The sequence below is a fragment of the Pseudorasbora parva genome, chromosome 5 (genome assembly GCF_024679245.1).
Source record: "Pseudorasbora parva isolate DD20220531a chromosome 5, ASM2467924v1, whole genome shotgun sequence".
Lineage (NCBI taxonomy): Eukaryota > Metazoa > Chordata > Actinopteri > Cypriniformes > Gobionidae > Pseudorasbora > Pseudorasbora parva.
The window spans coordinates 2,170,355-2,225,991 of record NC_090176.1 but is presented as its reverse complement, the minus strand read 5'-3'; the positions used below and the strand labels follow the sequence as shown (position 1 = coordinate 2,225,991).

At 42.6% G+C, this 55,637-nt stretch overlaps 2 protein-coding genes across 2 annotated transcripts; both read left to right on the top strand.

Moving 5' to 3' along the window:
- The first annotated feature begins 15,147 nt into the window (after positions 1–15,147).
- Positions 15,148–30,475, top strand: LOC137075901 (interleukin-10 receptor subunit beta-like). The gene is made up of 7 exons (XM_067444853.1): positions 15,148–15,361; positions 19,890–20,007; positions 23,610–23,779; positions 27,117–27,271; positions 28,360–28,507; positions 29,636–29,790; positions 29,871–30,475. Exons 1-7 carry the CDS (start codon positions 15,298–15,300, stop codon positions 30,120–30,122), a joined length of 1,062 nt encoding a protein of 353 aa, XP_067300954.1. The 5' UTR covers positions 15,148–15,297; the 3' UTR covers positions 30,123–30,475.
- Positions 30,476–39,798: 9,323 nt separating this feature from the next.
- LOC137075799 (tripartite motif-containing protein 16-like) lies at positions 39,799–54,040 on the top strand. The gene is made up of 6 exons (XM_067444753.1): positions 39,799–40,430; positions 50,254–50,349; positions 50,436–50,669; positions 53,173–53,332; positions 53,481–53,516; positions 53,754–54,040. Exons 1-6 carry the CDS (start codon positions 39,852–39,854, stop codon positions 54,038–54,040), a joined length of 1,392 nt encoding a protein of 463 aa, XP_067300854.1. The 5' UTR covers positions 39,799–39,851.
- The last annotated feature ends 1,597 nt before the right edge of the window (positions 54,041–55,637 follow it).

Below are 55,637 nucleotides of genomic sequence, written 5' to 3'. Positions count from 1 at the left end.
TACTTTGCCTGCCCAGATGTCTTGCAACACTAAATGGACCCAAAGAGAAACAATGCTCAATTTTCATTTAATTATCCTTGAAGTTAAAAGTAGAGACATACATGTAGTCTAGGAGGCAGCAGGCTGGGAGGCAGCAGTGCAGGAGGCAGCAGTGCTGGGAGGCAGCAGTGCAGGAGGCAGCAGGCTGGGAGGCAGCAGTGCAGGAGGCATCAGGCTGGGAGGCAGCAGTGCAGGAGGCAGCAGGCTGGGAGGCAGCAGTGCAGGAGGCAGCAGTGCAGGAGGCAGCAGGCTGGGAGGCAGCAGTGCTGGGAGGCAGCAGTGCAGGAGGCAGCAGGCTGGGAGGCAGCAGTGCAGGAGGCATCAGGCTGGGAGGCAGCAGTGCAGGAGGCAGCAGGCTGGGAGGCAGCAGTGCTGGGAGGCAGCAGTGCAGGAGGCAGCAGGCTGGGAGGCAGCAGTGCAGGAGGCAGCAGTGCAGGAGGCATCAGGCTGGGAGGCAGCAGTGCTGGGAGGCAGCAGTGCAGGAGGCAGCAGTGCAGGAGGCATCAGGCTGGGAGGCAGCAGTGCTGGGAGGCAGCAGTGCAGGAGGCAGCAGGCTGGGAGGCAGCAGTGCAGGAGGCAGCAGTGCAGGAGGCATCAGGCTGGGAGGCAGCAGTGCTGGGAGGCAGCAGTGCAGGAGGCAGCAGTGCAGGAGGCATCAGGCTGGGAGGCAGCAGTGCTGGGAGGCAGCAGTGCAGGAGGCAGCAGGCTGGGAGGCAGCAGTGCAGGAGGCAGCAGGCTGGGAGGCAGCAGTCAATCAATCAATCAATCAATCAACTTTATTTATATAGCGCTTTTACAATCACGATTGTGTCAAAGCAGCTTCACAGTGTCAAACAGGATAATATTGCGACAAAATTAGATTTGGCTGTACAGTCGTACTGGAGAAAACAGTGATGTTATCAGCTTAGTTTAATTTTTCATATAGCAACAATGTTGGTAGATCAGTATTTAAGTTTATAGAATTAAATAAGACCTAATTCATACATTTTATTTGTATAATAAGTTGAATAACTTTAATCATATTTTTAGTGTCCCCAACTGAGCAAGCCAAGCCAAAGGCGACAGTGGCAAGGAACCAAAACTCCATCAGGGCGTGATGGAGAAAAATAAACCTTGGGAGAAACCAGACTCAGTCGGGGTGCCAGTTCTCCTCTGGCCTATTAACACACCGTGTAAGATTATTATTCTGGCAACCTTACAGGTCAGAAATCATATTAGATTGGAATATTCAAAATTTCAGGGTATCACGGAAGAGACAGATTTATTTGGAAATAAATGATTGGATGGCGCGTCGATTACACAAGAGTATGAATACATTAAAGATCGGAATTATTGCGCCGAAGACGGGTTTTGAGCATGTCGTGCCAGTGAGGCAAATTCGGAGGAGATACCATTTGACACGGCTCAGCAGACACTCCAGGATGAGCTGGTCATGTCCAGGCAGGTCCACCATCCGATCCGGACAGGGCCCAGATCCGGGATAAACCTCGGGATAAACAGAGAGACTAACATTAGCGTAGATGCCACTCTTTTTATGATGTAACTAGAACATCAGGTGTTATGGGAAGTGTTCCCGGTTCCGGCTGACCTAGTTAATGCAGCCTAACAATCAGTCAGTTGATTTGAATAATGAAAGTTAAAAATGTTCTATGTGTATGCCATAGTAAAGAGATGTGTTTTTAGTCTAGATTTAAACTGACAGAGTGTGTCTGCTTCCCGAACAATGCTAGGAAGACTATTCCACAGTTTAGGAGCTAAATAGGAAAAGGATCGACCGCCTGCAGTTGATTTAGATATTCTAGGTATTATCAACTGGCCAGAGTTTAGAGACCGCAATAGACGTGATGAAGTATAATGCGTTAAGAGCTCGCTTAAGTACCGGGGAGCTAAACTATTTAGTGCTTTGTAAGTAATAAGCAAGATTTTAAAATGTATGCGATGTTTAATAGGGAGCCAGTGCAGTGTTGACAGAACTGGACTAATATGATCATACTTCCTGGTTCTAGTAAGAACTCGAGCTGCTGCGTTTTGGACTAGCTGGAGTTTGTTTATTAAGCGCGCAGGGCAACCACCCAGTAGAGCATTACAATAATCTAGCCTTGAGCTCATGAACGCATGTACTAACTGTTCAGCATTTTGCATTGAAAGCATGTGCCGTAATTTAGATATATTTTTAAGATGATAGAATGCGGTTTTACAGATGCCAGAAACGTGGCTTTCAAATGAAAGATTGGTATCAAAGAGCACACCCAGGTTCCTCACTGACGACGAGGGCTTGACGGAGCAGTCATCAAGTGTTAGACAGTATTCTCGTTTACTACTTGTGGAACTTTTCTGTCCAATAATTAAAAATTCAGTTTTATCTGAATTAAGTTGCAGGAAATTACTATTCATCCAATTTTTTATATCAGCTCTGCATTCTGTTAATCTTGTGAATTGGTAGGTTTCGTCAGGGCGTGAGGAAATATAGAGCTGAGTATCGTCAGCATAACAATGAAAACTAACGCCATGTTTCCTAATGATATCTCCCAGTGGTAGCATATACAGGGTGAAAAGCAACAGTCCTAACACTGAGCCTTGCGGTACCCCATACTGAACTTGTGATCGGTGTGACATCTCTTCATTTACTGCTACAAACTGATAACGGTCAGATAAGTACGATTTAAACCATGCCAAAGCAGTTCCACTAACGCCAACATAATTTTCGATTCTATTCAGAAGAATATTGTGATCGATAGTATCAAATGCAGCGCTAAGATCGAGTAACACTAATAGAGAGATACAACCACGATCAGATGATAAGAGTAAATCATTTGTAACTCTAATTAGAGCAGTCTCAGTGCTATGATACGGTCTAAATCCTGACTGGAAATCCTCACATATACCATTTCTTTCTAAAAAGGAACATAATTGTGAAGACACTGCCTTTTCTAGTATTTGTGATAGAAACGGTAGATTCGAGATTGGCCTGTAATTGACTAATTCTTTAGGATCAAGTTGCGTTTTTTTAATAAGTGGTTTAATTATAGCCAACTTAAAAGTTTTCGGTACATATCCTAATGTCAAAGATGAATTAATGATATTAAGCAGAGGATCTATGACCTCTGAAAGCATCTCTTTTAATAGCCTAGTTGGTATAGGGTCAAGCATACATGTTGTTGATTTTGATGATTTTACAAGTTTAGCCAATTCTTCTCCTCCTATAGTAGTGAATGAGTGTAATTTTTCCTCAGTGACACTACAGCGCTCTGTCTGAAGTGATACTGTAATAGACGGCTGCATGGTTATAATTTTATTCCTAATATTATCAATCTTACTAGTAAAGAAGTTCATAAAGTCATTACTGCTGTAGCAGCAGGCTGGCAGTGCAGGAGGCAGCAGTGCAGGAGGCAACAGGCTGGGAGGCAGCAGGCTGGGAGGCAGCAGTGCGGGAGGCAGCAGTGCAGGAGGCAGCAGGCTGGGAGGCAGCAGTGCGGGAGGCAGCAGGCTGGGAGGCAGCAGGCTGGGAGGCAGCAGTGCGGGAGGCAGCAGTGCAGGAGGCAGCAGGCTGGGAGGCAGCAGTGCGGGAGGCAGCAGGCTGGGAGGCAGCAGTGCAGGAGGCAGCAGGCTGGGAGGCAGCAGTGCAGGAGGCAGCAGTGCAGAAGGCAGCAGTGCTGGGAGGCAGCAGGCTTGGAGGCAGCAGGCTGGGAGGCAGCAGTGCAGGAGGAAGCAGTGCAGGAGGCAGCAGTGCGGGCGAGAACAGTGCAGGAGGCAGCAGTGCTGGGAGGCAGCAGTGCAGGAGGCCGCAGGCTGGGAGGCAGCAGTGCAGGAGGCAGCAGTGCAGAAGGCAGCAGTGCAGGAGGCAGCAGTGCTGGGAGGCAGCAGTGCGGGAGGCAGCAGTGCTGGGAGGCAGCAGTGCAGGAGGCAGCAGTGCAGGAGGCAGCAGTGCAGGAGTCAGCAGGCTGGGAGGCAGCAGTGCAGGAGGGAGCAGTGCAGGAGGCAACAGTGCAGGAGGGAGCAGTGCAGGAGGCAGCAGTGCAGGAGGCAACAGTGCAGGAGGGAGCAGTGCAGAAGGCAGCAGTGCTGGGAGGCAGCAGGCTTGGAGGCAGCAGGCTGGAAGGCAGCAGTGCAGGAGGCAGCAGTGCTGGAGGCAGCAGGCTGGGAGGCAGCAGTGCAGGAGGAAGCAGTGCAGGAGGCAGCAGTGCGGGCGAGAACAGTGCAGGAGGCGGCAGTGCAGGAGGCAGCAGTGCTGGGAGGCAGCAGTGCAGGAGGCAGCAGGCTGGGAGGCAGCAGTGCAGGAGGCAGCAGTGCTGGGAGGCAGCAGGCTGGGAGGCAGCAGTGCAGGAGGCAGCAGGCTGGGAGGCAGCAGTGCAGGAGGCAGCAGGCTGGGAGGCAGCAGTGCAGGAGGCAGCAGTGCAGGAGGCAACAGTTCAGGAGGCAGCAGTGCAGGAGGCAGCAGTGCAGGAGGGAGCAGTGCAGGAGGCAACAGGCTGGGAGGCAGCAGTGCAGGAGGCAACAGGCTGGGAGGCAGCAGTGCAGGTGGCAGCAGTGCAGGAGGCAACAGTGCAGGACGCAGCAGTGCAGGAAGCAGCAGGCCTCAGGTCAGTTCTTAAAGGGACAGCAATTATTTGTTATTCAAACTACAAAAAGATAAACGATCACACTGCTCTTGACTGATCAACTTGTGTAAGTTAACTTTAATGGTTTCATCTGTAGCCTTTTTTTTAACAAAGAGCATTATCCAATGTTGTTTTAAATTGAATTACTTTGCATTTTTTTATTCAGTTTCTTACCTGAATGTTAGACCTACCTGAAAAAATAAAGCAGTCTATTTCATGTTTTTATTTGTGCTATTTGTAATCTATTTATTTGTTCTTATTATTACTGTTTACTCGTCTTTTAAAATCAATTTTCCAATCAAGCTTACTTGTGCTGTATAAGCTATTGCAACTCAATTACCTTGTTGTATAAAATACATTGCTTATTACATGGCAACCTACTAAATAAATCAATAATTTGACACAAAATATTGATTTAAAAACGATTTGTATTGCTTCCGCTAAAGAAAATAGTTTCATCTCTGCGGTTAGAATCCTGTGTCCATAGCAACGCACTGTTTTTCATGCCAACGGTCTAAGCAGCGCATTCTACATTTGAATTCAACCAAGCCATGTAATAACAAACAATAAACACCGTCATGGTGATTTGCATATTTTGTATCAGTTTATTTTGTGACAGTGACCACATAGCAAGATTGCACCAAATGACAATATGCACAGAATGTTCCAAATAATAATAATAATAATAATAATAATAATAATAACAATTGTTTCATTGTCTTATGAAAACACAAAAAAAAATAACAAACACTGGCTCTCAAATTTAACTTAATGGATACAGGGATGACAAAAAACTAAATTAGTCAAAAATGTGCTTTATTACTACATTTGTTTAACTTTATTCAAGTTATAAATATATATATATATATATATATCAATTCAATAGGATTTACGTAATATACTGTAGAATTTAGCTTTTTTTTGTCACTGGCGGCCACCCCGTTAGGAGGCAGTGCCCCAGCATGGCCCCCCCCCACTGAAAATGCTCTAGACACGCCCCTGCACTAGAGCGCAGTCATGCTGGTGTCACGGTTCATGGATTCCCTGTCTCACTCTTGGGTGCATGTTGAATGTAGGTGAGGGCGGAGCCTGGGATTGGCTCATCACGCACCTGTGGCTGATCACCTGCACCAGCTGCAACTCATCACCTTCACCCTATTTAGTCTCTCTGTTTCTCTCTTGTCTTTGTCAGAGCGTTGTTGGATGTTTCCCCTTGTGTCTCCGTGTTGGTTGTCGTTTCCCCCTTCCGTGAAACGCTGGATCCCTTCCCGGATTACCTCTACCGATCTCCCGAGTCACAACTGCTCACAGCCTGCCCGTGTCGCCAACGGAGCCTCTCTCACTGCTCCGTCTTACCCGGACTTCTTCAGTGTTCTGAGTTTAGACTTCTGTGACACTATCTGTCTAAATAAACTGAGTTACTTGCAATTGAATCCTGCCTCTGTGAATCCGTTACAGCTGGGACAGGAAGGGGCCGTCCCCAAACTGTTCCCACAAAAATGGGAGTATGAAATTGTTCAAAATGTCTTGGTACGTGGAAGCAGTAAGAGTTTCTTTCACTGGATCACGCTCTGTACGCACGAGACGCCGTAATCCTAATAATTTGCGCTATATCCTAACATCCTCTGCTACTTTACTCTCTATTCCAATTGGTCTCTGGAATTGCCAGTCGGCTGTAAACAAAGCAGACTTTATTTCATCTATTGGGACTCATTCTCAGCACAGCCTCATGGCCCTAACTAAGACTTGGATCAAACCAGAGGACACTGCCACTCCTGCAGCCCTCTCAACCAATTTAACTTTTTCACACACTCCTCGGCCTATTGGGAGGGGTGGGGGTACTGGTTTGCTTATCTCAAATGATTGGAAATTTGATCCATTACCATCTCTACCGGCCAATTCATTTGAATCGCACTCAATCACTATTACTCACCCTGTTAAAATCCATGTGGTAGTGGTCTATCGTCCTCCAGGTCACCTCGGTAACGTTGTGGAGGAGTTGGATGTGTTACTTTCTAGCTTCCCTGAGGATGGCACTCCACTGATTCTGCTTGGTGACGTCAACATCCATCTTGATAAACACCTAGCTGCAGACTTCAGCACTCTACTGACTTCATTTGACCTTAAGTTAGTATCTACTACGGCTACTCACAGATCAGGTAACCAATTAGACCTCGTCTACACACGCAACTGCTCCACGGACAACACTTTAGTTACTCCATTACACACCTCAGACCACTTTCTCATCACTCTTAACCTCATACTGACTCCTGATACAACACGTACTCCTACACAGATTACCTTTCGGCGTAATCTACGCTCACTCTCTCCCTCTCGCCTATCCACTATGGTTTCATCTTCACTCCCTCCACCTGCTCAGTTCTCAGCACTGGACACTAACATTGCTACTGACACTCTTTGCTCCACTCTAACATCCTCCTTAGACAGTTTTTGCCCCCTTTCATCCAGACCAGCCCGCCCCACCCCACCCCATCTGCCCCCTGGCTGTCTGATGTTCTCCGTGAACATCACTCTGGATTCAGGGCGGCAGAGAGGAAATGGCAGAAATCTAAAAACTATACTGACCTTACCTTGTATCAGTCTCTTCTCTCTTCTTTCTCTACAAATGTCTCCACTGCTAAAACAACATACTACCACAACAAAATCAACAATTGCTCTGACTCTCGCAAACTCTTTAAAACATTCTCCTCTCTCCTTTGTCCTCCTCCTCCCCCTCCTTCATCAACTCTTACAGCTGATGACTTTGCATCATTTTTCACAAACAAAACAGCTCTCATTAGCAAACAGTTCTCCTCATCACAAACTGACACGCACATCTCAACAACTAACACGAACACGCTTCCATCCTTCTCTCTGCTCTCCGAGGCAGATATTTCTAAACTCATCCTTTCCAATAACCCTACTACCTGTCCACTTGATCCTATACCCACTCACCTCCTTCAGGCTATTTCTTCTTCAATCACTCCTGCACTCACTCACATTGTCAACACTTCTCTTCACACGGGAACCTTTCCCACAGCATTTAAGCAGGCTCGGGTAACCCCACTGCTTAAGAAACCCTCTCTGAATCCAGCACTTTTAGAAAACTACCGACCGGTATCCCTTCTGCCTTTCATTGCAAAGACCCTTGAGCGAGTTGTGTTCAATCAACTCTCTATGTTTCTTGAACGGGACAACCTCCTAGACAACACCCAATCCGGCTTCAAAAGCGGCCATTCGACTGAGACTGCCTTGCTCTCGGTAACTGAGGCACTGAGACTGGCAAAAGCAGCTTCCAAATCCTCGGTGCTCATTCTGCTGGATCTGTCTGCTGCTTTTGACACAGTTAACCACCAGATCCTCCTGTCAACACTTAAGAAGACGGGGATCTCAGGAACTGCTCTCCAGTGGTTCAGGTCTTACCTCTCTGGTAGGTCCTACAGGGTGTCATGGAGAGGTGAAGTGTCTAAGTCACATCATCTAGCTACTGGGGTTCCACAGGGCTTAGTCCTTGGACCACTTCTCTTCTCCATCTACATGTCATCATTAGGTTCTGTCATTCAGAAACAGGGCTTCTCCTATCACTGCTATGCTGATGACACTCAACTCTACTTCTCATTTCAACCAGATGATCCTACAGTGAGTGTTCGTATCGCTGCCTGTCTGACAGACATTTCTGACTGGATGAAAGAGCATCATCTTAAACTCAATCTTGCAAAGACAGAATTACTTGTTTTCTCAACCAACCCAGCACTTCATCAAAATTTCTCCTTTCAGCTTGGTTCATCGACCATAACTCCATCAAGGACAGCAAGAAACCTTGGAGTTGTGATTGATGACCAGTTAAACTTCACTGACCACATTACTGCAACAGCCCGGTCCTGCAGATTTGCTTTATACAACATTAGAAAGATCAGACCCTTCCTATCAGAACAGGCTGCACAACTACTGGTTCAAGGTCTTGTTCTCTCCAGACTGGATTATTGTAATGCTCTTCTGGCTGGGCTTCCAGCATGCACTATCAAACCCTTGCAGCTGATCCAGAATGCAGCGGCGAGAGTGGTCTTTAATGAGCCGAAGAGAGCGCATGTCACGCCTCTCTTCATCAAACTGCACTGGTTGCCAATGGCTGCTCGCATCAAATTCAAGGCACTAGTTATCGCCTACAAAACAACCACTGGCTCTGCACCAATATACCTAAACTCACTTGTTCAGACTTACACACCCTCCAGAAGCTTGCGTTCTGCGAGTGAGCGGCGCCTCGTGGTTCCATCCCAAAGAGGCATGAAATCGCTCTCACGGACATTTTCCTGGACCGTTCCCACCTGGTGGAATGAAATGCCGATCTCAATTCGTGCTGCCGAGTCTGTAGCCATTTTTAAAAAACATCTTAAGACACATCTTTTCCATTTGCACTTGACCAATACAGAATAGCACTTACTGATCACCACAGCAACGACCAAAAAGCGCGCACTCCTGGATCATATCTACGTCTCTCATCCGGATTTGTGCCTTCAGACGGGTGTGTTACATAGTTATCATAGCTATCATAATTCCAGTGTTCTGTATTTTGCGTACGTGAGTTTTTGTTGTAGATGGCTATTGCTGCGCGTTTAGCTAGAATACAAAACCAACCCATTGGGCCACTGAATCTGCATTAACGACAACAGCTGGGGCAACAGCCTTAGTCCTAATGGGTTGTTATCATAGCTATCAAAATCCAGTGTTCGGCATTTTGCGTACGTGAGTTTTTGTTGTAGATGTCTAAAAAAAAAAAGACAAAAAATATTTGTTGTGTATTGTGCTAATTAATTGAGATTTCTTACAGCTTACAGTTGCTTCTATTACTCTCCCCTTTTTTGTAAGTCGCTTTGGATAAAAGCGTCTGCTAAATGATTAAATGTAAATGTAGATTTAGTCCGAGGCCTTTTTGTCCTTTGAATGTAAGTGGATACCCACTTGCTGTGCACATCTAGAAGGTAATGAAAACATCATCAAAGTAATCCATATGTGACATCAGTTGGTTAGTTAGGCCCCGTACACACTGTAGGCAAAAGTGGCCCAAATCTGATTTTTTCTTCAAGTGACCAGGTCAGGCCTCTTCAGAGGTAGTGTGAACACTCAAATCTAGCCCAGATCTGATTTTTTCAAATCAGATTTAGAGCGGAATCAGACCCAGATCAGATTTTTTCCAATGCGTCCGCAGTGTGAACAACCAAAGCAGATTTGATGCGGATATGATGCGTATTTTACGTCAATCTATGTCGACGTTTGTCACAATTATGCACCAGCGAGTTAGCCACAGACACAGACACAGACATTAACATTAAAAACTTGACCCAGATATGGAGAACAGCGATGGAGCAAGTCAGTGGAGGGAGAGTGAGGGGTTAGACCTAATTAGTATATGGGGAGATACTTTAATTCAAGCTAACTTAGAAGGATCCTACCGTAACCGCTCCATTTTTGAAAGCACACAAAATGGAAGAACGGGGACACAGAAAAACGTGGCTTCAGTGCCAAAGGAAGGTGACAAAAGGCCAAAATAACCAATTTTGCTCTCTTTCTTTTCGTTCTTCTCCTCTTCATCACATGCTCATTAATGTTATGGCTTCCATTACACAAACATTTTTAAATAAAAGCGAAAATGCTGACTTCCTCTATAACCTCCTGAGCTTTAGTGCAACAGCGTGCTGCGTCTGATGTCATTGATATTGTTCTTTTGCACATGCGGGTTAGTTTGAAACCTCAAACAGTTCACACTGGAATCAGATATAGGCCACATTTTAAAAGGTAAGGTGAACAGCCAAACAAAAAATCAGATCTGAGCAAAAAAATCAGAATTGAGCATTAAGACTTGCAGTGTGAACTTAGACTCTTTTGAAGTGTCGACAATCTAGATTGGCTGCAGGAACGTTAGTAGCTGCAGCTGTGGTAAAAGCTGAACTCCAAGTCTTCCAGAGTCCCGGTCAAAGCTTATTTGAAAGGCCGCCGTTCGCCAGTTTCTGTGTTTACTAGAAGCACGCAAACGCAACTCAGATTAGATTTGCTGCCGCTAGGGTGCGTCTAGATTTCTAGGCTAGTTGTCAGTGACATAAGTATTTGAAATGAACATGATTTCTTAATGTCTAGTGAAAATATCAGGGCTACTTTATGATTAATTGAAATACATTTCACATAGTTCCTTTTAAATTGCTGTTTTTTCTCTCTTCTGTTCCAGATGCCACTAAAATATCTCTTATAACCCTTCCCTATGATTATTGTTTAGCAACTAACCAGATCCAGGGCCATCCTAATTCGCCAAACCTCCACTCTAAAATATTCAATGACATTTATTATTATTTATTTGTGCAAACGTTTTATTATAATGTCATGTAATATTGAATCTAATATTTACTGTTTCTTTGCTTCGTGTATGTTTTACAGGAGCATAGAGGAAGAATCGCATGTCTGAGAAAGCACCGACACAGAGATAAATCCCTACGCCATCAGATGGTTTAATCTGGCTTAACCACTGTGCCCGTTCACACACAACTAATGAGCAGAAAATATATGTGAAGTGTTCACATTAGGCTTGTAATTTAAATAATTAACATTGATCTTTAACCATATGATTTTCTCACTTGATTGTATTGGTTTGTATTTTCTGTGTGCATCTGGATTGACGTCTAAAGATGGTTCTTCATGCTGTAGTCTTCTCTTTCGCCTTTTTAAAATAAAAAAATATTTTGAAAATGACAAATTCTGTGAGTGTTTGGGCCTTAATTCTCTGATAGCCTAAATATGCATCACAGACCAGGGCCAGATGAGCCCCAGATGTAAATGAGTGGTGGATCTGGGCCAGATCTACTTTCTGTACTGTAGCATTCCTTCATGTGTACTGTGTTGATAAACTACACAGGCAGAGAGATGTATCTCAGAACCACATGTGTATTACAAACACACACTAGTGGATTGTGCTTCTCATCAGCTTTATCGAACACACTCTCAGTAACCACTAGCCTCGAAATCTAGACGCACCCTAGCGGCAGCAAATCTAATCTGCCCGAGAGTGTCGTCTAGCAACTCTCAATACCCTTCTGAGCTGTATTCCCCTAACTCTTGCCGGACCAATCACATCGTGTATAGAGTCGGTGGGCGGGGCCATAATGACGACGGCCGAGTTGCGTTTGCGTGCTTCTAGTAAACACAGAAACTGGCGAACGGCGGCGGTCTTTCGAATCAGCTTTGACCGCAACTCTGGAAGACTTGAGTTAAGCTTTTCTCTGAGAAAAGAACGGCACTGAAGTCATTCTTAAAAAGGGAAGATGTGTTCGGAGTTTAGCCGACCGGATACGGCGAATGTTTAATCTGTCAGCGAGCTCTGCTTCACCTTCGTTGCTCTGGTTGGTGTAGCGCTATCCTATCGCGTGCAGAGAGAGTTTGAAAGACAACCGTTTATCCGCCCCTTGGATTGAGCGGTCAATGGTGAGTTTCCAGACCAAACATCTTGATGTGGGTCAGCCTTGTCAGGCTAAGTAACCACAGCAATGAAACCAAGATCAATATGCAATGACATGCATAAAATGCATATAACACTACACCACATACGAGCCAAATATCTGCACATTCTGAAAACTTGAAACTGTATTTCTAAAAACTGAAAATTTGCAGTTTAAGAATTCAGAACAAAAACTCTGTTTGAAAATACATGTCTATAAAATTCTGCCATAACAATTGTTCAGTATTCAAGCTTTAAAACTCAGAAATATGTAAAATGCCACAAATTTCTAATAATCAATTTAGCTCAATTACACTTCTCTATAATTCAAATTTACACAACTCAAATACAAATAGTTTGGTCATGTTATAAACTCCTTAGATCTCCTCCAGCTGTGGTTGATCATCGTTCTGAATCACATCTGGATGTAGTCTTCGACAAAAACCTAATTTTCTTAGATATTTGCTCACACTGTTGAGTTTTGTTTTATGAAACGTACGCACATTCAACTGTTGATAAAAAAAGAATCCATTAAGCTAGAATAACCCATTTCAAATAAAATACCAGAGCAGAGGCTCTTTCTTTTGATATATTGCATTTTCAGATATAATTTTTTTTATTAACTTTTTTAAAAAGCTGGCGGGGCAAGAGCATAAAGAGTGAGCATGTCATTTCATATATAGGCCTGTTGTCTATATTAATACAAAAAAAACAAAAAAACCTGCTGTCTCTTTAAAGGTGCAGTGTGTATATTCTAGCGGCATCTAGTGGTGAGGTTGTGAATTGCACCCCCAATGCTAACGCCTCCCTTTCAACGCACATAGAGAAGCTACGGTGGCCGACTCAGGACAAAGATGTGGTCGTCTGAGAGAGCAGAGAGTGACTAGCGCTCTGTAGAGAAGTTTGCCCCTTTAGGGCAGGGGTCGGCATGTATATTTGGCTACGGGCCCAACATTTTTTCGTAATACCACACATTTCATGACGGCTCTTTTAGAGGCGTGTCTAGCGATCTATTCCACAGACTCTTGAATGTCTTTCAGAACTTTTCAAATCGAAAGTTCTCAATTTATCCAAAAATAAAACATTGTTGCTTAAACATTGTTGTATTTTTTTGAAGGCAAAATCACTAATTGATTGCAAGTGAACGTTGATATTACTTAGATTCGCAATGCTAGTTCTGAGCGGGGTTCAAACTCATCTGACGCTCTAACGATGAGGCTAAATGCTCCATATTTTTTAGCTGGCCACTAGATGAGCGTCTCTTGAAATGAAGGGAATGTACGTGCACAGTTCTCATTAGCTCGCCTCCGTTACACGGAAAGATATGTTTCAGAATCAGTCGCTATCAAAATCTGCCAGATTCGTTCAGATGCGGGCGCGGGCCAGATATTATCGCTGGCGGGCCGCCAGTTGCCGACCACTGCTTTAGGGCCACTGTAGAAACAGGACAACATAGAACTTCACTGTAAGAGACCCACAGTGTGTGTAGATAGAAGCGGCTCATCCTAACGTAATAAAAACATAACGGTTCATTATGTAAGGTCTGCCCAGCTAACATTGCCTAACGTTCCCTGAAAGTTCTCTCAAAGTGATCAAAAACATTCTTGCAGTAACGTTATATGTTGTGCCAACGTTATTTGCTATTGATTAACGTTCTAAAAACGGTATTCTTACATTATTAATGGAGCGTTTTAAAAACATTACCACATTAAAAAAGTATTAGTCATTACAAATTAGTCATACAGCTTATATCTTAAACTTCAGATACATCATTTATATATCCAGTGACAACTTAAAGGTGAACTATGTAGTATTTTTGCAGTAAAATATCCAAAAACCACTAGGCCAGTGTTATATATTTTGTTCAGTTGAGTACCTACAATATCCTAGATGTTTCCAACTATTTGTAAATTGTGAGAAAACTGCTATTTTAACTAAGGACAGGGACGTTTCAGCATAGCGTTTGAGGGAGTCGCCTGTCAATGGCATCATATCTGTGTTACCCTCGGTTTCGGCTTTTATTTGGCAGGAGCGCTTTACTCTTAGCAGTGTGAACAACTGAACGCACGGAGTAACGTCATAACATCGTTTTAAACACACTTAAATGTATCTAATATGATAAACAGAGCTCCATTACCTCAAAATCATAACCGGAAGAGCGGATCTGTGCAGGCGCCCGGCAAATGAGTCCCGTCCCGTCATAATAAAAGTCCCGGTATTCGCAAGGCGGGTATTTGTTTAACAATCGCTCCAGCAGCCGTGCTCAGCTCCATAACACTCGGTCCTGCTCTGCTTTAGACTACAGTAACGTTAATAACCGCATGCATGAACGTGATTTCTGCCCGAGTCCTATTTTTCACCGGCTGTGATGAGAAGACCACATCTCCCAAGATGCTGCGCTCACACTTTGCGTCATCAAACTACGCATTTGTTTTGAATAGGCGCCCTCCAGTGGACAAAAGCTGCATAGTGCACCTTTAATGACACTTAAATGCAATTTTTCGTTAAAATATATATATTTTTACAATCAGAAGAAAAATCCCAGATTGTAAATTAATTATGTATTAAATATAAATGAAATATAAAAGTCAATTATAAAAGTGTTTTTACCTTCTTTTTTTTGTAAAACATTTATATAACAAGAGAAACGAATGTTCTAATAACGTTTCAAATAACGTTCTTATAACCTAATAAGAACGTTACTAGAATGTTTAAAAAACTGGACATTTTAACGTTCCTAGGACATTAAGAAAACGTTTTTATAACTTAATGGGAACGTTAGGGAAATATTCTTATAACCTAAAATTGTTAACTGGACACCTCTGAAAACATAGGTATGTAAATTTCTGTCAATAGATAAATAAACCATTGTTTTACTACAAATAAAATCCCCAAGCCATGGTTAATTTTCGTAAGGATCCTCATAAATATTACACACTGCACCTTTAATCCATTTTATCATGGCATCACTGCCTTCGGCTGAGACTCCGCCTCCTCACGGGGTTTCTGGTAAACATTCGCCTTTTGCTTTCCTTCTCTGACTGCACTTCCTCGGTCTCTCTCTCTCTCTCACACACACACACACACACACACACTGAAACAAACGACACACGCGCTCTCAGAGAGCACACTGAAGAACAAACTGGACTTTATAAGGTGATTGTGCTGTGGTGAAGAAGAATGATGAGCGTTTTCTCCTGTCTGTCTGTGCTCTCGTTGTGTTATATCGTCTCCGTCAGCACAGGTGAGTTTCATTCAGAATGTGTTATAGAGACTTTACAACCAGTGAAACGTCCTTTTAATAATAAAACTCAATTAGTTCATATTATCTGACACTGCTTTGTCAAACTTTAGTCATGGCGTCAAACAGAGTTTCGGGGGAAAACCAGTCCGTCTGACAGTAAATGCTCTGAACTTCCTGTTAAATGATACAGACAGTAACACACACACACACAAACACACACACACACACACACACTTCTCTAGACTGAGTGTGTCCAAACTCTTTCCCCCTATATTTAAACTAATAAATACTAACCTAACTTTTGCATTTTGGTATGTAAACGCAAAGAAAGCGTTAGAAAACGCATTAGATCACCGACTCTGTGTTTGTTTGTACTTGTAGCCCCTCAGTGTAAAACATGCACATAATGTAATAAGTATTACATTATTATTATTATAAACTGTTCATAATGTAATAATTTTCTCAAAATGTAATAAAATCTTGATCTCATATTGCAAATTATTACATAAACTAACCAAAACATTATTTCATTATTGTCATAGTTTAAAAAAATAACGAATGTTCCCTTACAGTACATTTTTAAAAACCAAAAGCCGTATTAAAATACTTGTGAAATACAACATTTAAATATTCATATTATTATTACATGTTTATTAAACACAAATCATTGGTATTAATTTACAGTACATTTAAAAAAAAACAATGCTTTGTTTATTAATAATAATAATAATAGCATGAATATCTGTTGCATTTCACATGTATTTTACTTCACATTTTACTTTATTTCATTGATATATTAAATAATGTAATAGTGAAAATACACTTATTTGTCAAGTAAATCACAAAGTTTAAACAAAACGTATTCCCATTGTGGTCCTTGCTGTAAAGTCTTCACTCCTGGTGACAGGTTATAAAGGCACGGCTTGATATTATTAATACAACTTATTACAAACATACATTTCCAAAATGTACATCACAGTTAATAATCCACCCAAACACACTAATACAAATTCATCATAAAAACAACCTGTCTAATTTTAACTTTCATAATACATCCAACAATATTTGACATACTCTTTTACATCTAGAGGCAACTTATTCCACTTTTGGGCTCCTGAGTATTTGAAAGACCTACGACTGTACATTGTGTTCAAAACGACATAATGTGATCTCCATTAGACTCTGCCTAGTGTTAGGGATGGGCATTTCAAGTAAAAAAATAGAGCTTTTTTTATCCTCCCATCCGAATATTCACACTGTTACAGCCACTAAAATAGATCATTTTAGTTTTTAATGTTAAAGTAGTTATAATTCGTGTCGTTTCTTTATTACATTTATTTAGAAAATGTTTTGGAGCATTTTTTATTTGTTAAATTCAAGTTTTTGTTTTTTAAAGTGCTGAGCAAAGCGGCCCACGGCCAACAGTGAGTTTACCACGTTTGATCAATTTATCCTCTCAAATCAACACTTGACTTCTCTTGCCTAAAGTCAATAGATATTAAACACTTCAGTTATATCACAATGTTTGTTTACTATCACCACCACAGTAAAAAGGCGTTTTTTACATGTTGAGGCATGGGCTGATGCTGCTCGCAACGGCGCTTTCAAACGAAACAGCATAGGCGTACAATCTACAAATGAATATAAATACTAAATATTTAAAAAAACATGCAGGATGTCTTACCTCAAATGAATATAAATCCGATCTTCAATTCCTGCGCTATATGCAGATTAAACAGAGTTCACATCAATGAAAGCAACAGATATGAGCTGCATTTATTCATCATCAGCTCATACTCAAACACCGCGATATAATTGATTTATACTAGTGGTTGGATATTAATCCGTCTCGAAAGAATTTAGAAAGGCATTTACTCCTGATCTTTTCACAATCGAATAGATATCTGATCAGACAAAACGAATGAAGTGAGCAGGTGTAAAAAGTCCATAGGCTAACTCTTGCAGCTGCGCTCTTCTCTTTTATTAAATCAATGCCTAAAATATAAAAAGGAGAAGCCTAAAATGAGCGTCGCCACCACATCAGCACCGAAACCATAGACCGGTAATGTAAGTTACAGGTAAATACAGGACGATAATCGCACAACCTATTCGATATTCTATGATTAAATCAACTAATCGAATATTCGGAAAACGTGACTCGTCCCTACCGAGTATTATAACAAGGTTTCTCACATACCCTAGAAAAATATACTAAAACATATTTCAAGTATGTAGGAGCTCTCTTATTAATTCTCTTGTGGACCATCTTTAATTTAAGATGTACAACTCTGCTTTCTAAAGGTAACCACGTTAACATGTCTAAAATGGGAAACATCAATATGTGTAAAACTATTTAAACCTAAAACCAACCATATCAAGTTATTCTGAGATTTCTTTAACTTGATATCCAAGAAATACAAGCATACTCAAAATGGCATTGCACTACACATGATGCAAGTCATTTTAAATTATGCTTATCCCAAAAACTACCAAATTTTGCAAGAAATTGTCCTAGCGTTGACCTTCCCTAAAACTTTCATAGCCATACTTGCAGCACTTAAATCATTGTCAAGAACACGTCCCAGATCATTAACAGTGGTTCTATTTGATAATACACAGTCCCATAGCTTCATATATACGCTGGGAGCTTTGTTCAGTTTACTTTTAGATCCAAATAGTATTGATTCAGTTTTACCTAAATAGGGCCTTATAAAATCTGTTTTATTTTTCCCAAATTCCTTTTTTTCCGTTTTAATTTTTGGGAATTCATTTTTTTTTACCCTTTACTGTTATTTTATTCAAAAGAGTGTGCTTTTAATAGAACATAAAACAAAAAATCATAACACTTCCTCAAGCGTTAAGGTGTTAACCAACGTCAAAAACTTCAACATGCATCAGGACAACTTAAACAGACCACGATCCCTGAACAGTACTGTGTTAATCCTCAGCAGAACCTTATATAATAACAAGGGGGAATTATGTACGTCACATTCACTAAACACTCACTTGTCCGAGTTAACAATTTGCTTGTCTGGAATAAAAAAACAACAACAATTGATTAAATATAATTTATTCTGAAGCAAAACGTGTTCAATCATCTTGGACATATTTAAATCTGCATATTTGGGATTTTGTACCTTTTATAAAGAGCATTTTTCCCATATTCTAAAATGGCTATGCTTCAGCGTTTATATAATTATTTTTAATTTGATGTAAAAAATTAAATTAGAACAAGGCACTATAGAGCTGTTACCAATCAAATAAAATAATTTACACACACACACAAAAATACAACTGCATTAAATGTTATGAGAGATTAATTTAGTTTGAATTTCCAAAAATAAAAGTTGGAAAAATAAAACTAAACCACCAGTAGGTGGCAGCAGGTGATCGTCTTAATGAGTCGGAGTCATTTAAACGATTCATTCAAATGGATGATTCATTCAAGATAGAGGCAGTCGTTTACAAACAGGTCTTAGATCTTTGATTCAACCGATTCCTTCAAACGCTGAATCATTCAGTAACACACTGATGCTGTGAGAGGCGTTACGGTTCTGCTGTTTGGAACTATTTCCGCTGCTGAAATAGAACAAAAACAGTCAATATTGCATCTAAAATGTAAGTGACTTAATGTTAATTAATTGTTTGTGGAGCTGTCATGTGAAATCAGTGTCATTTTCAGTCGTGATGGTGTTCAGGAAAATAGCACTCTTGGTTCTGTCATGTTGCTTAACTGTAGGCTATCATATGTTGTTATAAATATAAAAACACCACAATTCGTAGCAAATTTTAACCTTGTATGTTAAGTTTGTTTATATGAGCTGTGCTCATTTGTTTTTGATTTCTCCACGAGAGGCTGTGCGAGCGTAAACAACGCCACCTTGTCAGTTCATTATACTACATTATATAATATCCCCTATCGATCGCCACTTTAATTAAATTAATGCAGAATCATTCTTGCATTTTGGTGATTCCCTAGTTTTACGTTTGAATCCGCTTGTCCGGTCGGGCAAGTCAAATTCTCTTTCTCTCCCCTTCAAAAAATCCACTTGTCCCAGACAAGCATTAAAGTCGAGCCCTGATGGACTGTAGGTATTATTTGTATTTAGTGAAGATCCACTTCAGGAAAGATTAATTTGATTAATATTTATTAGGGGTGTAACGATTCGTTTTAACAACGATTAGATTCGGCTGAAATAAAACAGTCACACTGATTTAAATTGGCTAAAAAGTAACTGAATCGATTTCAAGTCACTGAATCGTTTCGGATCATATCGTTCTAAATGAACCAATATCGTCCTTAAATCGTATCGACAACCTCAAATCGCGATACGAATCGAAGTTAAACGAATCGTTACAGCCCTAATATTTATTGGTCACTACATAATTCCCTTCCTTCCTTTTCCATATTTTAGGGTTTTCATGACTTTCATACAATATGTGGAAAAGAGTGATAAATGTAAATATGGTGGCAGTGTGTATTTCCTGTGATGTATTTTAGTAAGTGTGTGTCTGTGTGTGTTGTCAGAGAGCGTCCCGATCCCTGAGAATGTGAGTGTGAAATCACTGGACATGGGATTAGTTTTGAAATGGGATCCGCCACGAAACGCCGCTAATAAAGTATTTAACTACACCGCTGAAGTGAGGTAAGTTAATTATGATACTCTCATACATGTTTACTGCTTGCTATTAAAACGTGACAGTTTTAAAATATAATTGAATTGCTTTATACTGCCAGAATATTCCTGGTTAAATACATAAGTGGCCTGCTTTTGTCTCTGACAATGTCAAATTTATATACCGTAATTCCTCAAATAAAGACCGGGGGCCTTTATTTAATAATAATAATAATTTATTACATTATATAGTGCTGTTCTAGGCACTCAAAGCGCTTTACATTAAAGGGGGAAATCTCCTCAAACCACCACCAATGTGCAGCACCACCTGGATAATGCGACAGCAGCCATATTGAGCCAGAACGCTCACCACACACCAGCTGATTGGTGGAGAGGAGACTGAGTTTAGTATTAACCTAAACTATCGATGGGAACCGGCTTTTATTTGGGACATGCCTGTATTTTTAATTCCATCTGTTTGAAAAATAATTGCTTTAAATTAAAAGCGATCGTTCAAGTCGACAAATATCATTGATTTTTTTTAAAGAAACATTTGCAAAAATATCACCATACAATAACAGCCAGAAAGGCGACAAAGCAATTTGGGTCAGAATTACGGTAGCATAATCGGTAACCACAATTGAGTCAGTTTGAAAAATGTAAAATGTTTATTCTGCTCTTAATTTCTATATGTTGCGGTTGCACGTGAGGTTTAGGCTCTAACACAACGGATGACTCGGTCGGTTCTTTATTGTTGCACGTGGGGGAAAAAGCTTCCTTCCACTTAGGCTTTTAAGCACTTTTTATTTTAATATCTCTTTACATAAATATTATTTTCTTCTTTAAAACAAATATAATTTCGTTATTTTTCTAACCCAATGACTCTGTGCTTTCTATAGTTGCATGTGAGGGGAAAAGCTTCTTCTTAAGAATACCGGTAGCCTAGTTGTGCACTTTTTAATAGCCTACCATATGTCATACTTTTTTTATACTTAAAAATTATAATTTTGTTATTTTTCTGGCTCAACTAATTACTCATCCACACTTCCAATAGTTTACACGCACTTTTCTCAATCCATTAGGCCTATGGAGATATAACATTTTGATTTTGCGTAGTTTTACATAGTGTATTTTGTAGCCTATCAGTATTTTAACTTAAATGCCCAGGGGTCGGACACAGGACGCGAAACTCAGCGCTGTGCCGCGCCACGTCTTTAAAATTCGAACACATTCAATGAGTTTACACACACCGGCGGCGGCATTCGACGCCTGTCCGCGGCCATTTCAAGGTGTTACAGGTCCTTCTAAAAAAATAAGCATATTGTGATGAAGTTCATTATTTTCCATAATGTAATGATAAAAATTAAACTTTCCTATATTTTAGATTCATTGCACAGCAACTGAAAGATTTCAGGTCTTTTATTGTTTTCTCAAAAAATTAGCATATCATGAAAAGGGTCTCTAAACAAGCTATTAACCTAATCATCTGAATCAACTAATTAACTCTAAACACCTGCAAAAGATTCCTGAGGCTTTTAAAAACTCCCAGCCTGGTTCATTACTCAAAACCGCAATCATGGGTAAGACTGCCGACCTGACTGCTGTCCAGAAGGCCATCATTGACACCCTCAAGCGAGAGGGGAAGACACAGAAAGACATTTCTGAACGAATAGGCTGTTCCCAGAGTGCTGTATCAAGGCACCTCAGTGGGAAGTCTGTGGGAAGGAAAAAGTGTAGCAAAAAACGCTGCACAACGAGAAGAGGTGAGCGGACCCTGAGGGAGATTGTGGAGAAGGACCGATTCCAGACCTTGGGGGACCTGCGGAAGCAGTGGACTGAGTCTGGAGTAGAAACATCCAGAGCCACCGTGCACAGGCGTGAGCAGGAAATGGGCTACAGGTGCCGCATTCCCCAGGGCAAGACACTTTTGGGCTACAGAGAAGCAGCACTGGACTGTTGCTCAGTGGGCCAAAGTACTTTTTTTGGATGAAAGCAAATTTTGCATGTCATTCGGAAATCAAGGTGCCAGAGTCTGGAGGAAGACTGGGGAGAAGGAAATGCCCAAATGCCTGAAGTCCAGTGTCAAGTCCCCACAGTCAGTGATGGTCTGGGGTGCCATGTCAGCAGCTGGTGTTGGTCCACTGTGTTTTATCAAGGGCAGGGTCAATGCAGCTCACTATCAGGAGATTTTGGAGCACTTCATGCTTCCATCTGCTGAAAAGCTTTATGGAGATGAAGATTTGGTTTTTCAGCACGACCTGGCACGTGCTCACAGTGCCAAAACCACTGGTAAATGGTTTACTGACCATGGTATTACTGTGCTCAATTGGCCTGCCAACTCTCCTGACCTGAACCCCATAGAGAATCTGTGGGATATTGTGAAGAGAAAGTTGAGAGACGCGAGACCCAACACTCTGGATGAGCTTAAGGCCGCTATCGAAGCATCCTGGGCCTCCAGAACACCTCAGCAGTGCCACAGGCTGATCGCCTCCATGCCACGCCGCATTGAAGCAGTCATTTCTGCTAAAGGATTCCCCACCAAGTATTGAGTGCAGAACTGAACATAATTATTTGAAGGTTGACTTTTTTTGTATTAAAAACACTTTTCTTTTATTGGTCGGATGAAATATGCTAATTTTTTGATAATTGTGTGTTTTCATGAGCTGTGTGCCAAAATCATCAGTATTAAAACAATAAAGGACCTGAAATATTTCAGTTGGTGTGCAATGAATCTAAAATATATGAAAGTTTTATTTTTATCATTACATTATGGAAAATAATGAACTTTATCACTATGCTATTTTTTTGAGAAGGACCTGTATATTAAATGTATATTATATTTCTCTCCCTGTGCTACAAGATACACCCATCGTGCAGCTCTTCTGCCAGAAGTCGATTCAAAATTGAGCTTGTCTGTAATGTGCGCATCCGATGTGCGACCCTCTTCAGATACATGAGGCGCCGAGCTTCGTGTCCGGTGTGTGACCCCCTTTAATCAGCTCCCTAGTTCAGTAGTAAGGGCATAAGTCAATGGACTGACTCCCTGATCAGTGCCCTAACTAATGAACTAGGGAGCAGATTGAGACGTACGCTTTGTAAAGATCGATATCTGTAGCCTGCCTGACACGATATTTTCACAGACGTCGCATCTCTCATAGACTACAGTAGCCTATTTAAAATGGCACATGCATCCATTATATTCTCAATTGAATTTCCAGAGAAATCCCTGCAAAATTTTTAGGTTAACTATAGAAGAGGATTAGTGTGTGACCTACTGGCAAGACTGGCATCGGAGCGCGTGGCATCAGGATGGTTTCGCTCCATCGTGATGTCGGTCTGTCAGCCGTCACGGCACAGCCCTACTGAACATTACGATGATCTTGAATGCACAATAAATGAAAGGCATTTAGGAGATTATCCACACAATTTCCTCCGGCCACTATCAGAAGCCTGATAGTTTAGTTGACTACAGGCTTTTATTGGAGGTAATAAAACACAATGGCCAAACTGCACTAATGCACTGATGTACTGGAGGGTTTAGAAGCTGAAATATGAAGCTGTGTGTAATTAACTTTTCTGGGTGGATGAAAGTCTGGTGCAGTTTTGTAATGTTGTGTGTTTTGTGTGTGTAGAGGCTGGAGAGACGGGTATGAGCCAGTGTGTGTCCGCATCTCATCACTAAGCTGTGATTTCACTGACGATATAAATGCTTTTGGAATTTACGCTCTTCGCGTTCGGACAGAACTACACGGAGACGCATCTGACTCGGTCGTGATTGAAGACATAAAAGTGGATAAAATAAGTGAGTCACCTAATTTCTGACATTTATGCTTATTTTGCCTGTGTTGGCAGTAGAGATATTCAATACAGACCTCGATCGACTGGTTGGGCATCTTTGCTTTAGATCAGGGGTCTCCAAACCCAGTCCTGGAGGGCCACTGTCCAGCTTTAGCTCCAACCCCAATTAAAAACACCTGAACAAGCTAATCAGTGTCTTAACTAGGGCCTGATTAAGACACTGATTAACTGGTTTAGGTGTGTTTATTTGGGGTTGAGCCATGCACACATAATTTCCGGGACGTCCCGCATTGGATTCTGAAGAGCCATTCTGAAGCGTAAAGTCGGGTCGAGCTGGCCGTCGCCATCTTGGCAGCGCTTCATCATGTGTCACTCCAGAATAGAGTGCCGAAGTTCTGACGTCACTTTGTAGGCCAAAACGCGGAAGTGAGTTAGCATTTTAGCACTTCCTGTTCCCTCGCTCAAAAGTCTATGGGTTTTTTGAATGGGTTTTTGCTAAATCGCCTGAAATAAGGTCTGTGGTTAACAAAGCCTCTAAATATTTTCACGTTTTGATCTATGACATAAAACACACTAGTTCTAATCTGCTTTAAGGGACTACATCCTTTGGCCGGGACTTTAGACGTCATCGTGACAAACGGGAAATCTCACCAGCCCGCGTTTCATTCACTTTTTAATTCTGTAAGTAAATGTTTAATAAAAATACAAAACTAGCCCGCGTTTCAGCCTCACGTTCTTAGAAGTTTACCTTTCAGTTAATATACATAGTTATATATTTAGTCCTTTCAAATAGTAGTGTTTCCAAATATTTTTATACACAGAAATCTGTGATATTAAGGTAACCGATCACCAGTTCTTAATTTCTGTGGAGAGACTGTAGTGTTTTGTTTTGTCCCGAGATGGAAGCACAAGTCGTCGAATGAAAGCTGCGCCGTTCTACATGTCCAGATTTATAGAGGTTCTCTCCTCGATATATGATCAATCGTCTAAGAAAAAAGACATACGATTGTAAATTGATACGGCTAAGTTATAGCTTACACCGTTAGTGCTTCTGAGGTGGTAAAAGCACTTTTTTTCTGGCGAATTAGCAAATGGTGCAAACATACAATCAAACACAATACAGTGAAAGATTCTTCAAAAGATTCTTTAAAGTCTATTTGGGGCACGAGGATCAGGCATAATAGCCTAATCTTAATCACAAAGACAATAATATTAAGCTTTATATAAAATAACAAAATAATAAATAAAACATTAACAAACGAGAAAACATCTCAGAGAGGCACACATAAACCCAATTAGTTTCTAACATTTTTGGAAAAAACGAATGGGCAATATTTCTCGTGGATAAGTGTTCATACACAGCGCAGATCATAATGAGCGAACGTGTTTTTTAAATAAAGTTTGAGGAAGCTTGAAGATGACGTCGATCCGCAACTGTGTGCTGTAGTCCGTTTATAGCCTACCGTTAGCATTCTATATATGACGGCTTTATTTAGGCTTCAAACGGTGTACATGTTGGATTCACTTGTAAAGATTATCTTGATAGACAAAACGTGTAATGGTCATAACTCTTTGTTGAACACAGATCTTATTTTTTGCGATTGTCCAAAAGTCTATGGGGAAAATGCATCGGCTTTTGATCGAGGGAACCCATGCGCCGCTAACTTCCGGGTTGGCCTACAAAGTGATGTCATGACTTCAGCACTCTGTAACAGAAAATGGGCAAAGAGGCGGGACGTGGGCAGAGCTTAGGTGATGTAATGACTAACAGACAGCAGACAAGCAGCAATCCACCTGTCACTCAAAGTGGCCACGGCCATAATTATGCAAAACTTTAAAGCTTTATATCATGTAAACGAAAGAGTAATATAAAAGTTCACCCCCTCACAGTCGTCACGAAGGGCAAAATATGCTGTTTAGACCAAAAACAAAATTTGTCCCAGGCTGTAAACATGTTTATTTCTACTGTAAAGTTGGGCATTTTAACACGAGGCTCAATGAGATTCTGCTCCTTTCTTTTTTTTTTCGAACAACCAATTAAAAAAAAATTAACATTCAATATTCATATTTTATCTGATTCCAAATTTTTTAATGTGCATAATGACGGTAGGTTGGTTTTCTAGGTATTTTCCCAGATTTCCACACAACAACTTAAATATGGCACTATGAGTGTATTATAGAGAATATACAATGATTTATTATTCAGAATATATCTTGCTTTATTTAATATTGCTGTAGTCTTTACCAGTTTTGCTTCAATGTGTTTTATATGTGGTTTCCAGCTTATTTTGGGGTCTAAAATAACACCAAGAAATGTATTTTCATTCTTTCTATACTAAGAATCATTTCAATTCTATTTCAGGTTTAATATATTTTCCAAATAACAATCTTTGTTTGAGCTGTATTTAGTTATAATTTATTTACATCAAACCAGCGTTTTAATTTAATCATTTCTTTTGCTATTGCATTCAAAAGCTGCTGTAAATTATCCCCCGAACAAAAAATATTTGTATCATCAGCAAACAAAATACATTTTAATATATTTGATACTCTACAAATATCATTAATGTACATTATGAAAAGTTTTGAGCCTAGGACCGATCCCTGTGGTACTCCACAAGTTATATCCATACTTCTAGATTTTTGATCACCGATTTTCACAAATAGTTTTTTGCTTCTCAAAAAGCTACTTACCCAGTTCATTCCAACTCCTCTGATTCCATACCTCTCTAATTTATGTATTAAAATATCATGATTTATGGTATCAAATGCTTTCTTTACCATTTAGAATAGACTCCTTCTGAAGTCTCTAGTGGCCAGTCGATGAATTTCAGTTTAAATCACTTCTGTATTGGCTTCATGAGAAACTGAGGCCATGTCCACACTAATACGTTTTCATTTAAAAACGTATATTTTTCTCTCTGTTTTGGCCTTCCGTCCACACTGAGACAGCGTTTTAAGTCAATGAAAATGTATCGTTTTGAAAACGCTCTCCAAAGCGGATAAATTTGAAAACGGCGTCTTCGCGTCGTAGTGTGGACTGTGAAAACAGAGGCTTTTTAATACGATGATGCATTTAACCCTGTGATGCAGTCATATGACCAATTCAGCCAAGATGGTGAACGACATTGTATGCTTTCTGTTTTGACAGCCTTGTTAATGTTAGAATTAGAATGTTAAAATATTAATGTCAGTTTGTACTTACTGCAGATTGAGTTTTTTCAAAGGACACAGAATGTTTACTTGCAGTTGTTGTTTAGCAGCAACAAAATAACAGACTCTTCTGTAAAAAAACAGTAAAACATACAGACAGACAATAAAACATTGCCCTGTGTCTGCAGCTGAGATCAGTGCTCCTCATGTCGAACTGACGAGCAGAAAAGGACAAACAGAAGTGGACATCACGGATCCTCCTATGAGAAAAAACAACTTGAGGGGATTTTTCAGGCATATTTCTTACCTCATCCGGTTTTGGAAAAAAGGAGAAGCAAAAAAGGTAATGAATGCAATGGTCTCTAAGGTTTTTGGACACCATTCCCTAGTTTCACATTCTACATATATTCTTCCCAAGTTATTGACTTCTGCGCACTGTGACCCTCAGCATGCGCTGACCCCGCTCTAGGATTTTAAGTGGCCTATGAGTTTGTGGCTGAGTTTCTGTTGTTCCCAATCGCTTCCACTTTGTTATAATCCCACTAAGAGTACACCCAGCCGGTTGTTATCACAGAATAAACCCCTTCAGAGTGATCAGGACCCCGACGCGAAGCGGAGCGTCACTCTGAAGGGGTTTATTCTGCGATAACAACCGGCTGGGTGGACATTATCCCGCTTATTACACGGCTACTAGTCTCAAATAAATTAGACACACAATATTGTCTTGAGATTAAATATTTTATTAGCTCTTACGCAAAGCTTCTGCAAAGAAAAACAGTTCCAGACTCTCTAAGCCTGCTCTAAGCCTTTATCTATTGCTGCTAAATGTTGAAAATGAATGCTGAAAGGGTTACTTCAGCCAAAAATGAAACCAAGCCAATGATTTACTCACCCTCGGGTCATTATAGGTGTTTATGACATTCTTCTGTCAGACAAATACAATCAGAGTTATATTTAAAAAGTCCAGGCTAACGTTAATCCCAGCAGTAGTTGTGTTTGAAGTCCATAAAAAATGCAGCTGTCCGTCAAATAACGTGCTCCACACGACTGCGATGGGTTAACAGAGCCTTCTGATTCCAATCGATGCGTTTGTGTCAGAAAAATATCCATATTTAAAACTTTATAAAGGAAACCTGCCTTGAAGTCTTCCATTGTAACCCACGGCTGTTTAAGCCACAAGATGGCGCCAGTGTTAAGCACAGAAGTAGTACCGGTCAAGATAACTCGCAGTACCCGGATGAGCGGGTGTTATCTGGGAATAACACACCGCTGGAATGCGCGATTGACCAATCAGAATCAAGTATTTCACAGAGCCGTGTAATAAATATATATATATATATATATATATATATATATATATATATATATATATATATATATATATATATATACACTACATAATATAACAGATATTTTGTTTATTCTCAACAGAAAGAACTAATAAGAGACCAGAGCAGAGTTATGCTACCAGATCTGGAGCCTTTGGTCAACTACTGTGTTGAAGTGGCGGTTTTGTGTCAGGACTATAATAAAACAGGCCAGTTCAGCAACACGACCTGTGTAACCAACTCTCCCAGCGGTAAGCTTCATCTATATAAACCAGTGTGTGTTGTTCAGTTGTGCTGTAGATGCTGAATGTCCATTTATGTTTGTGCTGTTCTCTCAATGACCGAGATTTAGGCGATATTGGGATTAAACTTCCCCTCATGTAAACACAATACTAAGTAACCATAATCATAGTATAATATATGGCGCATGCTGATTTTAATCAAGTCACTTAAGTGGCATCTGTTCCACTGCACATGTGCTTGTGGCCAACACATGATGTTTCCATAAGCATAGCGCTAAAAAAATCTACTGAAACTGCATTTTTGGGGTGCGGAGTTCATGTGAACATAAAGCAGTACACTGTAAAATCCAACAGTTGTTCTTCCTAAGACTTTTGCGTTTAGTTAACTTTACTTAATGTCCAAACATTTGCTGTACTCACTTAAACAATTTAGTAATCTGAACTATTTGCAGGCTAATTCATTTATTACTCCGGAAACCTTAAGAACACATTATTTGACTGATTTGAGTTCCATTTTTCCTTAAAAAAACTGACAAGCAAGAAAAGGTTTTTGTGGCGGGGCAATTCTTAATAGACTTTTCAATCATTTCCTCCACTTCTGCAGTCATCGTCCTCCTCAGTTGCATTCACTAATTTTCCAGTCATCTTGAATGTTATTGACAATACAACTAAATATTTTGGGAGAACGAGTTGACTTAATTAATGTATGCTGATTTCCTAAAATTTCTCCCCATTATGGTGATCAGCGTTCCCTTTGGTTGGGCACTTGGAACTTCACTTATATTATTGTAATTTTCTTCCTATTGATGCAGCAAGAAATCCCAGTTAAAGTTAAATCAACTTCAGTTTTCCCTTTAAGTTTGCTTTGCAAAAATAAGGCAATCGGTTCCCAAACTTTGAACTGAACTTGTTAGAGTTTACAGTGTTATATTGATGGTGGAAAACATCAGAATGAAGACTTATTGGATGCAAGTAGATTAAAACAGTGGCCAGTAAATTAGCAGGCGTGAAGAGGTCATGTAAACACCTTAATGCGGTTTAAGTCTGTACTCTGATTATTGGAAATGGTCACATTTTTGGTGCTCATGTAAACATGGCCAATCAACATCCTGTGATATCGGTTTTGTGTCTGCTCAGGTGAGGTGGAGCCCTGGATCATAGCAGTTGTGACCCTGGGCAGTTTTCTGGTGGTGGTAGTTGCTATTGTCCTGATCTTTCTGGCTGTGTGGTTCAGCTACGAAGGATGCAAAATCATTTTCCCTGATCCTAAACTGCCAGAGAACCTAAAACAGGTAATGCAAGACTACGAAGGCTACGATGGATTGTGAACTGTTTTGTGTTACTGACTTCTCTCTTGTCTGTTCTCTTAAAGTTTTTGTCGCAGCAGTCCCAGTCCCCCATACTTTCAGCCATGCAGGAGAGCACTCAGCCGAACGAGCACTTTCATGAGCTGAGGATATTTCACAAGGACAATGAGCCGACAGAAGGACCATCGGGGATTCAGACAGATAAGGACAAGTGTCATAAAGGAGCAGACATTAAACAGACCAGTGAGGAGAAATCTGAAATGGACAACACCACATCAGAAGAGGAGCATTTGCTTGCTGAACTAAGACTGCTGTAATGCTAGTGATGCACTGACATTTTGGCAGCAAGAAATTCTGAAATGAAGGGTTAATAACATTGACTGAATGAAGTGAGTGTTTATTGAATGCACAAAATATGGACACATTACAGCTGTAAGGAAGCTGCCAAAATCGATTTAATCGATCTTCATTTTAATGAACCGATCTTGCATATCAGGATTGCATCTTTTGTGTGTATTTTCAGTTGATGTGTGAGCAAAAAAACATGACTATGCTATTTTTAGTGTCGCAATAAGTTTTGTTCTTTTGAAACAAAGCCTCTGACATTTTTCTCTTTCAAATTCTGACATTTTTATACGAAATTCAAACAATAAATGTGTGTTTGTGTCTCTTTAATGTGTGATAAATGAAGGCCCATTGGAGAGAGGTTTACACACACAGCTCTGATTAGCTTAGCTCCTTACACACAGTCTCCTTGCCACAACAAGGGTACGCCTGCCCTAATGTAAAGCTGGAACCCAGGCACAATTAGGACTTGAGCACCCTGGCGCCGGGAGTCGCAGGGAGGTGAAGACTGTAAAATCGAATAAAAGTATGTTGAGTGGCCCAACCGGCCGCCTCACAGATATCCTGCATTGGAACTCCCGAAAGAAGAGCCACCGAGGAGCCCATGCCCCTGGTGGAATGTGCCCTTACGGCTATAGGTGAAGGCAGACCGCGCACCTGATATGCCGAGGCAATCGCCTGCACTATCCAGTTACTTATAGTGGGAGTAGCTGCAGGCAAACCCTTCTTAGGTGGACCAAAACATACTAAAAGTTGTTCAGATTTTCTCCACTGTGCTGACCTCTCAATATATATTCTAAGAGCCCTGACGGGGCACAATAGAAAGAAGTCTCCCTTCTTCCGCTGTCACATGAGGCGGAGGATGGAAAGCCTGTAGAACTAAAGATCTGACCACACTAGAAGGCACCTTAGGCACATAGCCCGGTCTAGGGTGCAGGATAGCTTTTACTCCCCCGGGGGGCAAACTCCAGGCAAGTTGGCGTAATAGCCAAGGCCTGAAGATCCGCCACTCTCCTCAGAGATGTGATAGCCAAAAGGAAAGCTACCTTAAGGGTCAGAAACTTAGGTTCAACTGTTTCGAGTGGCTCAAAGGGAGCCTCAGCCAACCCTTCGAGAACCACCGCCAGATCCCAGGAAGGAACCCTGGTCCTAACTACAGGCCTCATCCTCCTAGCCCCGCGGAGGAATCGTACAACCAATTGGTGCCTACCCAACTGCCCATCACCCAGAGGAATGTGGAAAGCCCCAATGGCAGCCACATACACCTTGAGTGTAGACGGGGTAAGCCCTGCAGAGAAACGATCTTGGAGGAACTCCAGCACTGAAGCCACCGGGCAGTTAACTGGATCCACCTCACGTTCTCTACACCAAGTGACGAAGACATTCCACTTGAGGCTGTACAATCTCCTAGTTGAGGGAGTCCTAGAGCTTAGTAAGGTCTCTATAACGTCTGCTGGTAGTCCCGCCTCCTGGTACCTGGCCCCCTCAGGGGCCAGACCCACAGGCTCCATATTTCTGGCCGGGGGTGAAATATTGTGCCCCCCGCCTGTGACAGAAGGTCCCTCCTCAGAGGGACCTGCCACGGGTGACCCACCAGCAGAGCTATGATGTCTGAGAACCATACTCGAGTCGGCCAACGAGGAGCCACCAAAAGAAGACTGAATCCCTGCTGCCGAACTCTCTCCAGGACCCTGGGGAGCAGAGCGATAGGGGGAAGTGCATACAGACGCAGCCTTGGCCACCTCTGTACCATGGCGTCCAGCCCCAATGGGGCTGGATGAGTGAGGGAGAACCACAGCGGAGAGTGGGACGTCTCTCGAGACGCGAAGAGATCCACTTCCACTGGGCCGAACCTTTCGCATATCTGCTCCACCACCTCTGGGTGTAGCCGCCATTCCCCCGGCCTCAGCCCCTGCCTCGACAGTATGTCTGCCCCCTGATTTTGTATCCCTGGGATGTACATAGCCCTGAGTGATAACAATTTCTCTTGTGACCAGAGGAGGATGAGATGCGCCAGTCTGCACAGAGGGCGCGACCTCAACCCCCCCTGGCGGTTCAAATACGCCACGACTGCCATATTGTCAGAGCGGACCAGAACGTGGTGTCCGCGGAGATCCGGGAAAAAACTCCTCAGAGCTTTGTAGACCGCCATCATCTCCAGACAGTTTATGTGCCAGGAGGAATGACGGTCCTCCCACGGACCTCTCGCAAAGCGGCCTTCCATGACCGCGCCCCAACCAGTGAGGGATGCATCTGTTGAAACGGTCTTCCGGCAACACGATGCTCCCAGCACTGGTCCCTGGGACAGAAACCAGACTTTCTTCCATATGACTAGAGCCCGAAGGCATTTGCGCGTAACTCTGATCATACGAAAAGGGTTCCCCCTGGGGGAGAACCCCCTGGTCTTTAGCCACCACTGTTAAGCCCTCATGTGTAACAGGCCGAAGGGAATCACATTGGATGCTGCCGCTAGGTACCCTAATACTCTTTGAAAGTGCTTTACAGTGATATTCTGGCCTAGCTTTATTTTTGAGACTATCGCTAGAGTGGTCTCGATTCGTGCGGGAGATAGATGTGCCCGCATCGAAACGGAGTCCCATATTACCCCCAGAAAACTCGTTCTGTAGAAACAGGTCTGTAGTTCTCTATAAGTGCTTTGTCTAATGTGGCTTTTTTAAGCAGTGGGGATACCCAAGTCTGCTTGAATGTGGTAGGGAAGATGCCAGTGTAGAGAGATGTGTTGATGATGTGTGTGATGGCTGGTAAGAGTGTAGGGGAGATGGCTTGTAGAAGGTGTGAGGGGATGAGGAGAAGTTTAGATACTTTATCCTCAGTGAGTGTAGAGAAGGAGGAGAGATATTTGGCTGTGGATGTGGCTGATTTAAAATTGTGTGTGTGTGGAGGTGGGAACTGACTGCTGATTTTTGTGGTTTTATCTGTGAAAAAATGGGCAAGATCGTCTGCAGATAGAGATGTGGTGGAGGGGGACAGAGCAGAGAGTTGAAAGTGTCTGAGGTGCTGTTGATTTTGTTGTGGAAATACGAGGATTTAGCTGTATGGATGTCATGTCAGAAGGAAATGAGCAGAGATTGATACTTACTCAGGTCAGATGGGTCGTTTGATTTGCGCCATTTTCTCTCTGCTGCCCTAAGTTTGGTCCGGTGTTCACGAAGAACATCAGATAACCAAGGGTTAGAGGGAGTAAAGCGAGCTGGCCTAGAAGACAGAGGGTAGATACTATCTAGACAAGAAGTTAAAGTGGAACATAGTGTCCGTTGCAGTGTTGACATCCATAGAGGAGAATGGATGTCAACACTGCAACTATGAATGCATTTTTCATTTATTCTCACCTTACTGCATTTCTGCTGTGAACTACATTCCTGTGGCTCTCCCCAAATGAGTTCATATAAATATTCTTCCCTTTTTGAGGATAAATCATCTGCCAAAAGATTGAGTTATTAAAATTGTTTAAAAAAAGGTTTTAGAGAGAAAGACAGAAATCATGTAATGAAAAAAACAAACCAGCAGTGTCCAGTGGTTTTTACCCTCATTTATGGACCCCATCAGAACATCATATACCCGAGGATCCATCTAGATTATACAGGTATAGAACAATAAACTTTTATTGTTAATTTTTTTTAGGATGGTTTTTACCCTCTTCATTGAACTGCCCTTGCCATCCCATATTTGTCATTTCAAATTAATCCATGACAAATGCTTTCCCTGCATAGCTGTTTGCCAGGCAAGGGAGGTATGCATTAATAACCTGCAGCAAATTTAAGAATGTAAACAATTCCCATAATTCCACACTTTAATGTATATGGCAGTATAACAAGGTAAAAAAAAGCATGTAATTTCATATTTATGAAAATGCAAACGAAATCAAACATGAAGTCACTGACCTCCCTCTCAAGCATCATCCCAGGCCTGAGGCGCTCAAGGTCCCATGTAAACAATTTATAGGGACCTATTTTAGAACACATCCTTCCTCCTACTTTGCCTGCCCAGATGTCTTGCAACACTAAATGGACCCAAAGAGAAACAATGCTCAATTTTCATTTAATTATCCTTGAAGTTAAAAGTGGAGACGTACATGTAGTCTGGGAGGCAGCAGGCTGGGAGGCAGCGGTGCAGGAGGCAGCAGGCTGGGAGGCAGCAGTGCAGGAGGCATCAGGCTGGGAGGCAGCAGTGCTGGGAGGCAGCAGTGCAGGAGGCAGCAGTGCTGGGAGGCAGCAGTGCTGGGAGGCAGTAGTGCAGGAGGCAGCAGTGCAGGAGGCAGCAGTGCTGGGAGGCAGCAGTGCTGGGAGGCAGCAGTGCAGGAGGCAGCAGGCTGGGAGGCAGCAGTGCAGGAGGCAGCAGGCTAGGAGGCAGGTGGGACAGCAGGCATTTGATTACAAATGGATATAATCTGAGGATGAGCCATGACAATAGGCATAGTTGCTGGAGCAGTTAAATGGTGAAGAAAGAGTTGTGCAATTGGCAGGGTAACTGGACGGATGGGTGTGAAGGGTGTTTGAAGAGAAGGGAGCTGAGTAGTTGCTGAAATTGTATAATTTGCCACAGGCACAGACGCAGGGAGGGATGTAGTTTTGACAGGTGTGATTTTAGGCTGCTTTGGTGGGGGATCCTCCAAAAAGTGTTTTAACTGATCAGCGTTTACCTTGGGGATTTGTTTTCCACTGTCATCTAAAAGGTTGATGCTTTTCCCATCTACCTTCACTACAGTGAATGGGCCAACATAATCAGGATCTAATTTTCCACCCTTTTTCTGCTGGCTTTGGATGTTTTGCCTGATCACCCTGTCCCCAACCTGCATGACAACAGGCTTTCCTTGTTGAAGTTTTCTTTTTTGAATTTTAGTTTGAACCTGTGCAATATTTTCCTTAACAATTTTATAAATCCTGTCCTGCCGGTTTATGGATTCTGAGATTGACTCCAATGCAATAATCTCCTCTACACTTTCATTGATCTAGGAGAAAAATTATGCACTAAAAAAATTTACATTCCAAGTATAATATAATTTACTTGCCTCAAATGCACTAACCTCATACGTGTCTGGTACCTCACATGGATACCTAGCCTCACGACCAAAAAGTAAAAAATATTGGGAAAAGTTTGTGGTCAGCTGCTTTTTGGTCCGCAGACCAAACATGGCTGCATCCAAATAATCAGACCATGTGTCTGGTCTTTTTTCCACCAACTTGCACAATGTTCTGTAAAAGAAAAGAGAAGAGAAACATGGTTGCAAACCACTTGCCATCAATTATAGACGCTCTGGACACCATCCTTGCTAGGTCAGAGGCCAGTGGTCTAAAACACTACTTCATGTCCTTCAAAGCCATCGTTCTTCTCACTGAATGGAAGAAAATCCTGCAGTCCATTGAAGACAGAAACCTAATTCTGCAATCAGGGAACATTTCAATGGAAGTTGAAATAGGCAACATACAGGCACTGAAAGAAGAGATGGAAGTTTTGCGTAACTCATGGGATAAGCTCTTTCAAGAAGCCTCCCTCATTGCAGAAGCTATGGATGTACAGAGGGGATTTCCTGTCAGCCACAAGAGAAGGAGAAAACGGTTTGCAGACGAGAGTCATAGTTCAGAGGATGCCAACCAACAGGAAACAGAAGAAATTCGGTTTCGGAACAACGTGTTCTTTCTGACATTGGATAATATAATCTCTGCCTTGGAAACCCGCTTCTAAACAACTGCAAAGATATATGAAGAGTTTTCTGCAATTTTAAAGTCAAAAGACAGCTTTTGACTTAAAGCTTGCCAGTCATTAGTGAGCAAATATGCAGAGGATCTTACAGCAGGCTTTGAGAATGAAGTGAGGCATCTTAAGTCTGTGTATAATGCCACATTTGAAGACTGTCAGTCTCCTCTCGACCTGCAGAATTCAATCTACAGGATGCAGCTCCAGAGCATTTTTGGAGAAGTGTGCGTTGCAGTGCGCATCTTCTGCACTCTACCTGTTTCTGGTGCAGAAAGGGCTTTCAGCAAGCTGAAACTTGTCAAAAACTACCTCAGGTCTACCCAAACTCAAGAGAGGTTAAATAGCCTTGCCCGACTTTCAATTGAAAGCCAACTAAGCAGACAGCTGGACTTCAAAGACATCATAAGTGACTTTGCCAACAAAAAGGTCAGACAATGGGATTTTGGTTCATCCTAGGTGAAGTGACGTGTAAGGTCATCAAAGGTTATAGATTAACCAAACTGATATATAGATTAATTTTCATAGTTATTGCAATGTTTATTGCTGATTGAGATTTGTTTTAGTGTTTGCTATCTCTTTGTTTTATAATGTGTATTTTGCTTTTGCTGGTGTTAAGTAAAAATCTTTATTTACATTTATGTTTTATTTTGTAAGAAACCCCTATTAGGTTACACGTGGGCCTCCATTCTTATATATTGTACAGTATATGATTTGGGTGGTGGGGGCCCACATCAATATTTTTTCAGGGGGCCCCAAATCCTTTAGCTACGACCCTGTCAATAGGCAGCCAATGTAAAGAAGCTAACATAGGTCATAATTCGGTAAAATTCGCCGTTTTGAATCAAAATATATCATTTATGTGAACCGTGTAGATCCCATGAGTTTTCTTTCGGGGTGGTTGGGGGGGGGGGTGTAAAGTTGATGTAACGGTTAGTCCACTGAATTAACCCATAAACCAATTGATTAACCCATAAACCAATGAAAACAAGACACAGGAACACGAGGCAGGAACGCATGAGGGCATGGAATCACATGACAATAGACCACATGACAAAACCAGGAAGTGCATGACAAAACATGACAGTGAACATGAAACAACACCAAAACACCCTGTGACAGTTGAACGCATTTTTAACTTCAAAATAACAATTGGAAATGCCCTCTTTTCCTATAGACTGTATTGACATATCTCGAGCTGTCGCAATATTTTTTGGGGTTTTAATTTGGCATGACCTATTTTTTAACAGTCCATGGGCGTGACATTCACAGATCACCGCCCTCAGTTCAAGCAAACAGCAGCGCGGCGCGCACAACATGAACCAATCACCTCTGCTTTACAGCACGAGATAAATGAATGAAGGAACCATATGGAATAAACACAGGGCTTTCTGTAAGGGCTCGACATTAATCTTTGTCCGGGACAAATAAGGGTTTTACTTTCCAGACCGGACAAGTAAATTATTAAAATAACAAAAACGCGAGAATGATTCAAATTGTTATTCAGAATTACGTTTAATGTACACAGCGATTGATATAATGGAGTTGAACAAAGTCGCGTTGAGGCTCGCGCTGCCTGTCTCTTTGTCAGAGGCATTCGTGGAGAAATCAAAACAAAAGAGCAGTAATATAAACTCACAGAAGAAACATATTGGGGTTAAACTGAGTTTTTTTTTATTATTATTTATTTATAATTTCTGATATTGTTAATAAGTTGAGTAAGGGAGCTGTTTTACTGAACATTAACACAATTGTAAATACATTGCAATCGTGAATTGTGTAGGCTAACATGAATTGTGTAGCATAATTAATATTAAGTTACTTACATTTTAGACTCAAACTACTTTTTTTGTTCTATTTCACCAATGATTTCATCGACGAAAATTGTTCCTAAGGAAAGCGACACTCAGCAAGGTGTTTTGTTACTGAATGATTCAGCGTTTTGAATGAATCATTTGAATGAACGATGATTCACTCATTAATACGGTCACTTGCTGCCACCTTTTGGCGGTTTAGTTTAATGTTTTAAAGTATCATTGCATTTTTTTTATTTGTATATTCAAACATTTAGAACACCAATCTCATAACATTATTGCAGTTGTTTTTTTGCAGTTTAAATTATTTAATTTGATTGGTAACAGCGATATAGTGTCGTACTGTTATAACTGAATTTCTTAATAAAATGTAAGAATTTAACATGAAAGTTAATGCATACATTAAATAAGATAAAAAATTGGCCTTAATACAATTAAATAATGCCCTGGGGTAAATATCACAAATATATGCAAATTTAAGTAGGCCTGTGTAAAAGCTGATAGAACACTTATGAGAATATTGCTTCAGAATCAATATATGTATACCACTAAAAGCCCCCCACTCTTACATTGTACAGTACATACAAATTGCCATGTACTCTACCTGATAGGTCCGAAGTTAAACAATATCAAATAAAATTGTGAAATTTGTGATAATGCCCAGCACTATAATGTAAATGTTTTTTACTTGAAGCAAATGTTACCTTTTACCTTTATTTTCTTGCCAGCACCAAAATGCTTTGTTTACATGTTAAAAACACAAAAATAAAATTCTACAGGGAGGAAATGCCACAGATCCCACTAAAAGTATTTAATTCGGAAACATGTCACCTTTTTTACCACTTGTCAGTTTGCAGGCATGAGCTTTGATCTGACTGTTAAATTAAAGCTCAGGGTCCAATTTAACTCCTAGGTTTGTCAGATCAACAGACGGGGTCCGAGTGGTACTTCCAAAAACCATCACTTCAAGCTCCAGGGGCGAGGGGCGAAGCACGACGCTCCAAGGGCGAAGCTCCAGGGGCGTGGGGCGACGATCCAGGGGCGAGGGGCGAGGGGCGAAGCACGACGCTCCAAGGGCGAAGCTCCAGGGGCGTGGGGCAACGATCCAGGGGCGAGGGGCGAAGCACGACGCTCCAAGGGCGAAGCTCCAGGGGCGTGGGGCGACGATCCAGGGGCGTGGGGCAACGATCCAGGGGCAAAGCTCCAGGGGCAAGGGGCGACGCTCTATGGGTGCCAATTGGGCATTATTTAAATTCCACGGCCTACCTGAGCATTGTTTCTGACCATGTCCATCCCTTTATGACCACCGTGTACCCATCCTCTGATGGCTACTTCCAGCAGGATAGTGCACCATGTCACAAAGCTCGGATCATTTCAAATTGGTTTCTTGAACATCACAGTGAGTTGACTGAACTAAAATGGCCGCCACAGTCCCCAGATCTCAACCCAATAGAGCATCTTTGGGATGTGGTGGAACGGGAGCTTCGTGCCCTGGATGTGCATCCCACAAATCTCCATCAACTGCAAGATGCTCTCCTATCAATATGGGCCAACATTTCTAAAGAATGCTTTCAGCAGCTTGTTGAATCAATGCCACGTAGAATTAAGGCAGTTCTGAAGGCGAAAGGGGGTCAAACACAATATTAGTGTGTGCTCCTAATAATCCTTTAGGTGAGTGGATATTAATGTCATAGGAATATGTACAGTATATCATTATAAATCACCAGTGATAACGCAATCTAGCCTGAGACTCTATATCACAACTAAAATATGGTTGAGCCCTCTTTAATGTCTAGGTACAAATCAATGCTTTTACTTAGTTCAGTTTGCACACTACATTGGTTGAAACTCTTAATTTTGAGCTCTCAAAGTGCACCAGATTGATTAATTTAACCTTAAAATGTACAAAATGTTCCTGTAGGGGAGTATGACCTCTGACCTCTGATGTTTTTAGTTTGTTTTTATTCCACTGTATTGACCTGTCCTCTCAAACCACTGTTAGATCACTAGCTAGATTGACTCCAAACACAGCATGCTGAGGACATCTGCTGGTTAAAGTGTGTAAAGTCACTCAGTCATAGAACCAGGAAGAAGGAAACCCATCAGTTCAGGGAAAGAGAGACTCAAGTGTAGTCGAGCTGGTGTGTGTTTGTGTCTCTGTACTCATGCAGTAAAATGGCAGAAGCGAGGACTTCATTGGATCAGGATGAGTTGATGTGTTCAGTGTGTCTGGATCTCCTGAAGGATCCAGTGACCATCCCATGTGGACACAGTTACTGTAAGATCTGTATTACAGGCTGCTGGGATCAGGAGGATCAGATGACAGTCTACAGCTGCCCTCAGTGCAGACAGACCTTCAGGCCAAGACCTGCTTTAGCTAAAAACACCATGATGGCTGAACTGGTGGAGAAACTGAAGAAGACTAAACTTCCTGCTGACTGTTACGCTGGAGCTGGAGATGTGGAGTGTGACGTCTGTACTGGAAGAAAACACAAAGCCGTCAAGTCCTGTCTGGTGTGTCTGGAGTCTTACTGTCAAACTCATTTTGACCTTCATGAGGTCTTTCACTCCCGTAAGCCACATAAAGTGACCGATGCCACTGGACGACTGCAGGAGATGATCTGCCAAACACACGATAAACTCCTGGAGGTTTTCTGCCGCACTGACCAGAAGTTTATATGTGTGCTGTGTACGATGGACGAACATAAAAACCACGACACTGTATCAGCCGCAGCACAGAGGACAGAGAATCAGGTATGAAATCACACACTGATCAAATAATACTGACACTATTTATACCAGCACCATATGATCAGCAAACATTATCTGAAAAATAATTACAGTAATAATACTGTCATATTATACTGACTGAAGAGGCTGAGAGAGTATCCACTTGCACGTACACTTTTAATTACAAGACATGAACAAGACACAATAAGATACAAGAACTTCTGTCCCAGAACACCAGTACAGTCCACCACAGACAACAGCATAAATACATCAAGATACATTTAACAACTATCAAATCATGATTTAAAACCAGGACCTTAAATACACCGAACAATGAGTAGATATTTGACTGCAGGTGTGTTCAACAAAGGTAACCATAACAACTGATCTGACAACCAGGGAACAGAAAGAGAACAGAGAAGGCACTTCAACATACAAGTCCATACAAAACAAAAAACAGAACTGGGATCGTGACAAATACTTACCTATTAGATTTGGTAAAAGCCTTAACTTAAGGTAAATGTCTTATAAAAACTTCATGATATCTTATGGCTTTTTAACTTTTGTAACTTTACTTAAAGCAGAAAAAGAACACTTACAAATATTATGAGCACATTATAAAGAGTTTGATGTTTAAAATATGACTTTGTCAGTTTAAAGGGTCATGAAACCCTACAGCTAAATTTTTGAGATTTTAACAGAGGTATGTGTGTTGAACATCATTGAACATAATGTTAGCATCTGTTAGATTTAATTAAAAGGGGAATCTGGTCAATTTTTATGTTTTTCACCCTATTTTCGTCTTCCGGGTTTAAAAACTACATTGCGTCCACGTCACAGCTTGTGACGTACCATCGCTCTAATAGTGCTACGTGACGCATCGGTGTCTCATTATTATTAATGAGACTGAGTTTTCTTATCCTATGAGAAGACACCGTCTCTTAATTATTCATGACAGCACGTGGTTCTTTCAAATGACAGAAGTGACAGTCTGCGTGTTCACGGAGTAGATGAGAGGAGTTTATGATGGGTCGTAAGTGTTTGTTTCCCTGGTGTAAAGATTCGGGTGTGTTGCATGGCTTTCCCCGCGATGCTGCCAGGGCTAGTCTCTGGCTGCGGGCGGTTGGTTGGCCATCAACTAGCGACACCTCAAAGCTTTATGTGTGTAACAAACATTTTTCGAATGAAAGTTACGAGAACTGGAGACAGGTGGACTTCGGTTTTGCTCAGCAACGCAGTTTGCGTCTTGCCGGCAATGCTGTACCAAGTCCGGAGGACTTTTCTATCTGTACCATCTTCCCCTGGGGTTTCAGGAGGAGAAAAGTCCTCCACCTCAGCAGAGCCCTCTGTACTGCTTTTACTGTAACGTTAGTCTTCACTGTCGCTGTCCATCTTTATTATGGGTGTTCTGGGACGCGCGTAAGTTAGATCTCGGCTATATGTACATAACGGTTGTTGTTTTTTTCGATCATTTTTTTTTTTCTTTAAAAAAATATGCATTTATACTGTGTATACAAACATAATTCTATATTTATAAATGACAATAATAATTGTGTATGCATTTCTATATTTTAAACAATTCCGATTAATCTAATATATGTAGCAAGGCATTCGGTTACTTTAAATGGTCAAACAGACGGTTGTCAGTGTATTTTATTGGACTTTAATTTTGCCAGCTTTAAAAATCCTGCATTTCGTCACGTTTAACCCCATATTTTTGTTGAGATTTGGCATGGGCCACTGCTCTGCACTGATAGAGGACAGTTGCTCGCCCCCCTCTTTCTTCCCCTGCCTCGCTCTGCCACACCCACCCCCTCCCCTCTTTTCACGGGCATGCACGCCCATTTAAGTAGCATTTTTCAAAAAGATTACGAGGTGGATTTGAGCTGAAAGAGGGGGTTTCATGACCCTTTAAGCAGTAAAAACTCATAAGATATGGTTTGAGACTGCAGATCTGAAGAAAACCTGGGAAAGTGAAAGATATGAAACTATGGGATATAGTATATATTATAACTATAGTTTACTAGCCTATAGTATGTACATCGCTATAAATCTGTAACGGATTCACAGAGGCAGGATTCAATTGCGAGTAACTCAGTTTATTGACAGAAGTGTCACAGAAGCCAAAACTCAGAACACAGAAGAAGTCCGGATAAGACGGAGCAGTGAGAGAGACTCTGTTGGCGACACGGGCAGGCTGTGAGCAGCAGTGACTCGGGAGCGCGGTTGAGGTAATCCGGGAAGGGATCCAGCGTTTCACAGAAGGGGGAAACGACAACCAACACGGAGACACAAGGGGAACATCCAACAACGCTCTGACAAAGACAAGAGAGAAACAGAGAGACTAAATAGGGTGAAAGTGATGAGTTGCAGCTGGTGCAGGTGATCAGCCACAGGTGCGTGATGAGCCAATCCCAGGCTCCGCCCTCACCTACATTCAACACGCACCCAAGAGTGAGACAGGGAATCCATGAACCGTGACAGTACCCCTCCCCCTAGGAGCGTCCCCTGACGCTCCCAGCCGACCTTACCTGTTGATTGTAATCATCAATAAGGGAGTGATCCAGAATGTCCCTAGCAGGAACCCAACTTCTCTCCTCCGGACCGTAACCTTCCCAGTCCACCAAGTACTGGAAACCGCGTCCCCTCCGTCTAGAATCCAGAATGCGATTAACCGAATAAGTTGGTTCCCCATCTACGAGTCGCGGCGGTGGGGGAACCGGGACTGGCGGATTAAGGTGGGAGTGAAAAACAGGTTTGATTTTGGATACATGGAAGGCGGGATGAATCCTCCTGTACGCCGGAGGGAGTTTGAGGCGGACTGTCACCGGACTAATGATCTTGGTGACAGTGAACGGGCCGATAAATTTGGGAGCAAGTTTATTAGATACGGAGCGGAGAGGAATGTTCTTGGTAGAAAGCCACACTTTTTGACCGACGACGTAAACGGGAGGCTTAGACCGGTGGCGATCGGCTTTAGCCTTGGTGCGCGCTCCCACCTGGAGCAGAGTCTCACGGGCTCTGGTCCATGTGCGATGACACCTCTGGATAAAGGCGTGAACAGAGGGGACCGCGACCTCGGAATCCAGACTAGGAAAAATAGGTGGCTGGTAACCTACACTACACTCAAATGGCGAAAGGCCCGTAGATGACACTGGTAACGAGTTATGAGCGTACTCAACCATAGAGAGTTGCTGGCTCCAGGATGAAGGATTCTTGGATACCAAACATCGCAACACTCTCTCCAGATCCTGATTGGCTCTCTCGGTCTGACCGTTGCTTTGGGGGTGATAACCCGAAGACAGACTAACCGTGGCTCCTAGTAATTTACAAAACTCCTGCCAAAATTTGGACACAAATTGGGAACCTCTGTCGGAGACCACGTCCATCGGGAGGCCATGTAACCGAAAGACGTGATCTACTACAGATACCGCTGTCTCCTTGGCTGAGGGTAGTTTGGGCAAGGGAATGAAATGTGCTGCCTTCGAGAATCGGTCCACGACGGTCAAAACGACCGTCTTGCCCTGGGAGGGCGGGAGGGCGGTAACAAAATCTAGAGCGATGTGGGACCAGGGTCTCGAAGGAACAGACAGCGGCTGAAGTAACCCCTGGGGAGGTTGGTTAGATGTCTTACCAACCGCACAGACCGAGCAAGCCAAAACGAAACTGCGAATGTCGCGAGCCATAAGTGGCCACCAAAATCGTTGCTTTATTAAACTGCAAGTGCGGTTTACCCCTGGATGACAGGCAATGTTGGAGCAGTGACCCCATTTGAGGACCTCGGATCTTAACCCCTCCGGAACGAACAAACAACTCGGTGGGCCGCCGGGCGGGGGCGTTACCCTTTCTAAGGCCACTTTGACCTTCGATTCGATCTCCCATGTGAGTGTAGAGATAACTATCTTCTCTGGCAAAATACACTCGGGAGTAACCGGGCGTTCGGAAGCATCAAAAATACGAGATAAAGAGTCGGGTTTGATGTTTTTAGACCCGGGGCGGTACGAGAGAACAAAGTCAAAACGTCCGAAAAAAAGTGCCCACCGAGCCTGCCTGGAGTTGACTCTTTTAGCAGATCTAATATATTCAAGGTTCTTATGATCCGTCCATACAATAAAAGGTACCCCCGACCCTTCAAGCCAATGACGCCACTCCTCCAACGCTAACTTGACGGCCAACAACTCTCTGTTACCAATGTCATAATTGCGTTCGGCAGGAGAAAGACGATGGGAGAAAAACGCGCACGGGTGCATCTTGTCATCTGAGGGAGAGCGCTGTGAAAGAACCGCTCCTACCCCCACCTCTGACGCGTCGACCTCTACCACGAACTGACGTGTGGGATCAGGGGCGACTAAGATGGGAGCCGAAACAAAGCGGCTTTTCAGTTTGGCGAATACAGCCTCGGCTGTATCGGACCACCTGAACGTCATACGGGGAGAGGTCAAGGCAGTCAGAGGTGCGGCTAGTTGGCTGAAATTGCGAATAAAACGCCGATAGAAATTGGCGAACCCCAGAAACCTCTGTAGGGCCTTACGGGAATCTGGACTTGGCCAATCCATCACAGCCTTAACCTTGTCGGGATCCATGCGCATTCCCTCCGATGACACGATGTACCCTAAAAAAGGAACAGACTGTGCATGAAAAGCGCATTTCTCCGCCTTGACAAAAAGCCCATTCTCTAGCAACCTCTGAAGCACTCGTCTGACGTGTCGAACATGTTCCTGGAGAGACGAAGAAAAAAATCAAAATGTCATCCAGGTAGACATATATGAATTGGTCGACCATGTCTCTCAACACATCATTGACGAGTGCCTGGAAAACCGCTGGGGAGTTGGAAAGGCATGACCAAGTATTCAAAATGCCCCCTGGGGGTGTTAAATGCGGTTTTCCATTCATCCCCCTCCCTGATGCGAACCAAATGATAAGCGTTACGTAAGTCCAACTTCGTGAAGACGGATGCTCCCTGTAACCTCTCGAAAGCTGAAGACATCAACGGCAAAGGATAGGTATTCTTTACCGTGATGTTATTCAGCCCTCGGTAATCAATGCAAGGTCGCAGAGAACCATCCTTCTTCCCCACGAAGAAGAACCCCGCCCCCGCTGGAGAAGAGGAAGGGCGGATGAATTTGGAGGCTAGAGAATCAGAAATATATTTCTCCATGGCCTCCCTCTCTGGAATAGAAAGAGAGTATAGTTTGCCCTTAGGCGGAGACTTACCTGGGAGTAAATCTATAGCACAGTCATAGGGACGATGCGGAGGGAGAGAAGCAGCTCGGGACTTACTGAACACTTCCTTCAGGTCGAGGTACTCCGGAGGCACGTTAGACAGATTCACCGTCTCACTCTGAAAAACAGAACGAGAAACAGACGAACAAGCAGACACCAAACAAGACTCATAACATTTCTCACTCCACGCAGACACAGAGTTTTGTCCCCAGTCAACCCTTGGATTGTGTAACTCCAGCCAAGGGTGACCGAGGACAACAGGAGCCAAAGGGGAGTCCAGGATGAAAAATGAAATGCGTTCGGTGTGGTTGCCGGAAGTGATCAGTGTAAGTGGTTCAGTGGTGAATGAAATGTCAGGGAGAACTTGTCCGTTGAGTGCGTTGACAGAGATGGTGTTCTTGAGTGCAATGGTGGGTATGTTAAGTTTGTGAGCAAGGGCAGAGTCAATGAAGTTACCTTCCGCTCCCGAGTCGAGGAGGGCGAGGCTGGAATAATCCTGAGCTGCCCACAGCAATCTCACCGGGAGGAGAGTGGAGGATGAGGTCTTTTCCACGGAGATCCCGCCCGACAGTAGCCTTCCTTTTACCGCCGGGCGTGGTCTTTTACCGGGCAGGAGTCTAGCAGGTGTCCGTTCCCGCCGCAGTACAGGCAAAGACCACGGGATCTCCGTCTCGCCTTCTCCTCCCGGGAGAGCCGAGCTCGACCCACCTGCATGGGCTCCGGGTCGAAGGTGTAGCTGACCGCATCCGTAGCGCTGGCCTGAGGGCATTCGACACTCCCATGCTGAGGCTCCATCCTGGGCCTCAGCCGACTCAGACGAGCGTCCACCCTCAAAGCAAGATCAATGAGACCGTCAATCTTCTCCGGAAGGTCGATGGCGAATATCTCCTTCTGGATGCGGTCAGCCAGCCCATGCAGGAACATGTCCCACTGTGCCTCCTCGTTCCACTTGCACTCGGCGGCCAGGGTGCGGAACTCGATGGAATAATCCGAGACCGAGCGGTTACCTTGGCGGAGCTCTGCGAGTTGACGTGCCGCTTCTCTTCCGGTCACCGCTCGGTCAAACACCCTTCTCATCTCTGCCGCCAGCGTCTGGAACGAGGAGCAGCAAGGATGTTGGTTCTCCCACACCGCCGTTCCCCAAAGTGCGGCTCGTCCGGAGAGCAGGGTGAGGACGAATGCCACCTTGGATCTTTCTGTGTTGAAAGTCTGCGGTTGAAGAGCAAAAAACAAGGAACACTTGGTAAGGAAGGCTCTGCAATAATTGCTCTCACCGGCATAACTCTCGGGGGTAGGCAGACGTGGTTCCGGTTGCCGCGAAGCAGATGGTGTGTGGGGAATCGGCGGTGGGTCGGGCACAGTGGGACCGACGAGTTGTTGCATCTGTTGGGTCAGCTCGGCCACCCGTGCCACCAAGGTGTGTACTGCCTGTCCTGTGGCAGTTAAGTTCGCCTCCTGCTGGTCCAGTCTTTTGTTGCTGCTGGTCAGTAGGGCGTTGATACTCGCTGAATCCATGGTTGGTCAGAGCGTTCTGTAACGGATTCACAGAGGCAGGATTCAATTGCGAGTAACTCAGTTTATTGACAGAAGTGTCACAGAAGCCAAAACTCAGAACACAGAAGAAGTCCGGATAAGACGGAGCAGTGAGAGAGACTCTGTTGGCGACACGGGCAGGCTGTGAGCAGCAGTGACTCAGGAGCGCGGTTGAGGTAATCCGGGAAGGGATCCAGCGTTTCACAGAAGGGGGAAACGACAACCAACACGGAGACACAAGGGGAACATCCAACAACGCTCTGACAAAGACAAGAGAGAAACAGAGAGACTAAATAGGGTGAAAGTGATGAGTTGCAGCTGGTGCAGGTGATCAGCCACAGGTGCGTGATGAGCCAATCCCAGGCTCCGCCCTCACCTACATTCAACACGCACCCAAGAGTGAGACAGGGAATCCATGAACCGTGACAAAATCTGCTCATCTATCTCTACCCATCAAATAACAACCACTGAAAAAAAAACTAACTGTAGCCTGACTTAAACGTTTTAAAAGAATGACTTAAAAATGCACTGTTTGTATCTGTATCTTTGTTGTATTTATTTGTCTTCTTATCATTTCTTTATTAGTTCTTATTTTATTACTGACTTTACTTGATTAATTAATTATTTGAGAACTTTTTATATTAGGAAATTGCTTATTGCTGTATTTACTTTTCCCAGATATTTCCCATCCTAAGCGATCATGCTTTTAAAGCTACATAGTACACCACTGGGCTGGCCTTTTTTTGTAAGACACCAAAATAAACATGATTTGTTTGTTCTATTGTTGTGTATGACTATTGTGCATTTAACATAATACATTTGATATTATGGTAAATGTGGTATCATAATAATTATTATTCGCACATTTCTGAAAATTACCACCACAAAATCAGTAATTTTGATCGCAAAAATTCCCCAAAAATATCGCAAATTCCTGGAGGGACTGTTAAAGGGTTAGTTCACCAAAAAATGAAAATTATTTAATTAATTACTCTCACTTATATCGATGGACACTCATAACACCTTCGTTCATCTTCAGAACACAAATGAAGATATTTACAGTGGCTGTACAATAATTTTACGAAGCGAAGAGAATAGTTTTTGGCGTAAAAAAAAATCTAAATAATGACTTTATCCACAGAGTTATTGTCTTCCGTGTTGGTCTCTGTCGTGAACTCAGGCGATAGCGGCGTTCCTCCTCTTTTGGGTCATAAACGGCGGATCTGCGTCATATTCTCGCGCATGCGTCGAGTTCACGTCAATAACTTGGTGGATAAAGTCGTTATTTCGATTTTTGTGCGCACAATAACAGTTTTTGTCGCATTGTACAATTATTGTAAGCCAATTTAGTGAGATGGGCTTTGTATCGATGTGTTTAGTGTCTTTATGGGTCTTGTGAGTGGGAATGTACTGAATGCCAATGGAGGCCTTCATGAAGCCCTTCTCAGCTTTCAACAAAAATATCTTCATTTGTTTTCCGAAGATGAACGAAGATGTTACGGGTGTCCAACAACATGAGTGTGAGTAATTAATTAAATAATTTTCATTTTTGGGTGATCTAACGCTTTAATGTTGCAATGCATGCTGGGAGCCAATCTCTGCAGGACAGCTAGCCTAGAAATCTAGACGCACCCTAGCGGCAGCAAATTTAATCTGCCCGCAAGTGTCGTCTAGGAACTCTCAATACCCTTCTGAGCTGTATTCCTCACAATCTGGATGAGCCAATCACATCGTGTATAGAGTCGGCGGGCGGGGCCATAATGACGACGGCCGAGTTGCGTTTGCGTGCTTCTGTTGTCTAGTAAACACAGAAACTGGCGAACGGCGGCGGTCTGTCGAATCAGCTTTGACCGCGACTCCGGAAGACTTGGAGTTAAGCTTTTCTCTGAGAAAAGAACAAAGAACGGCACTGAAGTCATTCTTAAAAAGGGAAGATGTGTTCAGAGTTTAGCCGACCGGATACGGTGAATGTTTAATCTATCAGCAAGCTCTGCTTCACCTTCGTTGCTCTGGTTGGTGTAGCGCTATCCTATCACATGCAGAGGGAGTTTGAAAGACAACCGTTTATCCGCCCCTCGGATTGAGCTGTCTATGGTGAGTTTCCAGACCAAACATCTTGATGTGGGTCTAGCTTGTCAGGCTACAGGACAGCAGCTCTCTAGGACCGAACTTGCCTACCCCTGATATAGAGGTGCAAAAATGTACCCCCAGTGACGACCACTTGTACCTTAAAAGGTACAATTCTGTACTCTTTTTTTGTTTTTGTTTTTTTGAGAGTGAAGGAATGAATGTTCCTATGTTATGGGGTCAACTTAACAAAGACATTTAGGTTTGGAACAACTTGAGGGTGAGTAAATGATGACAGAATTCAAATTTTAGGGTGAACTGTCCCTTTAAGCAGTCATTCTGAACCAGTAATAACTTTTCTGACAATTTTAAAATTCAAAAATGTTTATTTTTTTGCTTAAATTATGACTACATTGTTATTATTTGTCTCATTTTTATCTTAATATTTTTTTAAATGGTATTAACTTTATAAGACTTTAAAAGATTTTTATTTAATATGTAGGCTATGATTAACATAGCTTCGCTCAATGATAAATTAACCATAATTAGAGTATAATATGTTAATTAACCTGTCTAACATCTAAAAAGTATAATAATTCTGTCTGACAAGCTTTGATAGTGTATGGAATATTATATTAATATATTATGCATAATAAAAACAATGCTGCAAGTCAGAGAGTCTGAGACACTGGAATGCAAAGTGTGCAGAGGTTCATCACAAGTTACGAGACAGACCCCTTGATAATTTTTTCCACTATCTAGCCCTTTATATGGAGATCCTCTTACATTGAAATGGTGGACGCAAACTTGACATGTTTTTAAAAACTTTAAAATAGTTACTAAAAATAACTATTTGCTATTAGTATTCTCCACACTGCAAAATCCTTGTGTGTTTATTGAACTATGTGTGGACCTATGTAAAATTAATTTGACACAGGATGCATTTTGCATGTACATTTTGGATGATTCCGTATTGCACGGGATGGGTGGCAACCCTAGTCTCTGTCATTGGTTTTTGCTGCAGAAGCGGCTGAAGCAGATGCAGTGGACGTTCCAGCTGAGAATCCAGCAGAGAAAGAAAGATCTTCAGCAGCTGAGAGAGGCTGTGGAGGCTCATAAGGTGAGTCTGGAGAAGAAGAGCAGTTTGAGAAGTCTTAGTCAGGACTCACTGAAGCCACTGTGTGATTGTGATGTGTGTCCTAACAGCGCTCGGCACAGACAGCAGTGGAGGACAGTGAGAGGATCTTCACTGAGCTCATCCGCTTCATTGAGAGAAGCCGCTCTGAGGTCACACAGCGGATCAGGGATCAGGAAAAGACTGCAGTGAGTCGAGCTGAAGGACGACTGGAGCGACTGAAGCAGGAGATCAATGATCTGAGGAGGAGAGACACTGAGCTGGAGCAGCTTTCACACACACAGGATCACGTCCATTTCCTACAGGTAACAGAGATCTAGAAGAACAAGAGACTCACAGAGAAGCATTTCATGAGAGCAGAATGAGCCTGGTTGCCGTGCCCATCTCGGGACTCCATAGCAAAGCCAGTGCTGAAGCTGTCTCATATGGAGCAGTCCGAGTGGCGTGACTGCGGCTGCCATATGCCCCAGGAATCTCTGAATTATTTTTAGTGGAACCACTCACTTGCCCTCGATTTGTCTCAGTCAAGTCAGCAGTGACTGCACTTGCTCACTTGTAAGATGCATGCACATGGCGACGAGTCAATTTCCATACAGAAAAAAGAGATCCTCTGCATGAGGGAGATTTTGCTCTTTGCTCTTTTCCCAGTTGACCCGAAGGCCCAGACGGGCGAGGTGCTGGAGCACCAGGTTCTCACCAGGTTTTGCTGTTCGCAAACCTAGCTTCGCGAGGGACCTAGGATCAGCCAGTCATCCAGATAGTTCCTGATGCGAACCCTGTGTTGCCTGAGTGGCACAAGAGCTCCCTTGACGACTTTAGTGAAGAAGCAAGGAGACAGGGTTAACCCAAATGGGAGAACCGTATACTGTTGTGCCTGCTCCTCGAAGGCAAACCGTAGAAAATGTCTGTCGAGGAATAATAGAAACATTAAAGTATGCGTCCCTTAGGTCGATCGCTGTAAACCAATCCAGCTGACGAACACATTTGAAAATGCATTTGGCTGTCAACATCTTGAATGAGAGCTTGTAAACGGTTCGGTTGAAATGCGCAGATGCAGAATTGGTTGTAACCCACTGGTTTTCTTGGGTGCAATGAAGTAAGGGCTGTAGAAGCTGGACTTCATTTCGACTGGAGGTACAGTCTCGATACCACCCTTCGCCAGCAAGGTAGCGACCTCTGCATGCATGACAGGTGCATTTTACACCTACCACGGTATAGTGGACTCCCCGGAATTGAGGAGGAAGCCGTGCAAACTTAATCGCATAGCCGAGCCTGATAGATCTTGTAAGCCAGCGGGACAGGTTGGGAAGCTTTAGCCAGAGTCCCAAGAAGTGAACCAGCAGGGTCATGCAAACCACAGATGTACTCTGGGTGGCCAGGGCTGGCCCAGACGTGGCAAGCCTAGCATCCTGGTGTGGGGGCACAACAATTTGCAGCGTCCTGACAGAGGAGACTAGGGAAGGATGTGCGTTCCACTGGGGTCTGCTCTGACAGGGGTCTGGTGCCAGTTGTTGACGAGAATGGCGTGGCCCTTGGGTGGCACACACTGCCATCCACAGCCTCCAAGGGCTCAGAGATGAGGTCATGGGAAAAAGATTTCCCTGCTACCACCTCCTGGAAAGAACAGGGGCCCATCTCTGAGATGTCTGTGTCAGGAGAACTGCTTTGCCTGAGTTTGGCAGGCTGCGGATGGGGAGCGGACTGGGGCAAGTTCCTGCTGTGTCCTCCACAGTGAAGGCTGCTGCTGGAGATAGGCAGGATAATTAGAACATGCATGCTCATTCTAATTATAAATGAGCATGCACATGCTCCCTATCTACACATGTGTGGAATTTACTAATATACACACGTTTAACTTCCAAATCTGTGGTATACGAAGCATTTGTGAATCTGGAGAAGAGTTTTCGTAAAGGTCAATTTTATGCGCAAATTATTCCGAATTTGCTCATATATTTATGAAAGTTTCATGAATGAGGCCCAGCGTCTCTCATATCAGCCAGGTTAAATCAGAGGTGTCTCTCCTGGATCACAGCTGTGGACATCACCTGACCGAGGGAGCCCATCCATGAGCCTTGTGTTAGCTCTACCCTCATGCATGTCCCTGAGCATCCTGGCCTGGTAAACCTTAAGGATTGCCATGACATGTAATGAGGTAGTGGCCTGCCCACCACCAAGGTAGACAAGAAACTACAGGCCTGGGAGAGGTGCTTAGGGTCACCAAGCCACGTTAAAGCACACTGTGGAAACCAATTGTCCAATCACGAGCACTCGGGACATGGCGGAGGGTTCCACTACAGCCCAAGGCTCGTTGCTGCCTGAGATAACATGGCTGTCAGCTTTGGCTCAGACCCGGGCAATGCTGGCACACACAGGTGGCAGCATAGCCGAATCATCATCCCCAGAGGAATCTAGCCCACCTTGAGATGCGGCAAATCTTGTCGTCAACTGGGGCGCCGTTGCCGAAGACGGTCCCATTGCTTCAGTCCGACCACTCGCAGGTAGTGGTGTGCGGTCCAAGGAATGATCGTAGGAGCTTTATTCCACACCATAACGATGGTCATGTTCCCGCAGTGAGAAAATGACTCATCCACAAACGCTGCTTGAGTGTGCCGTAAGCCCAACATAATTAAACTAGAACTTCTAGCTCTAATGTGGTATAATTAATATGAGAAGAATGAAGCTGATGCTGTGAAAGTGCTGGATTGAGGAGAGTCCCTAAAGATCAACAAGAGCTGCTAAAATCTGACAGTAGTGCAGGTTATTGGCTGAAGTGTGGAGGTGATGAGCTTTGATTTCTTTTTTCTGTAGAGTTTCCACTCTCTCTCAGCTCCTCCTGAATATTCAGACGTCAATGACAATCCCTTCAGTTGTCTCTCCACTTTTTATGACGCAAGAGAATCTGTCCGTCAGTTGAGAGACAAACTGGAGTATTTCTGCAAAGAGGAGCTGAAGAAGATCTCTAACAGAGGTAAAGTCCTGGAGATACATCTATATAATCCTCCTCCATCATCTCATATCATGTAGACGATCATATTAGAAATGTCTTAGGAACAGATGCAGGAATACTTTTCTCTTGACATGATAATTACACTCTTCCTTTCTGTTGATTTCCACAGTCATTGTTCCCAGGACCAGGAATGACTTCTTACAATGTAAGTCACTGAGAAAACAAGCAGAAAACTCACTGAGTGTGTTCATGTTCTTCCTGGAGAAGGAGAAAGAAAACATGACAGAAGAGTTTTAGAGTTGATCATGTCAATGATGATTAGCACAGGATCTGGTAAGCTGTACTGAGACACTGATGATATATTGGACATGAAGAGTTCAGCTCCATTAAAAGATCAGACAGATTCATAATTCCTGGTTCTGATGTGTTTTATCTCCACCAGATTCTCGTCCGCTGACTCTGGATCCGAACACAATGAATAAACGCCTCCTTCTGTCTGAGAGGAACAGAGAGATTACTGACACCAACACAGTCCAGCCGTATCCTGATCATCCAGACAGATTTGAATGTATGTGGCAGGTGTTGTGTAGAGAGAGTGTGTGTGGACGCTGTTACTGGGAGATTGAGTGGAGTGGTGATAAAGGTGTGTTTATATCAGTGTCATATAAGAGCATCAGCAGGAAGGGATCGGGTAATGAGTGTCGGTTTGGATATATACATATTAGCTGACCTGCTATCCATTGAAGTAAATAGCTACCATTCTCAACCTTCTCCTCCTACGCAGGTACCTTTAGATGTGCGAGTTCACCAAGGTCTTCGAGTGTCATCATACTTTTAATACATAACTGTATAAGCTCGTTTTTTCCCCATTTTTATTACATCAATCACACACTGAAATCCTACTGTGAAGACATCAGATGGTGTTACACAGCCTCAGAAGGCTGTCCGAAACCGTTCCCGGCGGTGTCTTCATGCACTTACGCTGCCTTACAAGTCATTGGCTGATAAGGCAGCGAGGCAACAAGTCAGCTGTCTAGGTTTTCGGACGCAGCTTAACAAACAGAAGGAGCTTATAAATGGGACGAATCAAGAAGGGAACAGGTTGGAGAAATCCACGCTAATCATATAAAAAGGTGGAGGGATCAGATAGAGACACGAGCACATGCCAAGTAAATTTTTTTCTGATTTTTAATTGCTGGTAGTTTCATTTTATCTCTCAATAGTTTAAGCAATTTTCGTTTTCTGTCTTCATTCCCATGTTCCTCTGCATTTACTGGCATCCAGTTCTTTGCAAAGAGCCTGTGGCCATTTCGAGGTGTATGCTTCGACAGTTCCTCTTCATTTAGAAGTCTGGATCAATCTGAAACACATCGTCATAATATTCTTTTAGTATGTGTTTAGTTTTCAAAAATAAGTTATTTTTATATATATATATATATATATATATATATATATATATATATATATATATATATATATATATGTATGTGTATGTGTCTGTGTCAAAAATGGCTACAAATAATCTAAATCTAAAACAAATCATCTTATAATGGTATTACAGGATTAAAAACACTTATTTCACATTTCTTGGGGGCAATGTGTTATGCAGAGTGTGCTCCAGAAATATGAAATGAGCAAACAATTACACAAGTTAAGTGTGTGCTTTAGGATACTCCGGATATTACAGACAGGACCAGTTCTGCCATTTTTTGGGACAATGTAGTATTTCCCCATGCCCAATAGGCGAAGAACTATTTGCAATGTAAAGATTACAGTGTAGTAAAGGACATCCTTATCCTTATGCTTAGTGTGGCCGATGCGAGGTCTAGTGGTCGAAAAATCGTATAGCTATTTTAAAACGGCTGGTATGTAATGTTTATATAATTCTTTTTGCACCTTTAAATTATTATTTTTCTGTGTATTCATTTAAAGCTACTTTAAAACAACACGTAGGCCTATTCATAAAGCGTTAGGTATATATAAATAAAGATCGCTTGACTTAAAAAAGTAATTGATTTGCTAATCCGACATTACTAAATGTGTTGTGTGTTTGTCTGCTTTAAGACTTATTCGCTTTCAGCATGATCAACAATAACCATAAAACAGGAACAATAAATATCATATTAATCTAGCAATTGACATACCTTATCTTCCTCCATTTTTTTCAGGTTCTCCTCTGGGACACTCTTCTCTCTCAATACGGAGATAAAGTCCATCTCTGCTGCGAGCAATTGATAAACTCATGAAATTTCAAAGACAGAAAGCGCATACTACATGCTACGCCACCAGTAACATTCAGAAGGCATGGAATTTTCTCGCAATACGT

Excerpts from the sequence above, each read along its gene's own strand:
- LOC137075799 (XM_067444753.1), top strand. The coding sequence starts at position 39,852 with ATGGCAGAAGCGAGGACTTCATTGGATCAGGATGAGTTGATGTGTTCA. Across the intron at positions 50,350-50,435 it reads AGGCTGTGGAGGCTCATAAG|CGCTCGGCACAGACAGCAGT; the intron begins GTGAGTCTGGAG and ends GTGTCCTAACAG. Across the intron at positions 53,517-53,753 it reads CAGGAATGACTTCTTACAAT|ATTCTCGTCCGCTGACTCTG; the intron begins GTAAGTCACTGA and ends TATCTCCACCAG.
- LOC137075901 (XM_067444853.1), top strand. The coding sequence starts at position 15,298 with ATGATGAGCGTTTTCTCCTGTCTGTCTGTGCTCTCGTTGTGTTATATC. Across the intron at positions 23,780-27,116 it reads CATAAAAGTGGATAAAATAA|CTGAGATCAGTGCTCCTCAT; the intron begins GTGAGTCACCTA and ends CTGTGTCTGCAG. Across the intron at positions 27,272-28,359 it reads AAAAAGGAGAAGCAAAAAAG|AAAGAACTAATAAGAGACCA; the intron begins GTAATGAATGCA and ends TATTCTCAACAG.